General features: G+C 42.2%; 1 protein-coding gene across 1 annotated transcript; it reads left to right on the forward strand.

Annotated features, from left to right (window-relative positions):
- The first annotated feature begins 12,935 nt into the window (after nucleotides 1–12,935).
- LOC111220887 (nuclear factor of activated T-cells, cytoplasmic 1-like) lies at nucleotides 12,936–58,917 on the forward strand. The gene is made up of 10 exons (XM_022744154.1): nucleotides 12,936–13,017; nucleotides 14,290–15,337; nucleotides 15,719–15,878; nucleotides 22,804–23,006; nucleotides 25,714–25,886; nucleotides 27,961–28,101; nucleotides 38,969–39,024; nucleotides 42,537–42,669; nucleotides 47,401–48,033; nucleotides 58,719–58,917. Exons 1-10 carry the CDS (start codon nucleotides 12,999–13,001, stop codon nucleotides 58,772–58,774), a joined length of 2,622 nt encoding a protein of 873 aa, XP_022599875.1. The 5' UTR covers nucleotides 12,936–12,998; the 3' UTR covers nucleotides 58,775–58,917.
- Nucleotides 58,918–72,089: the final 13,172 nt, after the last annotated feature.

Genomic DNA, 72,089 nt, shown 5'->3' on the forward strand with positions numbered 1-72,089 from the left:
CAAACGTTACTGATTGTTTTGAATGCTCCTAATTCCTGTCAGTGACGGGAATAGAATATTATATCCAGCCTAGGAGAGAGATAAATGCACTGTTTTTTTAAAAGTCGATTTTTTAAAAGATTTAAAATTTAAAACAGACTTCTCTAATTCTTCTTAAAAGTCCATTTCATAATTTCACAATTTGGCGCTCAGGACAAAAGACTGACTTTCTGATCCTTCAAACAATTTCACTTATTTTTTATTGGCATGACTTTTCAATGTGCTGCCAAAACACAATTACAATCATTCAATGGAATTAAATTATCCAAGAAAAAAATGTCTAACAATATTAAAATACTAAAAAACAATATAATTATTTATAGAATTAAATAAAGAAAAGGAAAAAAAGCATACATACATATACACATATATACACACAAACTGTATATACATATGTAAATATAGACATACACCAACATCTCAATGAGACCATTCAGGACTAAACAGTTCCATAGAGTTGTTAAGATAAACTTAAATTTAAATTTAAATTAGTAGAGCAAATCTTAAATTCATGAGCGAGGATACCAGTACAGAAATGATGTGTTCATGTTTCTTTACATCCATTATCATCACCATCATCATCATCATCACTCCGGCTGCAGCCTGTAAGTCCAACTAACGACACAAATACCTGTTCCCCGGGAGAAAAGAGCTAAGTGTTTTCAGTCTTTAGTAAATGGCTCTTCATGTGAAGAGGAATGAAGAGGCTGAGAGCTCAGGTAGTTTCACATGTGCTCAGTCCAGGGAAACTCAAAGTGCTCTTAGAGTACGGTCAGAAAATAACATGTCCTTCAGACACAGAGAAACAATAATATAAGAACTGCTGAGCTTACAAATCATATTACTCAGCATGATGCAGTCTCAACAATCGCTTCAATTAAGATGGTTATTTATGAAAAGGGTTTATAATGTATTTCTTCAGTCAGATCTGGATATACTATAATACTAAAGCATCAAATTCTAACAAATCAAATTAATATCGTGCATTAAACTCACAGAGTGGGGTTATCTAATGAATATAATAATAATAATAATAATAATATATTCATATAATAATATTTCTGACCCCAGGAATGACTGACAAAATTAAGAAAAGTTTAAGATATTGGATATTTGGCTATATCATTATTTCAACATATTATGGAGTCTCTGTTTCATCTTAAAGAGGTGATAAAATGGAAATAGTCATCACCCAGGGCTCTGATATCTCAGCCACATTTTCAGTTTTCAGTCCCAACATCACTTTGACGGTCAAATGTGTTTACATACATTCAGTGCACACATTATATAAAACCTATAGAGTCCAGACCAACGTCTCAGAGCCTCTTCTCTGCAACAAAAGTTGCTCAGCTGTAAATTGAATTGTGTAAGTGCAGAAACATGACAGTGGAGCTGTTACAGTGTCAAAATGGAAGTTAATAATCTAATGTTTCATCTCTTGTACAACAAATTATCTTCTGTCATAAAAAAAAAAAACAAATGACTCTGTAACTTAATTTGAAGCCCTCCAGGATGAGGAGTTTTTGCAAAACACTTCTGGACTAAAGTAGATTTTATCCGACCCATAAGTGGGATACAAAACACTTACGCAGCAGAAATTTCAGATGCATGGAACATTTGTCAAATTAGTATTTTTTTTCACATTTTTGCCGCTTTTTTATATGCTGGAGGGAGACCTGCCATTATGCCATTATGCTATCTTGTTACTAAGCGGCTAAGTGGCTTCTGTAGCCATATTCCATCTGACTGGGCTTGTTATGAAATTCCACAGCACCCTGTCTGAATTAAGAAACAACAACCAGTAGAGATAAAGTTACCAGTAATGATATTCCCTGACTGGCCCAACGGGGAAGAAGAGTTTAGAAATCTGAAAGAAGACAGGACTGTTCCTCCGCCCAGGGTCCAACCGTGGAAATATTTCCAACATCCAATTGTTTATACATACACACAAAATATATTACAGTTGCAACATCAGCTACTGTATTTTCCAAACACCATCTTCATGTGAACCAGAAAATGACTCCATTGTTTTCTTTTGTGATGTAGAGTGATGAGTTTTTTCAATTATTTGAATGTGGTTCCAAGGTTTTCCAAAAAAAAAAAAGGCCTCATTGTTTTCAGTGAAATAGAATAAACAAAGCTTTTATTTATTACACTTCAACTGACATTACAACAAATTTCACAACTAAGTTTTCACCTCAATTACTTCAACTGTCTGCTGTCACTCCTTACATACTAACTGACACTTCAACTACTATGCATGGTCCTTTAAATTCAACTGAAGTTTCATTGATTGCTATTCAACTTTAAATTAAGTGCTTTCAACACTACTCTTTAAACACTTCAACTGCGGTTCTCGTTCAACAAGCTGACATTTCAACTGCATTTAACCTGCATTTAGACATCAACTGACACTTGACTCCAGCCTGCATTTTAACTGCTTACATACCAGCTGACACTTCAATTACTATAGTTCTCTCACTTTAACTCAAATTTTAATTACTGTTATTGTTTATTGTTCAACTTACAGTTCACACGCTTCATTTCTCTCTCATTAAATTACACTTTAGATGCTTTCAGTGCTTACTCGTCAACTTTCATTTCAAGTGCTTTTATTTAATTTTACTCTTAAAACAGTTCAACTGCTTTCAGTGTTCACTCAACCAGCTGGCATTTCAACTGCATTTAGCCACATAAACGGTTTACTCCAGCCTGCATTTTAACTGCTGTCACTTACAAACCAGCTGAAACTTCAACTACTAACAGTGCTCACATTTAAACTAAAATTCTAATTTGTTATTGTTTACTGTTCAACTTACATTTAACACGCTTCAGTTCGCTCTCATTAAAATACACTTCAGATACTTTCAGGGCTTCCACATGAAGTGACATTTTAACTAATTTCTACTTTTCAACTGACAGCTCCCAACATTTTAAGATATTTTAACTTGTTTACTTGTTTCTTGTCTGTGTTTATCAACATCACCCTTATAAAAATTGTACTAATTATAGCATTGTTCCTGAGCCTTTCTTCCCATTGGATGATCAGTAATTTTCTGTGATTATCATAATTTATATACTTTCTGATGTTGCTTTTGTCTTCTCTCTCTACACTTTTGTCACTTTTACTAAGAATATAAATGATTTTTTTTCCAGTCAGAATGAAGAAATATGTTGGAATCTTGTTATAATCAATGAAATCACTTGAAGGATGTTTTTTTTAGACCAGACTGATGTCGATAGAAAACTTCCTCATGCCGACAGGCTACTTCACAGGCCCACCTCAGTCTATGACCACACTCCCCTGCAGTTACACTAGCTCCATTCTTGATTTATGTAAACGATCTAGGGCACGTGGAACCTCTGCAGCCGTGACCAACGGCTCAGACACAGTGAAGCGCTGTGTGCCTCGGGGAGCTGTTGCTCAGTTCTATGCTTGAGCTTCACGCCGGCTGTCGGACCGTTAGGGAGAGAAAATGAACCTCCCGGCCTTCTGCGAACGCTCCCTCGGCTCTGAGAACTCCTCCCCCGGCTGTAGCCAGGCAACGGGCCTTCACAACAGGAAACAGAGCAGGGGATTCCGTCACAGCGGCTGAGAAAAAAGGAGAACATTGATGGGAGACAGGAAGTCTGACTGTAAGAGCGAGCAGGGATGGCGGTGGGGTGTGGTGAGGGGGTGACAGGCTTAGTAACACCAAAATATCCAATCCACCCCAACACAAAAACCACGTTTACTCCTTCAGAGATCAAACCGATCATTTTAAAATGATCAATATCAGTGTCTTGCTGATTAGCTATGTGTGATATCTGGAGAGCAGCTTAATTCGTGTAGTGTTTTTACATGTTGATATGATAACTCACCATTGCACTACCTTTCCTCCATCTCCCATGTGGCCACTGTGAGCTGGGCCAAAGTTTTTGCGAAGCTCTTGGTTGCCAGTAGAAGCTGCAGGTTACTTAACTCCCCCTGAAGCCAGTTTTCTGGTCTCAGTCTGAACTCAATTTGTGGCCATAAAGCTTATTTTTAATGTTTCATTATTCTACATCAAGACACACTCTATAAAATACCAGTTATGGGTGCACATATGGTGAGAGGGATGTGCGAGAGGGCTCAATAACACAAAGAAGTACAGTAATCACTTTTTTCAGCTCTCTTCCAGTTCATTTTTCCAAAACAAACAGGTGATTCAGCAGGGGGAACGCCAGCGCTTTGGGCCGCTTGTTTCTGAGTTTATGAATAACTTATAAAGCCGTCCAATATTCCATCGTGTTTTTGTTCAGACACAAATAAAGCCAGGCACTGGATTTTGAGGGTTAGAACTGTGGAAAGAAGAGTGAGTTGAGGTCTTTTCCACCTTGCCGAGGCCAAACCACGTCATACCGGGCAGGGGATTCGCAGAGTTTGGCAGTGGCCACTTATGGGATGGCAAGCGACAAAAATGTGTGGGTTTGTGACAGGGAGACCACCCCCCAACCTCAGATACTTCACCCCTCCCAGACTCTTAAAATGATGATGATACACCAGGCAAAACTTTGGGAAACGTAGTTGGGCCTGGCTCCCGGCAGCAGGGATCACAAGGAGACGTTTCCTGATGATCTGATTAGATTAGCGTTGTGATTGTGTCACTCATTAGCCAAAGACATTGCACCATAGAAGATGTTGTGTTCAGTGTGTTGCTGTTTGTGATGTCCTCACTGAGCTGCTCTGTTAGCTCACAGTGAAGGTCACACATTGGCACAGTGTGAAGGTCTCACTATAAACACAGGGATTGAAACCTGCTACAGTTTTAATGCGACAATCCTGTAATGGCAAAAACACATTTTCACATGTAAACCATCTTCAATCCTGTAAATGAACAGATTCTCTTGAGAAAACAACAAAAGTGTGTCACAAACTCTGTTCACTTGTTGCCTAGTAACAAGATTTCCCTTTGGGATTAAAGTGACAACTCTGAGACAGTTGGTTGCTGAACGTTCAAGTTGCCCAACAACCGGCCTTAAACCTTCAAGTCTGTGTGTGAAAGTCTTTGTATTAAAGAGCAACTTCTCACTCTGCCTCAGTGATATAGACCTGTACTCGAAGGTGTGTCAGTACACTGTGACATCACTGTTGGGTGTGGCAGGTGCAACAGACTAACACTAACAAACTTTGAAACTTTCAACCATGAAACACTGCTTTATAGCCTGGTATTTAAGGGGTTATTTGTAAGCTTTGCTATTGCTACATAGCTAATGTAAACATTAGCAACTGTTTACTTACCAGTCTAGAGGAAACATTGTGAGTTCAGCATCAAGCTTCATTCCTTTACTCCTTAACAGTTTTCTCCAGAGGTGGAAACAAACCCTTATGTTTTGTCTCTATTTCTATCACTCAGCATGCTAACCAGCTAGCTCCGGTCCAGTTAGCCCGTCTCATCACTTACTGATAACAAGTCATTGTAGTGTCCAGCCTGCCCTGAAGAAGTAGCTGCTCAGCGGACATGTTATAACCTCTTGTCTTGTAAATGTAACAATGGCTGAAGCTCTTGGCAAGATTGGTAAGTAAACAACTGTTAATGTTAACATTAGCTATGTAGCAATAGCAAAACTTTCAAATAGCTCCTTTAAATTCCTCTATAGATCTGCGTTCACTGATTCGATTGACATGTGGTCAATTTTTAAGTTGATATTGAGTTGTTAGTAAATATTTACACATCTAGCAGACATGGAGCAACATTACCATCCATTCTGATTAGTTTTTCTGGCCAATCAATGAAGGAAAATCCAATATTCACTCTCTCTCAATTTTCTCCTTACAGGAAATATATAGCTCTTTAGCTGCTAAATGCTCAACTGTGTTCACTAGCTTGTCGCTAACTTTGCCTGTCTTAGCCTTTTGGTGCAGCTGCAACCGCTGTCTGCTGCAACTTAAAACAGGATTGATGAGAGTGGTTAGCCAAGAACGTCAAATGTTGAGGCTGTAAAAACCAAATCTGTGACATCAGAGACTCCAAAAGCTGCAGTGGAGCTCAAGGGAAGCTGCAGTCACATGGTCATTTTCTGTGGTTTCACATTCTACATAGTAATTTGATTTATTAATAAGAAATGATTGATTAGTGAAGCTTTCTGTCACAAAAATAAGGACAAAAGACCGGACTTGGATCTGACTTCTGTGAGACTTGACCACCTGAAAACTTGATTTGACTTTAAAGCAAAAACAAAAATTAAATCAAGTGTTCTGACAGCAATAAGCAGAACATGGGGAGACAGACAAGCTGAATATTTTATTATTATTGTTTAACAGAACTTAGTCTCAGACAGTTATATAAACTGGACACCTGAGACTTGAGATTTTACTTGGAGTTGACCTGAGCCTTGATTTAGAGATGCTAATAAAGACAAAACACAGCTCTGGTATGAATCACTTCAGCATCTGTTGTCAGTGTTTGTCAAAGCAGCTTTGTTGATATTTGTTTGTTGAGTTTGTTCTGCTGCGTCTGTGTTATCATCGCAGGACATTGGTGTTGTTTCTCATTATCTGCTGTGCCCTCTTTTTTTTTTTTCAGTTGTGGCTCTGGATCCATCCGGTCTGTAGCGGCCTGTTACCAAGGTGTCCACTAACCAGCACCAGGCCCGTCTGGAAAAACTACGAGGCCCAGCATCGGCCTGACGTAGACGAGCCCACGAGTCAATCAGCAGCAGTGCTATTTATTAACTGCAGACGGGTGGAAGTGTTTACTGCAGCACATGTTTCAGTTACGCATAACTGTGGAGCGGTGAATCCCCCTCCCTCCTTTTTGCCCCATTTAGGCCCCCCAGCCCCGATGAGAGATTTCCATGAGGTCAAAGAAACAAGTGGGGGTCTTTAAATGACCGGGGAGCAACCGAGCCACGTCCCCATGATGAAATGGACGGCTAGGATTTCACAAGTGTCGTCACTCCCTCAGATACAGGGAGCTCTGCCAGAGTGAGATCCTAGTGGGTGAGGAGGGAGTATTGGTTTGGATTGGGGGCATGCTGCCACCGTGTTGCACAATGGAGATGAATGTGGATTCAGAGCTGATTTCTGAAACTGTTTGTATAACTAAACAATAACTACAATGGGCGACTCAATATATGCAGAACCTTTTAGAATATACTGAATAACCCATTTTAAGACTGTCCATACTGAATTATCTGAACACTTATTGGATGGATTTCCATGAAATGTTGCACAGACTTTCATGGTCCCCAGTGGATGAAGCCTGTTGACACTGGCGATCCCCTAACTTTTAATCTAACACCGCTGTGAGGTCAACATATGTGGTTTTGAGTGAAATGTCTTGACAACTGTAGGATGTATTGCCATGAATTTTACAGATATCCACGTCTTCCCCTGAGTTTTCATCTAATATCGTCCTCAGGTCAAAATTTCCCCTGCGAAGCTAACAACATTCCCATCAGCCTCAGCTGTGCTTTGTGTTTAGCGCTAATTAGCAAATGTTAGCATGCTAATACGCTAAACTAAGATGGTAAACATTATGACTACTTAACATCAACGTGTTAGAATTGTCATTGTGAGCATGTTAGCACAATGGTGTTAGCATTTACCTCCAAACACTCCTGTCTCTAAGTGCAGCCTCAGAGAGACACGAGCATGACTGCAGACCATTAGTCCTGGTATCTTCTTCTTCTTCCTCTTTTTTTTTTTTTTTTTTTTTCTTAAATTGGGATCATGACTGATGTCTAACGCTAATGGAATGAAGTCTGTGCTGCATAATCTGCAACTGTGCTCCAGCCAGTCTGCAAGCGTTTGTGCTCACAGTGTCCAACAGCCCTCAGTCTGTGATCAGAGCTTTCAGTTATTACACTGTGACATCAGGAAACTCAGCTGTGCAGGAGAGGAGCTTTATTACTTTAGCCTTTTTGACAAAGGTTTTCAAGGACCATGGGCCAGTTGCACAAAACATCTTAAGTTTTCTACTTAAGTATAATACTTAAGGTGTAGTTTCTCCTTAGCTGATGATTAAGGGGCTACTTAAGGGTGTTGCACAGAATCTCTTCAAATGTCTCCTTAGTTAAGGAAACCTAACTCTAAGGCATTTGCGACAGTGGAAGAGATTATACAGCGGTAAGATTCTATTGCGTCGTTAACACATACGTCATCATCATCATTTTCCTGGGATGCGTTCACTGTCTTCATTTATCACCATAAACTCAGTCCTGTTGCAGTTAAGACAGAGTCAGAAGTCATTTTTTTCCTCACTTTGGTTGCTAAGGTCTTTTGTGCCACAGTTGAGCTGACTTTAAGTGATTCCTTAAGTATAAGGCTAAGGTAAGGAGAAAACATTGAATATGTAAGTGAACACTGATGAAACTTAAGGGTGTTTTGTACAACTGTTTTTATTTCAAGGAAGCCTTAACTCAGCCCCAGAATTGTAGTTTGATGTGCTGCCTCATTAATTCTCCTAAACACAAGAGCAATTTGCAGTAGTGATGTGTCAGTTGTGAACAAGCCAGCTCTTTTAAGTGAACGATGGGAGCCGGCTCCCGTCCAAGAGCTTTTTTTTTTTTGTAAATTAATACAAGGCAGAATGATAAGATGATCTTCTCCGCGCCACGGCCAGGCACTCCATGATGAGTGTGACTGAATGATTTGTTTTTCGGATAGTCTATTATTTATTTATTTTATTTTATATGGACATCACAGTAGCATTACAATTGTGACATATGTTTATGTACAAGGACCAGATGCACTGTCTGTTTAGTGTTCGTAGCGAAACACTACAATGTTCAGTATAAATAAAACGTTTAATACACTAATAGAGTTTGATGTTTTTACATTTAATCTTTTCATACCAAACATAATGTAAAATTATGGAAATGATAAGGTTTAGTATAATTACATTGAATAATTTAAGTGACATATGTGCACACGTACTAATTATAGGTCAAAACAGCGCTAAATTTGGCTGAATTATAAAGGGCAGAATTGGTCAAAATGAAGAGCCGCTTGGGAGCCGAAAGAGCCAGCTCTTCTTTGTGAGCTGAGCCAAATGATCTGGCTCACTGAAAAGAGCTGGAATTCCCATCACTCATTTGCAGGAATCACCTGTTGTAGAAAATATTTTTATTCTTTCTAATGCAGATCTGCATGAGAAATAGTAGATGTATAATAATTTTACCAATTCATTCAACCATGGAAAACACACAGGGGAGCAGAAACACGAACAGGAAGTAGAATTTGCGGCAAAAAACTAAATACTTTAGAATGAGGAAACATATGGAAGCCTATAGGGGACTATATTCAAATGATATTGTAATTCCACAATAGCATTTTAATTTTCCACATATGTATGCATTCTAGGACCATATTAAAATGAAAATGGAAAAGCTGTTTGCTGCACAGTGGACAATATTCAACTGTTAATTCAAATTTGAAAATTAAAATGTAATATAAACAATTTAACCTAATTTTACAAATTGGCAAGCAATATTCAGGTCACAATGAAAATGACGTTGCATGTGACATTTCATTTTCAAAGTCTTAAATTGGTTTACAATGGACAATATTTAAAATGCAATCTGCAAAACATCTATTGCATTTTCATTTACATGTCTACACACTCTTTTGGGGTCAAAATTAAAATGAAAATGCAATTTTATTTCGTACAGGTGGATTTCCACCACTTCCCCTTGTAACTCAGTTCCAAGGGGCAAGGGACAAGCAGTGGGGGAAGGGGTAAGGGAGAAAAGAGAAGTGGGATTGGGCCTAGATGTCAGTCTTTTTAAAGACTTGAAGACTTTTTACTTGCTAATGTGAGGAAACAAGATGTTTTTTTTCTTAAATTCTAATAAGTGATGTGCGTGGATTGGTATGATTTAGGTCTTTTAATTAAATGTATTACTGTCACAGTAAATAGGTGTTTTTTTTATCAGTACAACTCAATGGAAATTGCCAGAGTTAAGATTTGAAATATTTAAAATTTTTAACAATAAGTGACAATACAATAAGACTGGTTATTCTGATCCCAGTTCACAGCAGAGTTGCAGCAAGTGTGGGCACCAGTGCTGACATGTGAAATGCAAATTGGTTAATTGCATTTTCAGTTTCATTTTTATCCAAATAACACATACATATGTGGAAATTTGAAATGTTAACTGGAATTACAGTATCATTTGAATATAGTCCCCTATAGGCTTCCACAGAAAATGACCTTTAAATGATTTAAATGCCCCCTAGCTGAGAGTGGTAGTGGCGTGACACCACTAAGGTTTCACACCAACTAGGGCCAGATGATAAGATTCTGCAGTGCTGTGAAGTGGATTCCCACCTCCAGGGATGGACAAGCCTCTTCACAAGTCACCATGTGACTATTGTCATCACAGAGAGCGCGGGCCGGCTGCCAGCTGCTGAAAGGTCCAGACCTGCCAAAGATAGCAGCAGCCCGGCGCTGACGAGAGAGAAGCCGAATAAGTATACAGCGACCGCAGAGAGCGGCCTACGGAAAACTCTATGAAGATTCTCAGTTCGGCGTGTCAAATGACTGGGTATAGGACGTGATTTTTATATAGTGCTTCTATGCAAGTATGGATAATTATGTGTTTTGTGCCCCGCAGACGTGCAGTCTGTCAGGAAGAAGTGGAAAAGGAATTATTTGCCTTTGCAATAACTTCAAAACCCCGTGAGACGCCTATACAAGATGTGAAGGAAGTTTTATGTTTTACACATGTCTCCTGGATCAGGGCTTCAGCTCTGTGTTCTGGCACGTCTCAGCTCACCTGTCCTTGTATCTGCTGCTGCTCCAGCTGCAACCTGACGACCCAGCAGCCTCTAACTGAACATTCACATCCGCCTGCTGTAACCGGCTGATGAATAGCTCCTTCAGGGTGAAGTGGCAGCAGTTTAATGTAAAATGCTTGTGAGGATTTGTCTGCACATAAATCTTGATTTAGGAGATTCCATGTGCATGCAGTGTCTTACAGCAGCACACTGATGACTGCTTTGTACATGATGCCAGGGGAACAGATATTGTAGATAAAGTGGGTGGAAAGTGCAGATTAATGCTGCTCATGCCCATTAAGTCAGTCATTGATCATGTTTGAGTTACAAGCCCAAACCAGAAACTCAACCCTCGTCGTCATGCAGTTCAATGGCGGCTCCTTATGCACCAACTCCTGATAGTGCAGGAAAACGACCAGTATCTGGCGACTCCCTGAAGTACAGCTGTGCTCCTGAGCAGCAGCTCCGACCAAGTTTACTGCAGCACTACGGAAACAAAAAAGTCAAAGGAACCCAAAGGGGAACTCATTTCCAAAATGATGAAACCCTCCTACACTACAATACAACACTGCAAAACATTGGGACCAAGAACCAATCTCTCCCCCAGACTACAAACAAAAATATGAAAACAACTTCTATTGAAGCAAAAATTCAAACAACTGTTTTCCCTCCAAAATGCTTCCAACAAGGACCAACAATGCAGGTAGTAACCCCTCCTGTCAACACAAATCAGACATGTCTTCTCTGCCTACCTGCATGGAAAACTATGAAACAACACAGCCAATCATGAACCCTCTGAGGTCGATGGATGTTTCTGTTGATGTCTCTGTGATAATACAGCATAGAACTACGGGTTAAATCGTGTTAGAATCTCTAGACTCTCCACTTTCCCCTATGAGATCGTACATGATTCACACTAACATTTTGTTTAAAGTAGAGTGAGAAGACAACAGTACGACTCAGCGATTTTATAAAATTTCATGTTAGGTATTTATCTACTATTTTACTCACATGTTGTGCTATTTTTATGAACCTAAAACTTTTGTAAACTCGTTTCAAGCGACACAACAATCCATCCACATCAGTAAAAGTTTGTTTTCACAAGAGATTTGAAGAATTTCAGAAACCAGGCTTCAATTCTTCAGCTTTTGGGCCAAATTATCTCTTTGCTCCACGACAACAAGGCACCTCATTATAGAAAGAACTGAGATTGTTCTGAGAATTATGATGTAAAACACTTGGGTAAGTATAATTATGTTATATGCAAGTACCAATGGTGAATTTAAGAAATAATGTAGAAATCGAGAAAATGCCCTTAGACCTCAGAGGGTTTGAAGTAAGTACTGTGTGCTCCTCCCCCAATTAATTCAAAAAAACAAATATGGTGTAGAACTAATATAATAAGGTTCAAAAATGTATTTGTTGTTTTGTTTCCTGTTGATAAGATGATTATTTGTGATTCCAAAGAAGGACTATCAGATCCTGGAGTCTCATGCACCGTCATCCACAGGCTCTACTCAGCAGGATGTTCTCTGCTGGATAGACTTTAGCAGCACCTCTGTAGGACGTTTTTCCCCCCAATCACTCCACTTTACTCATCCTTCAGGCTTCACTGCCAGCTCCGCTAATTAGCCTTCTTCTCCTCTGGAAACCCCGGTGTAGAAGAGAGGATCTCCATTGGACCCCATCTGGTGGTCGGTACGCGCGCAGATGCGTCAGAGTTTGGAGGTGGAGGGGGGGGGGCGGTGCGCCGCCGCCGCCGCCGCCGAGGTGATCCCCGGGTTTAAAAGCGCAGAGGTCCGGTGTGCGCCGGAGCAGTGCGTCACAGCGACCCAGCACCGCCAGGATCCCCCGACACACAGACCCGGAGTCAGACACCTCAGCACGGCGGCGACAGCAGCTTCTTCTGCATCAGCCATGACTTTACTCCACATGTTTTAATATTTCAGACGCGACTCGATTTGACGTTTTCATTTTGGATTTTCTCCTGTTTGAAATCGAAGCAGCTGTTTTTCAACTAAGTTTTTTCTTACATAGCCTATATATTTCTCATCCTGGTTTGTTTCGCGGTGGTTCAGAGACAGAGGATCCTGAGCAACAGCTGGAGGATTATAAATATAGAAATATCTAAACTCCGCTATATGGATAAAGAGTCGCTCCCATCTGCAGCTGCTCTCACAGTTTGATCTCAGACGTTTCTCTCTGCCTGAAGACGAAGATGAAATCAGCTGAGGAGGGTGAGTTTGACTTTTATTCTCTGACTCTGTTCATCACAGAGACAGCTCAACTATTAACGTGGCGCTTATTGAACTTCTCATCAGTGTCTGACTTTCTGCAGTCGGATGCGACACATTGAAGAGTTGTGTTAAACTGTATTAGGGTCTTAGCTGCCCCCCCCCCCCCCAAACCCGCCACCCTGCTGAATGCCTGTATGGAGTGTTGCAGTTAGTGTTAGTATTAAAAAAGCAGTAGTGGAGATATAGCGCGCGCCCCTCCCTGCTGATCAGGGCGAGGTGGGCGTGGCCTCTCATGACTGAAAAGTGTGTCCCAAAATAGTCAGAATTGAACGTGTGCTAATGACTGACATGGCATTGTGGGTAACATTGTGAGTGAAAGCACCACCCCCACCCCACCCCCCTCCGAAGATCTCAGCTAATTCACAGCAGAAAACAAACATTCAGTGCTACTGTGTCACATTAAACCTGAGCATCATTTTCTTTTATTAGCAGGAGTCATGTGGTGCAGCACTGACGTCATGCTCTTTATGGTCGGGGCCCCTAATTCTCTTTAATTCACAGCAGACAGGAGCTGGTGACTGCATCTGTCTGTCGTCTCCATCCGTATCACTGAGCTCCACTGTGGTCACATAGAACCACAACTCCTGTTCCCATGCCTCCCCCCCCCTCCCGCGCCTGAGACCTCAGCTCTTCACCCACAGACGGGCAGAATTTCATTTGAGCCATCGGGAGTGTTGGCATGAGACCATCAGCCCCCCCCCCCCCCTTGCAGAGTACAGCGTGCACCTTTACAGCATGCAAATAAAATAATCATGTCCCTCCTCTGTTTATTTTTGAAACCGGCCAACAAAAGCAGCGGTGTGTGTTTTCATCATGTTGTAGTTTATGGGCATTAAGTGGCAGAAATCTGGCAACGAGAAGTGGAAAAAAACCCACCTGGTTTTTGCCTTTGGTTATTTTTAGACTGGAGTTATTTTTGGCTCCTTTCTTCGTGTCTCCCACCTAATTTACTTTGTAAAGTTTGAGCCATGCAGAGACGCTGTGTGCCTCTGGCCGCGGTGTGTTCAGGGAACCCCTGTCAGATGAGGCGTTAAGGTTTAACTTGCAAACTTTGTGCAGTGAGAAGCAGCTGAGGCCAAATGCAGGAGGCGCGCTGTTCTTTTGCCATTATAGGCAACAGCTCTCACAAGACTCCACTTGGCAACTGCCTCCTTCTAAGTAAAGAGTGTGTTTGATTATCGTGCTAACAAACTCAATCTGTTTGCCTTCCAGATGCATATGGCTACACGCCAAATGTCAGTCTCTCCCTCCCTCTGGGCAACCCGTGTATCCCCTCCCAGTACCACAGCCTCCAGTCCAGCCCCACCATATCTGTCTCCGTCACCGAGCCTCACAGTTATGACACCCAGGATGACATGACGGGGGCCGGCTATTACTCGTCTTCGAGCACCCGCCCAAACGGAGCCCCGACCCTGGAGAGCCCTCGTATCGAGATCACGGCCTACGGTCAGTTTCCTGAGGATGAGGTGGAGGAGAGCAGCCTTCCCGTCACCAAGAGAGTCAACTCCGTGGTGACACTGACCCTCCCCAGTGCCGACAGTTACCGTGACCCCAGCTGCCTGAGTCCGGCCAGCAGCATCTCATCTCGCAGCTGCCACTCTGACGCCTCCTCTTACGAGTCAGGCTTCTCCTACAACTACGACAACTCCCCCCAGAACTCCCCCTGGCAGTCTCCCTCTGTGTCCCCCAAAGGCTCCACCCTCGCCCTGCCAGGTGACGGCTGTGCCTCTGGCGGATCCCCTCGCCACTCCCCCTCCACCTCTCCACGCACCAGTATAACAGATGACACCTGGATGGGTCAGCGTGGCTCCAGGCCCAACTCCCCTTGTGGTGCAAAGAGGAAGTACAGCTTCAACGGCAGCGGGGCGCCACACAAGCACTACCCCTACTCGCCCAACCACTCCCCCGGACCGTCCCCGCAGACCTCGCCACGCCTCAGCATCACAGAGGAGACCTGGCTCCCAAACACCAACCAGTACACCAACTCAGCCATCCTGGCAGCCATTAATGCCCTGACCACAGACGGAGTGGCTGACCTCGCTGAGGGAATCCCCATGAAGGCCCGGAAAACCAGCCTGGAGCACATCCCCACGGTGAGCCTAAAGGTGGAGCCGGGGGGCGAGGAGCTGAGTCCAGGGCAGCTCTGTGAGGACGAGCACCCATCCAACCGCCTGTCGCTAAAGAAGGAAGGTTACTGCGGCGGGTTTCTGGACGTGCCGCAGCACCCATACTCTTGGTCCAAGCCAAAGCAATATGTGAGGTAAGCAAGCCCAACAATATCTGTTCGGACTGAAGCTTTTCTTTACATCTCTCTAGATTATTGAAGCATAAAACTAAAAATGCTTAAAGTATTTTTTAGAAGTTCTCAGTGCATACATATTAATCTGCATGTGACACATATTGTATATTTACTAACAAGATTTGAGTTTAAGCATATTTGCTATTTCATAACAACTTTATCGCAGTGTCTGGTGTTTCACATTTTCACATTCTGCACATTCTACCTTGATAAGTGCATCTAAAATAAGCTCTCCTCCCTCCTTGTTGAGTTGACATGTTGGACATGTTTTTGCCCCCCCCCCCCCCCCCCCCCCCCCCCCCCCCCCCCCCCCCCCCCCCCCCGCCCGCCCCCCCCCAACAGCCCATCCCTGCCGGCTCTGGACTGGCAGCTGCCATCCAGCTCTGGGCCGTACAGCCTGCAGATCGAGGTGCAGCCCAAGTCCCACCACCGAGCCCACTACGAGACAGAGGGCAGCAGGGGGGCGGTGAAGGCCCTGGCAGGAGGACACCCAGTCATCCAGGTCTGCTACTGACTTTAAACAAATCAGTGTCTTCCTGAGACACCTTATCACAGGCTGCAGATTAAATTGTGAACACTTGAACTAAACACTAATTTTCTCTTCTTGGATTGTGTCATGAATATTTTCAAGAAAAAAACAGAAATCCTTAAAAAAAAACTTGAATACTTGCCTCCTCCACTCAGACTAGTTTCAGGTTACACCCCTGTTTATCCAGAGTCATATAAAATATGAACCATTTCTGCAACATTTTGTCATAATTGCTGTGTGAAATCTTAGAGTAATAGCTGACCACACTGACCTTTACCTTTGACCACCAAAGTCTAATCCGTTCGAGTCCTTTAGTGTGCCGTTGTGCCAAATTTGAAGGGATTACTTTGATGAGTTCTCGAGATATTGCGTTTACAAGGCTAAAACCATATTTTGTGAGGTCACCACGACCTTGACCTTTGACCTTTGACCTTTAGCCACCAAAATCAAATAATTTTATCCTTGAGTCCTAGTGAATGTTTGTGCCAAATTTGAAAAAGTTCGGTCAAGGTGTTACTGAGATATCGTGTCCACAAGAATGAGACGGATGGATGGACATCCTGAAAACAATATGGCGGCTCTGACTGTCGTTGGCGCTGAGGCAGAAAAAAACTAGTTTTCACTTTTATTATCTCCCAACCTCCTCAGGGACCTGAACCCCATGTTGGGAACCATCAAACTAGACTGCCCAGTTTCCTGTGATGATTAGACCAACACAAGCTGCAGCCATGAGGCCCATTTACCCTCCTGCCCCCCTTTACCCTGCAGCACCCCGCCTCTCCTGTTTTCTACCTCATGCGTTAAAGCAGATTGGGGCGACATGTGTTTGATGACCTGGCTGTTCTGTTATTCAGAGATGTCACATTTCTGAATGGAATACCAAAGGTCTGCTATTAGACAGAGTGGTCCGCTCAGTCAGTTCCTGTCCAGACGAGGGTGAGTCAAACTTTTCCATTGCGTTCTCGAATGCAGCGCAGACAGTTACAGAGTGATGTAGCACGGCCAGTAAGAGCTGAGTCATGAGCTCTAACCACAGTAGCTCTGGTGGTCGAGTCTCAAGAAAAAAAATGTGGATAACTGCAGATATGTTTTGGTTATAAACCCATCTGCTCCCCAACCAGTCCTCCTCACCGCTGACCTCAGTCTCTGAGTAAATAAAGGGTCTGAACCAGGAGTCGGGCACAGTGAGCTGTCACTTTAATTAACACCTTCTGACGTTTCATCAAAGTTCTCCAGACATTCGTCACATATGGAGGCAGAGTTTTTGTTTTTACCTTCAGGTGTGATCAAATTTTAAAATGAGTTGTTAGCAGTTAGCTAACGTAGCTCTTAAGTATGAATAGAGAACGCTAACATAGCTAAGCAGCCATTTTAAGGACAAACATAAGCTGTATCACAATTCCATACTGCATACTAACTTTAAACAGTGTGTCCACATGGAGAAAGTGGTAAAAATGACTGATACTGGATTTTTGTGGCCAATACAAATATTGATATTTGATCAATAGTAAATAACAGAATACGGTTACGATAAATCAGATAGCATTGTGACCAAGTTGATGGCGGTGTGTCCGATATTTGTTCCTCTGGTGGACAAACAGTTTCTATATTACTGCACACATACAGTATAATTAGCTGTGCAAGTTCATTGGCTGATGCTTGTGGACTTGAGTGATGTTCCTGGAGTCATTGCACAGCCTCCTCCAGGTGACCCAGCTCAGGCTGATCAAGCTTGTCCAGATGGGAGGTAAGCTACTTTGCTCCCCGTGGTTCTCGTCTTTTGAGCCACAGATGGCTTTTCTCTTCCTCACCCCCTCGATTACCCATGACCTGATGGCTCTGGGCGATTGGGCTGCAAAACCGCTGCATCCGACCTCTCCATCCGGCTTGTTACTGACCAGTCCCTGGTACTTGGTTTCATTCAAAAGCCTCTTCCCAAGGTGTTGTTAGTGCTAACAGAACCACTAGTGCAGCAGATAAGCTTGTATATTAAAGGCTATAGTGCATTTTATGACTAAAGCATGAAAGTTTGTCCAGTGTTTCTATAAACCATGAAGTATTTTCAGATTTTCAGATTTGACCTCTGGGACAGGGCAGAGGATGAACAATTTCAGGCTGTCAAATTTCATTTTTCTTCACTTTTTCAAAGGCCTAAAGGCGGTTTACATCAATTTTGTTTTATTTTTATGCTCCTATTACACATAGATCGCACAGAACTGCTGTAATCTCTGTAAAACATGAGTACCAGCTCAGTGAGGCGTCTGGAAAGGTGGTTGGCAGCTCAGGGTAGTTGTGGTCAAGTGTCATGGCCGAGAACTTGCTGCTTTTTTTATGCACAACAAACTTCTCAGGACTGAATTCTTTCAGGACTGCTGGCTGTTTCTCAGAGAAAACCATCATGTCACCAACATGTGCAGAGAGCCACCCGGAGTAAAGAGTGTGGTTCAGAGCAAACTAGCATGCTAGTTTCTGACTAGAATGTTTGCTAATGTGCTAGCTAGCTACATAATGTCTTTTGGTTCTTTGAACTTTATTGAAGTTTTAAGTTGTTTCGTACTGCTCCTTTTCCTCTGCCCTGTATGTCTGAAATAAAACTTTGGGGTATGTAGATTATTTGCTGTAACGTTCATGCTTTAGTCATTAAATGCTCAATTGGTTTGCCTGTCTACCCTACTACTTGTCTGGTGGACTCGGATGTCTGGTTAAGGGAATTTCAGTTGCTGCTTAAAGTCCACCAATAGAATGCCTGCAGACGGTTTTGCGGTGGGTCTTTCTGTACGGCAGTTTCTTGTTGCTATCGGCTGACATTTTAATTCTGATAAAATCAGCCGATCATTTTAGATATGAGTCAGTTTACAGGCTAAAACGCTTGGATGAGGAGGAGGAGCTGCTCACAGCTGGAGAAAATTCAAATGAGTTGCAAATGGTGATGAGACAGTCTGGGGAACTAAAAAATAGTTATTAAATGTTTGGACAAACCTTTTAATTGGCAAATAGTAACAACAAATAGTAACCCAATTTCCTGTATACTAACTGTAAAAACTGTGTACTATGACAGTGAATACTGCATACTGTCAGTATATATGAAATGTGGATATAGCTATAGTTTCTCTCCTCAGAATGACGCTTGTTTCTCCAACCAAGTGCTAAAAGGTTCAGTTTAATAGAGTCGTCTCCTCATGTGTTTTGTCGATCATAAAAAAGCAGAAAAAGGAAGCAGAAATATTATATTTATATGCAGCAGTGGAATGAAATAAAATAAAAAACATTTAGTCCCATCCAGTGTGTCGCTGCTGCACATCTGTGCACGATGCATGTGTTTGTCCATGAGAAGGTGCTAATGATTTAATGACAGGGGTCTGGGTTCACCCCAGCTGAAATAGAGAGTGTGTGTTCTCTTTAAACCTAAATTCAAACCTCCCCCTGCTTTTCCGCCAGCTACCACCCCAACCACACAGACTTCCCTTTGTTTAGGAAAGTTCCCGTGTGCTCGGCTGACATCATCGCTGCGCTGCGTCCTGCGGAGGCGGCAGCAGCTAAAACCACACACGTTTCTGGCAGCCTCTGATGGAGATGTTGGAGGGAGCCTCAGACAAGGCAGCCCCATCTCTGCGACTTCCTGATTACATGGTACACACAGCAGCGCTGTGGACGCTGGCTGACGAAGCCTCTGCGGCTCGTCCCGTCGCTCCTCTGACTCAAACCCTGCCCAGACTTTACAGAGTTTATTCTGGACGGCCCTGTTCTATGTGGTGCACTTTTTTTCTCCAGCACAGCTAAGCTGGCTGTTTTCTGTTCTTTTTCAATGCCATCGCTGCTGCCTGCCTCAACCACACCCGCCCTTACGCCAGCAGCAGACTGAAGTATGCCCCTCTGAAGTGCTGTGTGCAGTCCTCACCGCAGTTAATGCTCAGGGTTTCATGCTGTACTTTGGTGGAGAGGAAATACCCCTATTCATGTCTGTGAGGTCTTCGTTTCTCTCTGTTTGAAGTCAGATTTAAACGTTGTTATTTCTGCGTCATGTGTCTTTTCTTGGCCTCGATCCTTGTGATCAAATTTAGATTTCAAACAAATTGTAATTAATAAAGATCATGTGAAACAAAAAGCGTGACAGGATGAATCGCAGGTCACACCGGGCTTCCCCACTCCTGATAAAACTGAAACGAGTCCATATGTGTGTGAGTGTGTGTGATTATCCTGTTAGAGCGGTATAGGAACAGAGCGTCAGCCTCAGTCCATTCCTCATCCCTCTCTCCTCCTCTTCGGTGCCTTGAGCAGCTGGAGTCTCGGCATTCCTCTTGTGGGTGATAATATGAACTAGGGAGGGGTGGCTGCATTGCCAATGTCAAACTGCCAGGGTGGAGGAGCGCAGGGTTTACATGAAGTGGTATCACAGTGATTTAATTACAACACCAAATCATAACTGTTGTCTGCTGCAGCTGCTTCACAAAACATATCATTCAGATCACAGAGCGGAAAAACGAAAAGGAAAAGGGAAGGTTTCTTGATTATAAGATTCCTTCTTAGATAATTTTATGTCTTCAAGTGATGGATGGTGATGTTGACAGGAACTACGAATGTTTCTACAAATGCGTTCTTTGTCAAATCAGCTGAAAGCACAGTCAGATGACATGATTGAATCTGATGATTTCTATTTGTCGAGACTTTAAAGCTGATAATCGGAAATCTGTCTGTAATCATAATTTTAAAGTAACCACCTAAAGTTGTGAGTGGGGCTTCCTCACTTCATCGCGCTCCTTTTCTGCTGCCCAAATAAACAGCATTGCTTGGCAGCGACCCATTTCCTTACACAAATATACAGGGCTGTTGCAGGCACTTAACCCTGACAGGGATCCTCCTCCAAATCACATGTTGTGCCTCTCGGTCGGAGCCTTTCTCTCTCGTTGTGGGTGCTCCTCGCCTCCAGTGCTCTTCTTATGTAAGTGAAAACTCTTTCGCCTTCATTTCAACATTTCCCCTCTGATCGTTTCAACTGACTCTCTCATGCAGAGGCTCATGATAAGACGAGGTTCAGTGTCCCCTCTACTACACAACAGGGTCTGGGGATCTACTCAGTTTTTACTCTTCAGTTCTTTAAAGGACCAGTCTGCAGGATTTACGAGCATCTACTAAATCCTGTTGGTTGCTGATTGCAACCAACTCAATACCCCTCCCCTCACCCCTCCCTTTCCAGGCATGTAGGAGCACCTATGGTGGTCCTCGGGTAATGTAAAAGTGCAAAAGGTCTTCTGTGGACCCAGCTTTGGTTTCTGGGCTACTGTTGAAACATTGTGGTGCAACATCAAAGAGAACCCACTCCTCATGTAGAAGCGCTCATTCTAAGCCAATGAAAACACAACGATTCTTAATTTCAGGTGATTGTAGACTGATGAATTTCTGCCAATAGATGCTCCTAAATCCTACACATTGGTCCTTTAAAGGTGTGCTAAGGCTCGAGATGAAATACTGTTTCTCATGTTGTTTTGCAGTTATTATTGAATGTATTTGAATATTAACTCTGCACAGAGAAAACAGTCCTAATACTTGACCCTGACTGACCAACAGTCTAATTCAGAGCTGATAATTGGAGGCGTTTGAAGTGCCGCAACATTATTGAAAAGGATGGAAAGATTTTCAACCGTTGAGTCAAACAGGACCAAGTCCATTTTGTGGTTTATTGAATGATCAAGGGAAGGATTTAGGGAAAAGGCAATAACTTGAAATTCAAAGCTGAACATTAACTTTTTTTTTCTAATTTAATGTATCATTATTGTGTCAATCTTTACTGGTGTGCAGTGAACACTGACACGTATATGGTTTTTTTGAAAATGAAAATGCTTCCGCATCACTGCAAACTTTTCTGGTTGACAGAGACAATGTGATCAAATATTATATGTGCAGTAAAAACATAGATTTTGGTTCAGATTTAAACTGTAAGTTCTTACACGAGTTGGAAAAGCTTCACAAATGCGACAGCAGATGCTCCTCCATCTTTGCTGTAGTTTAAACAGAAGGAAATTATAGATCGCAGCTTTAACCTCTCAAAAAAAAAAAAAATTAAATATGTACAATTTGTCCATTTAATCTCTACATTATATTTGGTATATTCCCACATCAGGGCCTCTTTTATCTTATTGTCTTCCTGTGTTTTTTTCAATTGTTTTGACTTGAAAATGCCAAGTATTCTGCTCCAGTTCCTCCCTCATCACACTGTATGGATAACATACATAACTTGCACACAGTGTGTCAGTAGTAGCTGCTGTTCTCATATTTCAGCTGCGGCTTTGGGCTTCATGCCTGCACTCTGCAGTCTGGGTGGTTGAGGTCATCCTGGCAGGAGGCCTCCTGTCAAGCAACACCTATGGAGGTCTGGGAGTAGTTTAGCAGCTCCGGGTCGAACCCGGCAGCTACAGCGAGCAGCACTTCTGTACCGTCTCCATCTCAGGATCATTTTACTGATAATAATCAGAGCTGGGTCACTGCTGAGAGTTTTTCTTGACCCGGATTGGCCCGGGCACAGCGGGACTGACATGACCTTGACTTCTCTGAAACACTAGCTCAGTCTTGTCACAAGGCGAGCACGGGGCTCGCAAATCACAGCGCCGCTCGCCGTAGGTGGTTTTACTGCTCTCTGGCAGCAGCTGCCCCTGAGATCCAGCTACTGTAGGATCAACATCTTGGCAGGCCTCAGATGAACTGATGGAGGAAGTGTATGCAAGTCACTGGTAGTAAATTAAAGAAGATGGAGGGGGTGATTACAAGATCCTAAATGGGCACTTTGTTTGAAAACCGTCACGCTGAGATCGTGACCTCTGAAAGACCTGCGTTTGTTTTTGATAGAGTGCAAGTGGATGCTGTCTCAGGGCTAAACCACAACTGCGTCTTTTCTCTCTCGTAGCTCCACGGCTACATGGAGAGCGAGCCTCTCACCCTTCAGCTGTTCATCGGCACGGCTGATGACCGGCTGCTCAGGCCCCACGCCTTCTACCAGGTCCACCGCATCACCGGGAAGACAGTGTCCACCCCGAGCCACGAGGCTCTGCACAACAACACCAAGGTGCTGGAGATCCCACTGCTGCCAGAGAACAACATGAGGGCCATGTGAGTAACTGAGGCGGAGAGGTGTGATCTGATGATGTTTGTAGGTTGAAACTGATCTAATCTAGTTTAAAGTGTTTTATTTTTTGGGACCAAGTCAAGTTTCAAGTAATTTAACACTTGTTTTAAGTTTTTATTCATTCAAGAATTGACATGGACTTTTCCTAAATGACTCGAGACCTGAACTTTAACTTAATTGGCTAAATCTGGTTAAAAAATGACATTCAAAGTCCACATCAAGTCTCAAGTCATTTGAAACAAGTTAACTTTTGTTGAACCCTTGACTCTAAGTGAAATCTCAAGTCATACAACAGGTCCAGGTCAAGTTATAAAGGCTATTTGTAAGTTTTCTCTGCCACTGAACATGATTTCATGAGAGCAGGGAGCAGGTGGTGGTGATTGTTGTTTGCAGAGAGCTTCAATCATTGTTGAATTTACAATACACAAGGTTATAATATGTCCTTTGAGCAGCTACTTCCTCAGGGCAGACTGGACGCTACAGTGACTCAGTATCGGAAAGTGACGAGATGTGCCAACCAGGGCTAGCTAGTTAGCATGCTAACTTCAGCACAATAAAAGAAGTGTATAAATAGAAGCAAAACAAAAGGGTTGCTCTCTACCTCTGGAGACAGCAGGAATGAAGTTTGATGCTGAGCAGCTGCTAATGCTAACATTAGCTATGTAGCGATAGCAAAAACCTACAGATAGTTCCTCTAAAAGTCCAAGTCAAACCACAGCCTCATAGATAAATATGTTAGATCAGTCCGATTTTTTTTTCTGTGATTTTACCAGGTCAAAACTTGAGACTTGAATATTTAATATTTCAGCTCAAGTCAAGTCTCTATCATGACTATCATGTATCTATCATGTAGAAATCACTATTTACACAGAATTTGTGGCTCAGACAAACTGAGATATTATCTAATAATATAATATCTATCTATAATATATTTTTTAAACTGTTTTGTTATTGTACTTTACTTCTAGTTCTATGCTTCTTTATTTCTGTTAAGCACATTGAATGATCTCTGTGTATGATAATGTGCTATACAAATAAATCTGTCTTGCCTTGTGCTTAAGGGTTTCAAAAAACTCAAGACTTGATTTGAACTAACCCCAAAAGTTTTAAAAATAACTGTGGTTCTTCATATGACTACATGAACATCTGGTGAGCTACAGTACGTCTGTTACAGCTAGTAAACACCAGCTACACGTACATCACAGATATCATCTGAAAACATCTAAACTCAAATTTAAGAGTTTCTTCCCTGAGGGGAAAGTTCACACCCCTTAAATGAAACCCTCTCAGGTCCTGTCAGACTGCCGCTGTACTAAAAAAAGATAATAATCTGGAGATATGAAGTTTACTTGTCTGATGTGTCCGTGTGTAATCGCGTCCAAAAATCTGAGACCACTTTACTTCTGGACCCCGCAGTATGTCTGTGAGCGTGGCTGCCTCCTGCAGTGTTTGGGTTTTGAAAGCGTTGCCCTCTGTGCTCAGACGAGTGGCTTTCCCATTTTATAAGCCTCAGAGATCAGATTACTGGGGAAGCTCAAAGCTGCTAACAGGGACCTGGGGTTTGTGTGTGAGCTGCAGGCAGCAGCCGCCTGCTTGCATCAGCACTTTCTCTGCCTTTTAATGGATGTAACACATAAGCTCCCCCTTATACAACTGCTTCACCTCGGGATACTGTTTCTCTTTTCTCACAGAGGACACGCCTCACAGTGCTTAAGTTTAGACCAGGGATTTGTGGAAGATTTATACGTTTTGTCGTGCACTCCACTGTGACATATAGATGTTGTATTATGTGGTATAGAATACAGGCGTTATTATATTTCTGAAGTAGTTACTCATGATGATTTAGGAGGACACGTCTTAAATTAAATCATTAATCAACATCAGTTGAAGCCACATTTGACTTGGTATGACTCCAATTAACTGTTAATAAATTCAGTGATAGCACTGCCCCTCTCTCTGGTATCACCCTCTCTCTTAAAACGTTTTCTCAGGCGCTGCACGGACGCCTCAGTTTGTGGTTTTGCACTCAGCCCGTGTGCGTAGGCGGAGAGCTGAACAGCTGGGGTCCTTAGCATCAACACCTGATTACTTCGCCAGTGGAGCAGACCCTGGTGTCTGGCGGGAAGAATGTTAGGGAGTGTTCAAATGTGTGTAAAAGTTGACATTAACTAGGCTTTGAGGAATGTGGCATCAAGTAGCACGGAGATGGAAAAGCCAGAAAGTGTTTGGAGAGGCTCGAGGTATTTAAGCATTAAAAAGTTAACATGAGAGCAGTGCAGACAGAGGGGGGGGGGGGCATTTATTAAGTGTCCGATGAAGACTTTGACACTGTAAAAAATTATTACCTGGGTTGTAAGATTTGTTGAAGGGGGAGAGTATTTTAGGAACCATCTCTTATGGATCATAACAAAGATATTCATGATGTAATGAACCTTCCCAGTTTGAATTCTGCCCCAGAGAAGATGCACTGAGGTGTGGAGGTTCTGTTGGGGGTGCTGGTGTTAATCTCCTCCTGACATGACTGCAGCCTCCTTCAGGACTGTGTTGATGGAGTCCAGAGAGAAAATCGCTCTTGATTTAGCTGCAGTGTCGTATAAATCACCGCCTGATTAACTGTGAGAGCGTATATATATGTCATGAACGCTCGTGATAATGTGACTCAGATTCTTCATCTCGTTTCTCTGGTGATAGAATCGACTGCGCCGGGATCCTGAAGCTGCGTAACTCAGACATCGAGCTGAGGAAGGGGGAGACGGACATCGGACGCAAGAACACACGAGTGCGGATGGTTTTCAGAATTCACATCAACCAGGCCACAGGCCGAACGGTGTCCCTGCAAGTGGCATCCAATCCCATTGAGTGCTGTGAGTACATCTGATCGAGCCTAAACTCCTCAGTCACAGAATGCCTCATAAAAAGTGCTTAAATTGCTGCATGCGTGGCCTTACTGACTCCCAACATGGAGGTGGGAGCCTCTCTAATTGATGGATTGCTATGAAATTCATATTCCCCAGAGGAAGAATCCTAACAACACTGATGATCTCCTGACTTTTACTTTAGTGCCATCATCAATTTTTGTTTTTTTGGTTGTTTTTTGACCAACACTTTCTTAACTAATGACATTCACATCAGCCTGAACTTAGTTTGTGTTGCGGTTGTTGTGGTGCTAATTGAGTACATAACACTTTAATTATAGAGCACGCTAGGAAGTAAAAACAGTGAAAACATTCAAGAAATACATAAAAAACATGAGATAATATAAAAACAATAAAATAAAAATAATACAAACAATAAAAGTCACACAGAGGGCAATCACATATTACATAAAGTGCATCATCTGGTAAAGTGCATCTGAAACAGCTGAGTTTTTAGCAGCTTCTTAAAACTGTCGACTGAGGTGACATTTTTTATGTTTAGAGGAAGATGATTCCAGAGGGTTAATGAATGTTAGCATGTAAACATGCTAAATTAAGATGGCAAATATAGTGAACATTATACCTCCTTGACATTAACATGTTTCCACCGCCGCCACTGTGCCTACTGTAAACCTACAGCTTCACAGAACTGCTAGCGTAGCTGTACACTCCTACTCTTTTTCTTGTAAAATAGGAGACAGCTTTTCCTTCTCAGCTGAGTTGTTGTAGGGAGAAGTTGCTCCATTTCAAAAGATCACAAAACAAACAAGATCTATCGATTGGGAAAGAACTTTGACAATCAATTAATTTTTCAAATAAAACCACCAAAACAGCAGCTGGTTCCTGGCTCTCAAATGTGAGGATTTGCCGCTCTTCGCAGTTTTTTTATGATTCAAAATAAACACTGCCGCATTTTGTGACAAACAGTCCCAAGATATCATTTTTTTTTTTTTTTTTTTTTTGACTTAACAATTTATTAATAACAAAATAAGCTTTAAATTTAAGTATAGATGTCTGTGAAGATTCCCAGTCATCCAGGTCATCGTTATCCAGTTTGATTCAGCCTTTGTTTATGGACAGAGATGAGAATTATTTGCTTCAGCTCTATAAGTACAGCTGTTGTGGACCTTGTGCAGCTAGATTTTAACTTGATAGTATTAGTCTGTGTAAAGGCCATTTAGTCCTTGCTCGATAAACTCCATTGACTCTGTGCACTGCACTGGAGCTGACCTTCCACTGGACCGGGATAAACTCAGGCAGATCACCCACTTCATGTGGTTCTGGCACTGAGAGCTGCCATAGAGATTAAGTCTTATGAGGTAAATGAAAGACAGTAGTTAAACCATGATCTCAGCCCCTTGAAATAGACCATTGTTAGTTTCTGAACAACTGCCACAAAGCAATTGTTTTTGACCAAAATTCACTGTGTGTGAGCGAGGCAGAACGACAGACAGAGGCAGAGCAACACAGAGATATGGGAAAGATTGATGGTTTCCAAAGACGGAGAATTAGAGTTTGTTCAGAATCAGAATGCAGCAGCATCGAATTACAAGAAGATGGTCCTCACATGAGAGAAATATTCAGGTTTTATTGAACCTCTGTTTATGTGTCCCGGTCAATCGCGATGAAATTACAGATATCTTTCACAAGAGAGACCCAGCCAAGACAGAAAGAGTTTGCAAATATGTCACAGCAATAATAGATCATTTCAGAAAAACTGAGAGTGAGTGAGGAATGAGAGGAGCAGGCCAAAAGGGAAGAGAGACAGGGAGGAGAAAGATTCGCTAAAACCAAATATTTGAGACAAAACTTCCACCCTGATTTGAGGAAAACACAAATAAACACAACGTGAAGCCTCTCCCATAACTCTAACATGAGGAGGCAGAGGTCCACAGCTGTGCCGACGGCTCTGCGAAAGCTGTCTAGGTAGTGATTCAGCCTCGGTCTGGATGCTCAGGTCTGCATGGGGAGTGGGTGTGTATTAGCCGAGCGATGAGTCCGGTTTCTCTTCTCCCTCCCACAGCCCAGAGATCGGCCCAGGAGCTGCCGCTGGTGGATAAGCAGAGCTTGGAGACTTGTCCCGCCCCCGGAGGGGAGAGGATGCTCCTCGATGGACACAACTTCCAGCACGACTCCAAGGTGGTGTTCGTGGAAAAGGCTCAAGGTAAAAGAGGAGGAGATTTGGAGTAATAGTGCAGCTTTGTGTATATGTGTGTGTGTGTGTGTGTGAGTGTGTCTGTGTGTATGTGTGTATGTGTGTCCCTCTCTCTGTTGTTGGAGAAACCCCAAGACTGCTCCCTCCCTCCTCTCCCCCCGCCGTCAAAATATCCTCCGTCCTGCCAGAGTGCCACATGTGGTGCACATTAATGCGCTGTATTTTTAACCCAGCAGATTTACATTTGCAGAAGTTTCCATTGCCTGTTCAGCAGAGGAATGGATCACAAATGCAGCATGTGTTGTGTGTGTGTGTGTGTGTGTTGTGTGTATGTGTGTGTGCGTGCGTGTGTGTGGGTTGGCTGTGCACGTGGTGTGGATGCATGCGCAGTTGTGTGTGTGTGCCATGCCTCAGTGTTTGTTTCTCTCTTATTCTAACTTGAAGCTGTTTTGGTTTTTTCTTTTTCTTTTTTCTTTTTTTTTTTTTTTTGGGGGGGGGGGGGGGGGGGCTGCTGCTCCTCCCAGATGTTGATACAAGGACGTTTACAAACAGTAATTTCCTTGATTAGCTTTAGTGAAGCAACGTGAGGCCGAGGGCGAGCGCTGTAAACACGTGTGATCCTATCAGCTGCGGTGACTCATTCATAAAGAGAGGGAAGCCTTTCTCATTGTTCCACCTGTGAAAGGAAGAATTCAAGGCTGCCGGGGCACACAGGCAGCAGCCCCCCACCCCGCTCCAGCAACGCACAATGGAGGAGTGAGATTGTTTATCAAAACAGGAAGTGATTGTGTGAGTGCAGGCCTTGTTCCCCTCACCCTGACCTCTTTGATTAACGCTGATCTCTTCCGACGTGAGGCAGAAAAAAAACACCACGGGCTGAATTAAAGCTCTGCACATGGAGCTCCAGCTCAAACAGAAATAAAACAATAACATCCTCTATTCCTGTGTTCTATGTTCTTCTAATGTTCTAAAACTTGGAGGATCTGTAGACTCGCTATCTTAACTTGATAGGCTTAAGTACGCTGGCCCCAGAGAGCTCAACACACTGCAACTTAAGATAACACATGCAAACACACGAAACACAAACAACTTCACACAAAAACATCTTCATCAGTTTGACTACACATGAGCTGCCAATACACACAATTACAACAAGTACACAAACATGCTGCAAATACTTGCAACAGCGTTTTGTCTGTTTGCATGTGTTGCATGTGTTTTCTTAAGTTGCAGTGCGTCGAGCTCTCAGGGCCAAAAATGATCGGTTAGAATAGTTTTGTGCCATTTTCATTAAGCACTGTAAAATGTGACAAGTTGATCTCACTTTAAAAAATCTAAGAAACCGATTGCCTTAAAAAACGAAGTAAATATAACTATTAGTTTTAAGTCACATTGACTTTAAATCCACTTGTTAAGTTTACTTAAAATTGAGTTATATTTACTTCACATAATGAAGTTGTTCCAATTTAAAAATGGCAACTACAGTTAACTTGCTATTTTAATGTGTAAATATTTCAATGTAATGCAAAACTACTTTTTGGTAGTTTTACCAAGCACATATAGAGATATATGTATATATATTAATGAACTTTAGGTGGTGAATGACATAAGGAATCATTAATTAATTCGTTTTTTCTGTGTGGACTGAGTCTTACAGGATAAGTGAGCAGAAGCAGCTCCTCAAATCACTACATATGAATAATTACACATTTGATTATTAAAAATATACAATTCATTTCCTTTATTACTAAATTCCAGTGGATATTAGTAAATTGGAAATATATCTGTACATTTTATCCTGACAAAAATATCACATCACATACTATCCTCATTTCAAAATAAAAAAATAAACCATATATTAATAATCAGATCCAATCAAAGTGCAGCCACAGCTGATGAAACTTCACATCTGTTGTTGAAAGCTCCAGAAAAAGCTAGTAAGCGAACTGTAAGTTAAGTATCAAACTATAACTTATACTTGGTCTTTTTCATAAATACTGCGTGACTCAGCCACAATAGATGCAGGTTTTAACCCCTCCCCCTGAGGTTTAACCCAACCAATGGGATTATTTCTACCTCTAAGAAACATTTGATTGACTAAATCTCAGATCTGAGAGACGTGAGAGTGAATTGTTCCACTTGTTTTGGAGAAAGGAAAACATAGAGCTTCATGAAAGGTCAGGAGCGTTTGGGTCAGCAACAGATCTGGCTGTGACTGATCCTGAATCTGACGGTGTTTAGGACCATGTGCAGCTCTGGACCGGTGTTGATGGGTGTGCTCCCTTGTTTTTGATGAGGGTTTCCCCGCGTCTGGCACCAGCATCAGATTCCTGGGCAATCCTACCATGGAAACAACCCTTAAGCCAGGCTTCCACAACACTGCCCCCCCCCTACCCCCCCTCCTGCCCCCTCCCTCCTTTTACTTCCCTCCATCCTTCCACCTCTCTATCCAAGCTGCCTCTGTGCCACCAGCACTCTGTTCATTAACTCTGAGAGCTGTGGGCTCCCTGTGGATCGTCATGGGTCGTCTTTACAGCTGCTCTCTGTATAAATAGACGGGTAAATAGATACAGTAGACGTCATTAATCTCAGGGGTGAAAAGGTGTCATTGGTATTATAAGACACAGTGTAATAAGCTAAGAAATATACAAGAGGCAAAACTACTAATTTGCATTATTTAAAAATCATGCAGCTGAGATCTGTTTTCTCATCCTGCTGCAGAACTGATAGAATTTGGAAATTTAATATGTTTTTATTGTTATTTTACTAATTCCAAAGCAGAGCTCTGCGAAACACTTTAACGATCAAGCTCATAAATCCACAGTGGTGGATTCTGTTGCCATAAAGAGCTTAAGCATTTAATTTTTACCAATGGACAATTTTCCTGCAAATTTTCCAATTTAAGCGCTCTCACAAAATAACCTTCACACAACATGTGGCCATTGACAGATGCAGATATTCCCAAGAGTGTGTGTGTTTGCATGTATCCTGTGCTTACAAGTGTGTGTGTGTTTGCATGTATCCTGTGCTTACAAGTGTGTGTGTGTGTGTGTGTGTGTGTCAGAGTTTCCCCTGCAATTACAGACAGGATGGGTCACCCTGCCTGAAGATGCTGCCAACAAACTAAAAGTTTCATTTGTTTTGGTTTGTGTTTTAGTGTCGGACGGTCTGAGTGATGTTTCCACTCTGCTGGCAAATGAGAATGTGATGAAACACTGGTGTGAGTGTGTGAGAGAAAAACCGAGAGGAAGAGGCAGTGACATGTGTTTTTGTGTCGTATTCATGTTTCGGAGTGTGTTGTTGTTGCTACCCGTGACTCACGCTGAAGGAAATCCCTGTTTCCCCACACACACACACACACACACACACACACACACGCACACACACACACACACACACAAACACACACAGCCTTCTGATCCTCAGTCAGAGTCACAGCATCTGAAAACAGAAACAGTTGCATGTCAGCTTTGCTCAATCACGCCCGCCGGCCCCTCCTGCTTCCTGCCTCGATGCCGCCTTGGTAGAAAAACCCAAGATAGCATCACTTCAGTTGTCACTTGTAGCTGTAGCCAATCAGCCATAAGAGATTACTGTGCGATCTCGGTGCTGCGGACATCAGCCTGTAATCTGAACCCGACTCAATCACACCTTACTTTCATTTGCCCCGGCCTGCCCACAAGATGCTGCCTATGATAAGTCGTGCAGTTGCTCCATTTGGGAAATCAGGCCCTGCTGTCCTTTATTCACCTCCGTTTTTTTCCGGTTTACTGTCGGTGGACGTCTCAGGTGTCAGTTATTGTCTATAAGAACAGGCTTAACTCCTTGATCTTTAAAAAAAAAAAAAAGCCTTCTCTCATGACATGTTTTAAACTCTGCAAAAACATTTAGTTGAACATGGTTTTCACACATAAAAAACTGGGTCTGAAGCTCATCTCCTCTTACTTCCTGGTTGAGAAACCTGGATCAGGCCTTGAGCCCCGCCCACCACCTGCTTGCTCCAGGTGGACAGGTGAAAGAGCAGAGAGCATCAAGATGGTTAGAGGAGGAAACATCAGAGAGACTCAGCCACATGTTTGAGCCTCAGTCAGACCCAGACTCAGAGGAGGAGTCTGAGACCAGAACCAGAGACTAGCAGACGGATCAGAGCGGTTAGCACAGTTAGCATCTTTTATTTGTTTATGGTGTTTGTTAGCTTGTAACTGGCAGTGGCTGACACAGTGTTAGTGGTTGTGCTAATGCTAACTCTCTCTCTGTACTGACAAGGTTTCAGGTTTATTTAGCCCCGCCCCCTGTCCCCACTCATCATATGTGTTGTATTATATAAAAACATCATATGGACATTAACAAGGTTAAACACATGATTTTAGGTCAATGAGGTCCACGTTGGATTATAGTTATGACACTGTAATATTTATACCATAGCATCCTGTAGGAGAATGTGGATTGACAGTAGCTGAACTTGAAGGTTGATTCTTGATCATTGTAAAACGCGTGTCCTGTACAACGTTGTGTATGGTTTAATTTGCTCTCATTCTTTCAGTTTCCCTTTTACTTTCCCCTCAGTGTTTTTATTAAAGTTTGGTTTTCTCCTCAGTATTTCCCCACCATGATTGATAATGGCTTAATTTGAGCGAGAGATCCTGAAGGAAATCCTTGCAGAGGAGAAACCCCCTGTTGAAAACAGCACTCTAACATCTGGTCAGCTTCACTGGAGCGCTGCCTGCTCGGCTGCAGTCTATATCATCGTCAATAGCTCAGTGACAGCATTTCCCTGATCCATCGAACCCCTCCATGGATATCTGTGGCGGCATTTGAGTTGACCCCTCCCCCTTACTTGTCTGTCCCCGTGTGCCCTGATGAGCTGGAACTCCAAACAGGTCGAGAGGCAGAGGTTTCCACATCTCCCTGGAACACCCCGGCGATTCAGTCTAATTGCTGTTGGCCGCAGCAGCTGCATAAGTAGGAGGACCTGAAAACTGAACTGTGAGAGGATTATCATGCTGCGAGGCTGCCAGATGGCGTTTGGACTTACCTGTAGAAAATTACAGATAACCATCCTCCTTTAAGCCCATGAGAGCAAGATGACAGTGGAGCAGCAGTGGAGGGAATTAGGTTGTTTTTAACATTACACTGCGCTAGCTCAGTTAGCTTTGTTAGTTCTGAGCTGTGGTTATGTTCGGTGGGAGGGGGTGCTTTTCTTTGGTGGAGCATGTGGTCAGTGGGCTCTGGTTTTTTGCTGCATTCACAGAACAATGATTTCCACTTGAAGCCCACTTCAGCGGTTTTGGCTGCCTCTGACACTTCTGAGAACAATGGCTGTTTTCATAAACAAATCAATTACAGCCACCTAAACAGCAGGGATTATGTTTTCATAAATTATAGTGTATGATTCATAAAAAAAATCTCAGGCCCCTTTAAGAAAGTCCAGAGGCGGATTTCCTGATGAAAGCGTCCAGATGACGCTGCGCAGTGATGGGCGCCACCGAAGTAGCATGGATGAAGTTTGTGGTATCTGCCACCATTTATCAACCCCCCCCCCCCCCCCCCCACAAACACAGACACACACACACACACACACACACACACACACACACCGCAGCAGCTTGCATGCAACTTAACAAATCCACCGTGTTTTCAGGGTGGGGGGGTCAGGAAGGAAGAAGTTTCAGTCATCAGTCAGAGGACAAGGGAACTCTTTCAGCGTGGGTAGAGCATGTGTTTATATTTACTGTACGTTATGAGGGCTTGGGCACACGCCACCCCGCTGTTTCACTCTGGGCACCAAAGTCTTACTCCACCCAGCCCCAATTAAGGAGCACAAGGAGCTGTTTGATTCCCTTTATAAACCCAACATGACAAATAACTGTATTGTATATTGTTTGATCGCCATGACTCTGTGCAGCACACCACCGCTGTGTCATTGACTGCTCTGTGTTATGTCTGTTCTGAGAAAGTAATGATTTGTATAGACCATTGCTAACGAAATGTGAATTGTAAAGACTTCTGCGCGGCTGGGACGCTGCCAAGGAGAGAGGAGGTTGGGCGTTGTGAGAGTTGGAGAGGGGCTCTGAGCTCTGGGCTCCGGGCTCTCGGTCTGTACGGTCAGGGTGGTTTCTGGGGAGGTTTTAGCTTGTTTAACTTAGATAGTGGGCTAGGGAGTCAGAAACCATATTGTGCTCGTTGAAATTTGGTAGGAGAGGAGCTGGAGAGTAACTGCTACTGAAGTTTTTCATTGGGTTGGTGCAGGCGTTGTGCAGATGTTGACCTATAACTCTGGAACATTCTGTGGTTATCAATTACATTCTGTGGTTATCAATTATCCGCTACACTCTTTTCAAACAAAGGAATCCCATGCATTCAACTTTTTAAAGCTTTCTTTTTTCTTTCTTTTTTTTTGTGGCTCTAGAGAAGTTTCCTGGCAGCAGGTAGCTGGGCACAGAAAACAAATTGCTCAATTGAAATTTTCTATCTCTGTATTGATGTGAAAAATGATGTGAGAGTGAGTCAGAGAGAGAGAAAAGCAGACGAGGGGAAACGGAGAGAGAAGGAGATCTGAAAAACATGTTTACCTCCTGTGGATTGACGTCGACGGCGAAGGCTTCCCTTCTGGAGAGGTGCCCGAAGTGAAGAGAGGCAGGGAGGGAAAAAGACAGAGACACAGCAGAGGGTTGTATTTTATAGTCGTATGAACAGTTTTTAAAAGTTTGAGCCGCTCTGTAGGAAGCAGTAATCTCACTGGTTGAGTTAAGTCAGTGGATAAAGTTTTAGTTTAGCGTCATTCACGGACATTTTGTTGTTTCTTTTAGGTGAACATACCGAACTGAATCACTTCCTGAAACGATCGTGTATAGTCAGTGGAGCTCTCAGTCAGCTGTGAGCCAACGTGCAGAGATAAGTGAGTGATTCACGTCATTCGTTCTCAGGGATACACTCACATGGATGCCGTTCTTTCCTCCGAGCTAACGGCTAATGTAGCACAAGACACTTACAAAGCAAACGCGCACCTTCAAGTTCCCCCGTTGTCATGACTGAGCTCCCTGATAAACGCAAACTTCAAATGTTAGACTGACCCGTGTGAGAGGAGAGTAGAGACTCGCTGAGTGTCTGAGCCTCTCACTGTGAGGTGAACTCCGCATGTTCAGTGATTCGTTTACTGTCACGTCAACTTTATTTCTAGAGCTCATTTAAGGACAGCTTGAGCTGAACAAATGCTGCACAAAGGACAGTTGAATTAAATAAAAGCAAGTAAAACAAAGTACATAAAAACAAGGAAAGCAGGGAAGAGACAAATTAGTATACTAACAAACACAGGAAAACAACAAGAAGCAAATACTCAGTTTGAACATGACCATGGACCAGAAGGGGGCTCTACATTAAGAGCCTTAAAGGTCATCAGCAGGGTCTTAAACTGACTTCTGAAGTGACCAGGAAGGCAGTGAAGGGACGCTGAGACCGGGGTGATGTGCTCGTGTTCGTTTGTCCCAGTCTGCATCCTAGCAGCTGCATTCTGGATCTACTACTGAACGTACCACACAGTGATCGTGAGCCGAGATGATAGTGGCTCAAACTGCTGGAATCAGAATGAGAGTGAATGAATCTTTTTAATTAACCAATTGTAGTGATTCAGGACACTGAAAAGAACGACTTTGTACATCCTTAATGAAGTCAAAGCTTAATTTAACATGTTTTTCAGCAACTGATAAAATGATTGCTCTCTGGTAAAAATATGTCTCTACTGCAGTGAAATAAGAATATCCACTGGATGCTCCTCACATACAGACGTCCTTCCAGCAGAGCGCCTAGCTGCGGAGCATCCTGTACAACTTCCTGTACGACAAGCTGTGTATTGTTTACACAGAGGTTTCCTTGCAACATGGTTATGTTTGATTTATTGTGCCACACACTGACTCACTGGTGTGTGTGTGTGTGTGTGTGTGTGTATGTGTGTACGTGCATCCCAGATGTCTGCAGCTTGCTCCTATGGTGATCACAGAAGGATTGTGTTATAGCTATATGCTGCCATTTGTTATCTCTGTCTGTATAAGGTTTTTCTTCGTTGGGTTGAAAGGGTTAAGGCTGCAGCAGTTTGGTTAAGAGAAATTCATGGTGACCCTATGACCAGTCTCAGAATTATTGGACAGATACAATAGCAATATGACAATACAACACAGAGATGGGACAAAATCTAATAACTAAATAAGATAAAGGGAAAACATTCAGAAGACAGACCACAGTTGTTACAGAAATCAACAATATTACAGAGGTGACGGGTTCACAGATGATGATAAATGATCTGAGCAGAACTGAGAAAAGTAGTTGAAATTTTCTAGGGGAACCTCGAAGCTTCTCACATTAAAGGTGCCGCATCACTTCCTTGTCTGGTGGCTTATCAGTCTGAGTCGCACAGTGTCGATGCAGAGTGTCGTCACTTATCCTCTTGTCTCGCGCCGAAATTTGCATGTCTCTCTTTACTAATGTGGAATTAATGGAGAGATAATATCGTCCACCAACCTCTCTTCAGATTGTTTTGTCTTGGAATATCTGTGCACAGTGAAAGAAGTAACATCAGGTTCTGTCTTCACCAGAAAACCCAATCAGTGTATTTGCAGTATCGATGCACAGTACTGCATTTTTACATGTTTCTAATTTCTATTTGCAGCACGGCTTTAGACTCTGTCTGCAGCCACTTCCATTTACAGCTTACAGTATATACTGACTGTCGTTAAACCAAGCATCATTTGGGCGCAAGTTGGCTCTCTGTTTTTTTTAAAACTGGTACAGACATAGAAAATACAAGTTATTATAGATAACAACCTGTGTATGAGTAATAGTCTGAGACATTTGACTGGCAACAGCGGAGGCCTCAGTCTCCAGGTGCTGCCTGAAATACTGAGCACATCAGGCTCACAAACGTCTGGAGTAAATCTTGGCAAGAAATGAAAATACTGAGACCACAACCATGTCCCAGTTCCACAAAATAATTTTCAGCAGGTGCACTGGAAAAGTCACCAAATTAAGTATAATCAGAAAAGTCTGCAGGCCTCAGCATGTTCAAAAAAATGTCTGAAAACATGTCTCCAGAATTGACAGCTCATTGCTCAGCCTCTCTCCCTCCCTTAGTGTCCACTGTATCTCTGGGGCCGGTTACACAAAACACCTTAAGTTTTCTACTTAAGTATGACACTTTAGGTTTAATATCTCCTTAGCTGACGGAGTTACTTAAGGTTGTTGCACAGAATCTCTTCCAATGTCTCCTTAGTTAAGGAAACCTAACTCTAAGGCATTTGGCAGTGGAAGAGATTTTACAGCGGTAAAATTCTACTGCGCCGTTAACACACTTCATCATCATCATTTTCCTGGGATGCGTTCACTGTCTTCATTTATCACCATAAACTCAGTCCTGTTGCAGTTAAGACAGACAAGTTCTTTTGTGCAACAGTTTAACTGACTTTAAGTGATTCCTTAAGTATAAGACCAAGATAAGGAGAAAACCTTAAATACCAAGGTGAACATTTTAAGGAAACCTTAAGGATAAAACTTAAGGTGTTCTGTGCAGCTGCTTTTATTTTAAGGAAACCTTAACTCAGACTTTAAGGAGAATCTTAACTTAAGGTGTTTTGTGTGGCCTCTTTCTGAACAGCCTTTGCGCACACATGTATTTAATTTTGTCACGGAGGTGTCATTCTCTTTTGGATGATCCACGTGATTTTACTTCATCCTGCAGAGCAGCAGCTAAAACTTAAAGTGCTAGACAGGGAGGGAAGTGGAGAAACAGGAGAGTGAGATCAGAACAGAGTCTCCTCAGACATAATAGAAGCTGCACCTCCTCCATCTCTGCCACATCACAACTCCCCTCTGCACAAACAAGTGGTGCCCCATCCATCCACACAGTGCTGTCTGCTCCTTCCAAACCCTCCACTTATCAAACTGCAGACGGCCTGTTGAGCAACACGGCACATATCTCATTTAATCTTCCTCAAGACAATCTCGCCACAGCTGACCTTTCTTCTGTAAACTGCAGTTTCCTTTCCACGTAAAGTCACTTTCACAGTCATTTCATGTCTTTTTAGAGGCTTGTTAATGAGTCAGGGGTCTGAAGAAACTGCTATGGTTTCCTTCTGCGTCTAATAAATTGGTAAAAATATAGTTTTACTCACACCTCATTGGGCAGAATGACAAATTAAGCTTGCTTTTTTAGCGCGGCTGTGTTTTCCAGCAGCTCGTATGATGCCTCGTTTTATTGCCCGATGGGAAAACCTCTTTATTGTGGCGAGTTGAAGGAGAAAAAACACATTACCAGAAAAGGAGAAAGAATACCAATACCATTTAACAATCATTATATGGGGATAACAGAAAGATTCCTATGAGAACAGAAGAAATAAGGGGGTTACAAAAAGCCGAGGCGAGTTGTCAGTTTCCAGTCGCTGCGTATTAACGAGCCAACCAGCTGCTCCAGCATGTTGGGATTCCACACGGCAATGAAGTCAAGGTTTCTCTCATCCACCAAAGATGTCGCTCATCTCTCTGGTATGACTCTGTGTTTTTTAGGATTGCATCAGACTCCTCTCTCTCTCTCTCTCTCCCTCTCTCTCTGTCTGTGTCTGTGTCTCTCTGTGGGTTTGTTGTCTCGTTCTCTCGTTCTGTCTCAGGTTTGTCAGACGAGGATATGAGCTCATGAGCTGTGGGTCAGACAGGATGACGTTTGTGATAGCCTCAGCTCTGTAGCGCTTTTATATATCACTGATGTAACAGATAATAATAACAACACTCGTTCCATTCCTTCATTTCTATTGAGAGCCAAGTAGGTGGATTATCTTCTGATTTGTCATTACAAACTCCTCTTTTGTCTTTCTTTTTTCTTTTTTTTTTTTAGACGGTCACCACCTCTGGGAGACTGAGGCCAAGGTTGAGAGAGACGCCTCAAAGCCTGTAAGTGAGACATATGACACTGTTATTGTGATGAATCTGGTCTGATTTCAGGATGAAAGTGAGGATAAAGCAGCTGTTCTCAAACTGGACAAACATTTTCAGTCTCCACATTAACAGAAATAACGATTTCTGAATTACCAATCTAGATTTACAGTTCACATGGTTCAGCACTTTACTTTGAAGGGTCAAATCACCTTAAATGTAAATGAAGTCCTTTACTTTGAAGGGTGAGTTCACCCTAAATGTAAATAAAGTCCTTTACTTTGAAGGGTGAGTTCACCCTAAATGTAAATAAAGTCCTTTACTTTGAAGGGTCAGTTCATCCTAAATGTAAATAAAGTCCTTTACTTTGAAAGGTCAGTTCATCCTAAATGTAAATAAAGTCCTTTACTTTGAAGGGTCAGTTCATCCTAAATGTAAATAAAGTCCTTTACTTTGAAAGGTCAGTTCACCCTAAATGTAAATAAAGTCCTTTACTTTGAAGGGTCAGTTAAATGTACATAAAGTCCTTTACTTTGAAGGGTCAGTTCACTCTAAATTTATCTCCACCACTGGAAATAAATAATAAATGAAGAACCACTGCTTTATTAACCTTCTCATTTTCATTTTAATCATTTATATTCTATAATTTCTTCCTTCAGTAGCATCTTACATGCTGTTGTTTATGTTTATTTGTTCATAGGAAAGTGAAACTAACGATGTAAATGTGCAGAGGTTAACTCAACAGCTACTTTTGCTCCCCAAGCTATTGAAAATACTTTAGAGGAACAGTCTTGGGAAATACTCTTATTTTCTCACTGAGTATTAGATGACAGGATCAATACCACTCTCTGTGTGAAAATGTAGCTACAGCCAGACTCTGCTTAGCTTAGCTTAGCTTAACATGGAGACTGGAAACAGGAGGAACCATCTCGCCTGGCTTGTCTGAAGATAACACAATCCACCTAAAGCTCCACTTCTTCACATATTAAATCTCATTTATTTAATACCTATAAAAACCAAACTGTACCAATGACAGGTTTATGGGAGGTTCTCTGGATGTTGTTGCCTTTGGACAGAGCCGGGCTCGATGATTCCCCCTGTTTCCAGCCTCTCTGCTAAACTAAGCTAAGCTAAGCTAACTGGCTGCTGGCTGTAGCTTCATACTGACTGTGCAGACATGACAGCAGCTAACTCTCAACAAGAGAGCGAACGAGCACATTGCCTAAAAAGATATCTATTTACACCACGCATGCCTCATACCACAGAATGGATACACACACACTGGTCTAAGTGTAACTGGAATATGACTATAGGTTTTCTTAGCCTGGGGTGGGGGGGGGGGCATCAGTGTTGTGCTTCAAACGTGTAGAAAAGGTTTTCAAAAGTTCAACCTTCAACCTGTGGGAGTTTGAGTTTGGCAGTATGTTCTGTCTCGGTCTGGGACAGCTGAGAGAGAGAGAGAGAGAGAGAGAGAGAGGGGGAGAGAGAGAGAGAGATAGTGGTGGGAGTCTGGGAGATAGACGAGGGGATTAGACGGTGTCTATATGTGAAGCGCTGCACCTGCTCCCAGTGTCTTCCCACTGCAAAACACACACTTTCTCTCTCTCTCACACACACACTCATACAGCGACTGCTGGGACACATCTGTCTGCTTGAATAGACAAAGGGCCTCTCTCCCTTCCTCCCTCCCCCTCCCTCCCTCCCTCCCTCCACCACTCAGCCCAGTCTGCTGGATTGATCCCATTTTAAACACTGACGCTGCCTTGGCCAGGTTTGACCTCTGCTGCTGCACCAAACCACAAATTCAGAATACCTCAGCGCCTCCGTCACCTGCACACACTGACCTCCACCAGGAGCGAGGTCGGTCTGGGACAACAGGGATGATTTAGTTTTTATTTCAGGAATTGTTGCAGAGTACGGTGCCGGTTGTTGTGATTTCCATGCTTCTTACACAAATGAGACGTCCCCTCGCTCCTCCGTGAGTCGAGATGTTTTTACACTACAACACGTGTGCACATAAAACTTTCAAACGCAAATGAATGATTTCACTGGTTCCAGGGTTTTGGGTTTAAAATTAAGCTTGTTTTTCATAAATTGTATAAATTGACACGTTGGACAGACGCCACACAAAGTGAAATGCTGCAAATGTTTCCTGTTCAACCTGGACACGGTTACAGGTTTTTATCAGTTAATCCTCTGAAGGACGGATGGATCGCTGTGAATAAGACGAGAGGAGAAAAGCCTCATCTGGCTTCACTTCACTTTACGACTGCAGTGATTTAATAAAACGTGTGTCAGCTTTCACCTGGACATGTCAGGGCCGGCCGTCCTCCAAAGCACCGTTCTGTAGACAGATGACTTCCTCCCTGGCTACCGAGCAGCACCTCCAACACACTCAGACATATATATTCATGCGTGCGCGCACACACACACACACACACACACACACGTGTGGGGGCCGATGTGTTCACAGGCTGAACCCAGAGACGTGGTCTCTCCTGGCCTTCGTTCCCTCCCCAGACAGCAGGAAGCTCTGCTGGGGAAATAAACTATCTGGACACTCCCCAGTTCAATTCATTCACGTCAGCTCAAGTTATTCACTGTTCAAACAACCAGGCCTCTCTATCAACTCAGCTTCAGGGTCTCTCTCTCTTTCTCTCTCGTTTGGGATTACAACCAGATTTTCAGATTTCACCCCCCCCCCTCCCCACACACACACACACACACACACACACACACACAACCTCAGGCTTTCAAGAACAAAGCTAGGAGCTATGGTCTGCAGGCGTGCACAGAGTTTCAGAAGAATAACATTTGTGTAAAATTGATCTTAACGACACAGGTTTATAAGTTTATGATTGAAAGTGACTGAAAAGTTAGGACTGTTTAGATCAGAGGAGCATTAGAGCAAAGAGGCAGAAGTTTAAAATTGTGAGATTTGGTGCGATCCAGATCTCAAATCCCCTTTACTGACCGGCACTGTGTCTCCCAACCGTCTCCACCAGACAAAGACAGAAACAAGGCAAAATACTAATAATAATGACTGTGAGAATTCATTCAAGAAGAGATGGAAACAAACAGTTACAGCAAAGTTACAATAAATTCATAATGAAGTAGTTTTTGTGCTAGTGTGTGCCCCCCAGCTATGAAAGATCATAAGTAAAGAATGTCATCCTCAAGTAGCTCAGTTTCTCTGTTCTCTTGTGTGTACATGTCTTTTTTGTGCACAGTACAAAGCCCATTTTATACTTAATACAAGATAAGATAACGTAATATTTAGTAAATAAGTTCTATAGCAGCATGAGACCAGACAAAGAATGAAAACGATAAAAATGAGCAAAGGAAATAAAGAAAATGGAAGAACTAGATAATATTAGATTAATACTAAATGCCAAGTCAGTAGATAAAATTATACAGTCAGTAGAAAAACTAAATGTAGCATAAACCAAATAAGAAAGCTTTATTCACTACAATAACTTCAGCATTTCTTCATTTCAGTTGTTAAAGTTGTTGAATTTGTTGTTTTGCAGAATTCGCTCCTGGTTGAAATCCCTCCGTATCGGAACCAGAGGCTCTCCACTCCGGTCCACGTCAACTTCTACGTCTGCAACGGCAAGAGGAAACGAAGCCAGTATCAGCGCTTCACCTTCGTCCCCGCCAGCGGTAACACTCTCCTCCTCATACTGACACTTACTGCTCCTGACCAATCAGGAACGAGCAGATCAAAGTCAAAGGCCTCAGAGTTAGATGTTTTAATGAAGACGAGATATAAATGACTTCATTTAATCTCTCATTTACGATGATGTCGAATAGATAAAAATACCAGTTAAAAATGAACATCAATTAAAACAAACATATAATTACAATTAATAAATAATGTAATGACAAGAATCAATTAAAACAGGTACAAACAGAAGTGAAAAGGTCAGAGATTAAGAATCTAAAATGACGAAGAGGAACCAACCGATTCATTTTTTGTGGTGAGTTCAGGTGGATGGTGCAAAGAAGCCAAAAGCTCCAGGGAACTGGAGCGTGAGCCAGTCTTTAGTCCTGCTCTGATGTGGTCCAGTGGACCAGACTAACATGGATGTAAGATATGAAGGCAGTTTTTTTTTTATAAGAGCTTTGTAAATAAACAAATCCATATGCAAATCACACCTCTCAGAGAGAGAGAGGATCATCCAACCCTCAGTGCAGGATGCAGTGATGAGTGTCGTAAGCATCAGCAGTTATGAACCTGAGAGCAGAGTGGTCGACGGCATCAAGGGGCTTTAGAGTGTCAGCTGAAGTATGACTGTACTGTACTGTACTGTACTGTACTGAACTGTACTGTAGTTTTTGAGGAAACACAAGGAAATAGAAAAAGACACAAAGGTGAGAGAAGCTCGTCATTTTGATCCTCAGATCACAGGATAAATCAGGGTGAGCAACGCTGGCCCCTCCCTCATTAAAACCTATAAGGTGTCCTTGAGCAAGGCATTTGACCCCGCCAGCTGCTGCAATCAACTCCAACAGATCAGACTGTGGCTGCACCAGGCTGCCTCTCGGTCCGGGTAAATGGCAGTTGAAAAAGTGGGATTGCTTCACACTTTCATGGGAAGCAGAGCTGTTGTGGTGTGAGTAATGGAGATAAAGAATCGTCTTGTCGGTCGGTGGATTTGTGGATTTTGCAGCAATATTCCTCTGAAGGATGAAGCTGTTTCACAGGTTCACCGAATTTCTGGTGAAATTCATTCATCCAAAAATATGGACGCACGGTATCTATTATTATTCATTCAGGATGTGAATAAGGTTAACAGTAGTCTTTAGAACACACTTTCCAACATAATCCACAGAAAGATCCCTGTCCTCCTGGAGATTCGTTTTCTTTTTCTTTTTTTGTGGTTTAAGTAATTTATTAATTATCATTATGTAAACCATCATCTTTGCCGTCATATAAGCTGATGGTTATCATTTCATGGGTGGGGGGGGTTTGGGAAGGAAGGAGGGGAAAGTTGTTTCAAGGAAGACTTGAAAGATGAATCCAAACCACTCTGGAAAAGTGACAAACAATGTTCAAAATCAATAAAGATAAGTGATACAAATAAAAAAAGAAATAGTCTTTAGATATGATACGTCAAGAGTTTTGTGCTGGTGAAGCCTAAAAACCTTTGATGAAAGAAAATATCACCAACACGTTTAATAGACAAACAGTAGTCAGGCCTTTCTTTGACTTTCCTGTCATCACTGCAGGACTCTGACTTTCACATCCCAGACTAATTAGAAACACTTTATTCCAGATTTTACACGTGAAGACGAGAACAAACTGTTTGCATTCCCTCTCGTCTGGTGGTTTCTCTAGGGAGGAACAAAGCGACGTTAATATTCCTCCATTGTAAAGAAAATAAAATCCATAAAATGTGTTTTTTTTTCATCTCCCATACCTGTAGCTACATGAACGCTGCAGCGACTGGACACTCGAGGGTGGGGTGAGGTGGGGGGCGTGGGAAAAGAAGCATGTTATTTGAATAGAGAACCTGTTGCCAAGCTAAATATAAACACTGACCCACGAAACTGAAATGTAGAAAACCGCTGCTAATTGCGCTCTGGGCTCAGAGCGAAAATCCAGTGGGTGGTTCAAAGCTGCGATTCAAGTGAACTGGCCCAGCCCTGTATGTGGGCGACGGAGTGCCCCACTGTGAAAGTGGAGCATTGTCCTCGGGATGCAGAGAGTGTAAGGGAGGGGACAGACTGGGAAGGTGGGGGGGGGGGCAGCTAGTCTGGTCAGTGTCTCTTAAAGGGTGAGGGCTGCTGGGTGAACAATGTGATCTGTCAAAGGAGAAAGTCAAGAGAAGTGTAAAAGCAGTGGGCAGAGTGAGTGAAAACAGTAGGTGGAAAAAATGATCCAAAGCTTAATTTTCTTTTTTTTTCAAAATCACATCATGTTACCTTTTTTTTTTTTTTTTTTTTTTTTTTTTTTTTTGCAGCAGCAGGTGTGACAGCAGCTCGTACAGAAACAACAGGTTTATTTTGGGACGTACAGTAGCTCCACATACGGCTGATTTTCACGCTCGGCTCCTCTTTTGTGGCGAGACAAAGATTTGCACTTCTTCTTCTGCTCCTTTTTCTGTGCCTGCGCATCTGCCAATCCTCCACAGGCAGACAGACACACACTTCCTCCACACAGGCCCAGAATAGGGGTGTGTGTGCTATTTTTAAGTCCTGCGGTTGGTGTAACCATCCCATCGCAGTTCCTCTTTTACAGTTGTTGACAGTGGAGGCTGCAGTTTGGCATGACGCGTCCCAGTTTCACTCTTTTTAGTCTAATTAATCCTTTATTTAGCCGGCTACACCCTGTAAAATAAAAATATCTTCTTTTCGAAAAACGTCCTGAAGCAAAGAGTCGTGAAAAACAAATAAACAACTAAACAACAGTGTGTATCAGTCAAATATAAGAATAAAGCTGCAAGGAAGAAGGAAGAAAAAGTATAAGTTGTTTTTATTTCATCATCACACATAATACAGTAAATACAAACAAGTCAACAGTCTATGTATTAACTAACGCACAGTCTGTAACTTCTGCTGCAAGGGGTCTCTCAATCAAAACAATAACAAAAGACGTCATGAAATAGCATGGGATCATGGGAGTTGTGGTCTTCACCACCATTACTGTAAGCTCCTCCCAGTTTGGATTCCTTCAGTGTCAGTGGTTCAGGAAATCAAACAGACCTGGTGATTCTAACCGTTAAAAACACTGAATGAAGCAGTTTGACATTTAAAGTCAGTGTTTGAGCGACGCTGTACGGAGGACAGAGACTCAGGGAAGAGCTGGAGCTGAGATTGATGCTAACCTTTGTTCTGATTGTTTCTCTGATAACTTATGAAGCAGACGTTCAGCAGGTTTTTACCAGCAGCTGAATGATCCACAGAGGTGTCCTCCTCTCTTCAGTGACACAGGACAGGACGTCTCCAGCAGCTGGGAGCTGAGCTGTCTAACATTTCCTCAGCTTGTTTCTCTGATAACTTCAGATCCAGACGTCCGACGACTAAAATCCTTCATCTGGTTCAAATATAGAGCTGAAAACCACCAAGGTGTCAAAAGTGTATGTGGCTTAAAACTAGATAAAAGTTAATGTTGAGCTTCTGTCAGACAAACACACTGACACATGATCACAGAGGATATGATGTCACTGACAGGCGATTAAAATCACAGATTTCTCTGCTTTGAGAAATGATGGAAATAATTTGGGAAACTCAACAACATATAGAACATACAAACACCTCTCACATGATATATACTAAACCTTTATACACAGTCTGGGAGAAACTTTGATCTAGTTCTGAACATTATTTGCATTATTTTATGATAATAAACTAAATCATTCAATTTCATAGCTTGAGGAATTTAGAAACAATAAGTAAGTCCACACAATGAGTTATAAAGGGAAGTATAAGTGAGCAGTAAGTTAAATACAAGGCCTTATAATTTAATATATCCTTAGATTTATACAGAATTGGTATTGACTGACATTTTTTCTTTAATATAATCAATATGTTGTTTTTTACTACTTGAGCTTTGATTTCAAACACATGCTTCATATTATGATCCAAGGCAGCTTCATCACAGCCATGAACAGAAGGAATAGATCCAGTGTAGTGATGCGGGGATGAAGCTGAGAGTCAGAGCCGCGCTGTCGTTCTCTTGTATCTGGACTGAAACGCTCGTTATATAAGACTGATGTCGTGTCACGAGCTGCAGCGGATTGATGGCCCACATTTCAAAATTCACTGTCCAACAAGTTTCTGCGCTGGAATCTGAACGAGGGGCCAAGATCACAGCAACTGAGAACAAGCCCTGCCTCGTTTGAACTCTGCGCTCGTACAATAACCACAATCCATGAACGCCCCGCAGCCACCATTTTGTCTCTTTCAGCTGAATCTGGGGTTAAAAAGCAGCTCTCATGCCAGGTTCAACTTTCTCTCTTTGTCTCAATGAGCAAGCAGTAATTTCTTTTTAATGACTGAACCCTGCTGAGTATGAAGCTGCTGCTGGAGCGACATATTTCATATCACACATTTAATGGATATTAGCACCAGAGCGGGATCCAAAGAAAATAGGGCTTTTATTGTAGAAGCTGCTGGATGTTTCTCGTGTTGATGAGTCATCCCCTTTTTTCCCTCTTTCTTTCTGGTTTGGTGAATATTTGCAGCGGTGTGGGGGGGGCTCAGGCCCAGACACAGAGACTCATTGATGAGAGTGTTTGTTTGGCAGCAGGTCTCCTAGCCACAAACCCACTCACTCACTCACACTTTTCAGGAAGGTTGGAATATGTGTTTACTCATTTAGCTTTTCCTCCTTCTGTTCTGCCTCCTCCTCCTCCTCCTCCTCCTCTTCCTCCTCTTCTTCCTCCTCAGTTCCAACAATAAAGACGGAGCCACATGACGACTACGACGCCCCCTTGTTGTGCACTCAGCATGGTTCCACCCTGGCCTTGCACCCAAAGCCATACTTCCCCTCGCAGGTCATGCCCCCTGCGATGATGACCTCTGACCCCAGGCCGTGTGTTGTTGGTGGAGCTTACCCTGTCAGCCAGCCTAGACTGACAGCCAAGCCTTCCTCGCTGACCTCCTCTTCCTCTCCGTGCACCAGCCCCAAATTGCACGACCTGTCGTCGTCACCCTTCTCCCCCAAGTGCCCCCCTGCCGGCCCAGCGGTCCCACACCAGGGCCCCCAGTCCCCGATCCCTCACGTCTCCATCATCCAGGAGACCCCCGGGCGCTACCAGCTGCCCAGCCTCTACCCGCCCAGCAGCTCCTCCTCCTCCCCAACCTCGCAGCCCTCCACCCCGACCGACGCCCCCTTCTCTCCGGCCCAATGCATGACTCCAGCCCAGCCGGTCAGCGGCAGCACCAGCCCAGCCACCCAGCAGCACCCCAAAGCACCAGAAAGAGGGCGAGCCCCCCTGCAGGAGGACGGCAGCCCCCCGACACTGGCTGTCAGCATCAAACAAGAACCGCAGGAGCTGGACCAGATGTACCTCGATGATGGTGAGTATAAACAGTTTTTACTAAATTATGCTTATTTTTCTGATGCATGGAAAAAATTATAACGTGAAGAACTTGTCCAACAACGTAATTAACTACACAAAAGGTTTTTATTGCCTCCAGCATAAATGACCATAATATATCTGCAGGTGCTGATAGTGTTTTTGATCAGTATCATATGTCTCGCCGATCACCTTGCCAGGAGCTCAAACATTCGGCCTTCAAACCTCCATTTGCAGCTTTTGTTTTGGCACAGATCTCCTCAGCAAGTATTATTTAAAGGAACAGTTCAACATTTTGAGAAAAAAAACTTTTTGTCCAGGGTCAGAGGGAACCCAGTACAATGCAGGCACGTGCCTCAGTGAACCGAAGTATTTACAGTATCATGCTTGTTAAACTAAAGCTTTCAAGTAAATGTGGTGGAGTAGAAAGAACAATATTTCCTCTCTCGTGGCATTTGGCTGACCAATGGCGAATGTATGATCACTCAGTCAGTCAATGAGTGACATTCGCCATTAAGGGNCATATCACTCTCATATCACTAATATCACTCAGTCAGTCAATGAGTGACATTCGCCATTAAGGGGTGGCCCCGCTGTTGTGGTCCAGCAAAACAGGTAAAAGACCAGCTAAACCACTACAGCAACACAAAAGACTGTTAACATGAAATAATAAACTCTACGGTGATGATAAAAACATATTTCTACAACAACAAATCCTCCATTGTCTCACTGCTCATGAGCTGAACACCAGTGTTTGCTAAGATCAGATTTTATATTGGTAATGAAATGACAAGTTAACACTGGAAATTAAAGGGCTCACTATCAGCTAGCTAACATTAGTTAGCTAAACTTTAACTTAAGGTAAGGTAAAAGGTAGAAACTAGCTAACATTAGTTAGCTTAAATGTAATTTAAGGCTAAAATTAGAAATTAGCCAACATTAGTTAACTAATCTGTAGCTTTAGGCTCAAGTAAGAAACTAACTAACATTAGTTAGCTAAACCGTAACTTAAGGCTAAAGTTAGAAACTAACTAACATTAGTTAGCTAAACTGTAACTTAAGGTTAAAGTTAGAAAATAGTTAACATTAGTGTTCATCCGTAGATACTTGACACAATTTAACTCCGAAACTCTGATGGTTAGACAGTAAAGTTCATTAAACAAGCTAGAGAGTTAGCTACTGCTAGTTACATTTACCTTCAGTGCATGCTCAATGCATGGGAGAAGAGACTTAAGGGCAGGGCCACTTATGGAGTGACACAGGTAGAGGAGACGTTCAGCTAAAGTCAAGGTTAAGAAACAGTACAGTCCACTTTAGGGGTGTCTGAAATCATATAACAAGATTCTTCCAGGCATGAATATATATGATACATGAATATATTGTAACATTTACACTTACAGGTAAATAGGCTGTTTCAACCACCAGAACTGTTGTTTTGACCTCTTTTACCTTCTTAAACAGGGGAGTCAGACTCCCCCTATGCCCCCATAATTCGAACCCTGTTCTGAGGTCATTAGATCAAAGAAGCCCGGTGGTCTAGTATTTGATATATTTGGCTTTAAACCCTGAATGTGACCAGGCTCCTTGATAAAATGAATGTGACGCCCTTTTATTTATCTCAGTGAGAGCTGGATTTTAGTAGCACAAACTTAATGATCTCACTGCTCTGGCCCTCTACACTCACCGCTGAGGTTCGGGGGCCGTGTGCTCTGTGCTGCGGTGATTTGAAATAAATTGGATAAATGATCTTCCTCCGGGCAAGAAAAAACATGGCCTGGCTGTGCATAAGTCCCGGAGAGGAGCGCAGTAAATGAAGAAACACTAACCAGCAGCTATCAGCGCACAGAGCAGCAAAGCTTTGATCCAACACCAGAGCCCCTGCTGAATCGTCTGGCCTGAGCTTCCTGAACAAGACGCAGACTGCAGGACTCAGACTGCTCCCATCGGCACTTCCTCTGAACAGTCTGGGTAAATACATTAACACTTGTTAGCCCTGTCTGCAGGGACATTTGGACGGCTAGACCTACAGTTTTGATTTGTAATTATGTTGTAACTGGTGCCACCACTGCTCACATCTCTGAGGATTTCTATGTTCAAAGAACTGAAGGAATTAAAGTTACAGCCATAATGGACATTTCTGAGGTGCTGGGCCACAATTACTCTTGTTTTCATTGGCAAATTGAAGGAAATCTTACTAAAATAAATGCGGCTTCTCACTTCATTAAAACCTTTGGCAGAGTTTGGCAGCACTTTTTGCTGTTTGGCTTCGTTCAGGTGCAGCGTTACTGTAATTTCTTGTCAGGTATGCTCATTAAAACTCAGTCAATGATACCTGAGACTTTTAAAGAGCTGATTGTCAATGAAAATATTCATATATGAAAAGCTGTTATTCAGTATATAATGATCTGTACTTAATCATTATCATTTACTCATTTAACGTGGAGACGTTTGATTTAATTTCACCTCAATTTGACTCAAATAACTTTCAAACACGTGAATGTTTAACGACTCCTGTCAGGTGTTTTTCACCTCCCACCCAAACTTCGTTGTTGCCCTATTGTCTGATATCTTCTGTCTGTTAGTTCAGGCCTCTCATATTCATCAGGACCCCCCTGTGTTAAACATTTTTTCACACCACCCCCTGAGAGAGTTGCAAACATGTCTGCTCATGGAAAGTCTGAATCGGATCTCTCTCTGGCCTCAAGCCGGAGCTATAGGCTGCAGGGTGCAGGGCGCAGGCTGCTGCTGAGGCTGAGAGCAATGGAGGCCACGGCCAAGCCGCCATAAAACTCTGCTGACTGCAGAGGTTTGCACGCTTCCCCTTGGCTCACACAGAGTCTGGAAGAGGCGGCCAAAGCCATACGTTATATTGCACAGTAGTGTGCCGAAGACCTTTGTCAGCGGTGAGGTAACATGAGCAAAACATGTGCTTTTTGAAGTCAGAGCTGAGCCAAATAGCATCAAGACATGTTTTTTTTTATGGCGTGTTGTGGCCTTGTTCGATGTCAGAGCAGCACAATTGACGACCTGAGGCTTCAGATGATCATAGGCAAAGAATATGAGAGTGAATGGTGAGTAATACCTCACTGAATCTGTCTGATTTAAAACTCTCCCGCTTCCTCAAACTATTTTACAGCCAAGAAGCGACATTTATCATTAGTTTGTTTGATCAAATTAAACAGTATTTTCAAACTTTACACAGATGTTACATTTATGGTTTGAATAAATTATCAGCTTCTCTTTTTATTAATTTGTGGTTTTGGATTATATTTCACATGTTCATCAATATGCACATCTGTTATGTATTATATGTGGCCAGTTGCACATTTTGATTCATTGCTAAATGCAGTGAGTGGCCAACAAAGAAAAAAAAAAACACCAGCATGATGTAATGTAACAGCCCTGCAATAAAAGGCAACCTTACTTAAAAAGTTTACTTTGACCTTACGACTTTAATTGGTTGTGTTTTAGTTCTATTCTCTCTGTTTGAGACTTTACTTTGTGGTGGTCTAAATTATAGTTTATTCTAATATTTTTTCCAGCTCATTTAAATATACAGAGAGGCATAAATCTACGGTGGCCAACAAGGGCAAACAAGCTGCAACGGCTCAAAACACTTCCATTAGAGATGAGATGTAATGACGAGATGCAAAATACAGAAACGATGCATTCAAAAAAGCATATGGAAATACAAAACAATTACAAGAACAGCAACGTGCTGCAAATGAAAGAACATGCTGCAGGAAGAGGAGCATACACGCTGCAAATTCAGAAACAATGCAACAACAAAAACACATGAACCTCTAAAACAAATGCAACAGAAAAATCACTGCATATCCAGACAACACAATAGAAGAGCTCCAGGCCTCCAGGGGGAGCTCTAAGTGGAACACTCCATAGACTGTATATAAGCTAATGCTAACGCTTGCTACGTTTCTTGTTACGCTTTTATAATATTGTGAAAAAGAAAACAAACCTTTTTCTAAGAGTCTATAGCAACAGTAGCAGCTCTGTGAGGTTTAAATTTGCCATGTTCACCATCTTAGTTTAATGTGCTAGCATTCTAACGTTTACTAATTAGCACTAAACACAAAGTGCAGCTAAGGATGATGGGAATGTCATTAAATTTGCAGGTGTTTGGTCACCAACCAACGTACTGAGCAAACTGAATTTTTACATGATGACGAAAAGTCACAGAATGACCAAAGTCAGTAGGATTCATCCTCTGGGGATCGTGAATGTCTGTAGCAATGCCATGAGAATCCGTCCAGTAATTGTTGAGATATTTCAGTCTGTGGTGGACTGACGACAAGGATGGGAAATTCCACAAAGGTCTTATTTATATACATATATGTATTATAGGCTTGTTGTTTTGGTCACATTTCAGCAGAGGTTTCCATTCTTCCGGTCGCTGTGTGTCTGAAGGAACATTGTCATAGTGGTAATATTTAGCTGAAGTCTACATTTTATAAAGGCCTACAGAGTTCCCTTCTCTCCAAAGCTCTATTGTCTGTCATTTTCTTTTTTATTAATACCTGGTTTAAAAAAAAACTTGGCGACGGCCGTGGTGAACTACAAAACTGCTCTGTGGGACTGACTTGCAGTAACCCAGTAGGAGCCTTGTAATGTGGGCCAAGAACATCTCGTGGCTTGTGGCCTGGACTTGACGTGGCAGTAACCGGGGGTTTGGGGGTTGTGGTATTTTCTACCCCCCCACCCCCCCCCTCCCTTTTCTCTCATTGTCTCTGTCCTGGTCTCCCAGCTGATTTATTCACGGCGGTCAGAGAGGCTGTTGAGTATCTTGCCGTCTGATCAGTTCCTCTGCAGTGTGCTGTTGTTACAGGCTGGATCGTGTTGACGCGTTTCTGCCCTTAATGAGGCAAACAGGGGTGTCCTGCTAATTGTTTGGGAGTTCCTCGTTGGTCGGGGGGCTTCCTGGTGGGAGCACTGGGCTGTATCAGTCAGCCCCAGCTGCTCTGGACCTCCATGGGACAGGAAACCCGTTCCTGGATTATTTCATATCAAACGCCACCTTCCTGCTATTAAATGACTGTGAAGTTAGACACAATGACAAGGTCACTCTGTAACATTACAACACTCTCGGGATAATCAGGTGTTATTGGTCACACGCAGGATTTAAGTGTATAAGAATAAGACTGTTATCTGGATAATCCACATACAGTGACCCTTTTCATAATATCTTCCGTTCAGCCTTGTAAACATGGAAACAGGAGATGCAAAAACAGTCTCACTACAAGCTTCATGTAGTAGCTGTTCTGGAGCTTTCAGTCATATCAGATGGTCTTCATCAGCAGATGGAATACGCCCAGTTGTCATGGAGTAGTAAATGTTCAAATTCCCATTTTTTTCTGAGCACTTAAATGACTTCTCATCTGTACTGGTTTAAAATCCGATGTTCAAAGTTCATTCCCAACTTTGAAAACAGGAATTAAACAATCTCACTAGAAGTGAGAAGTGAAGGTCAATTTAGTAACTTTTCTGGAGCTTTATGTCATATCAGATGGTCTTCATCAGCAGATGGGAGTTTTCCCAGTTTTATCAAGACCTCAGCTTTAAATGGATGAGAAGTCCCTTAAAGGAAAAGTGAAAATTTGAACATCAATGCAATGGCAACTGGGAAAACTCCATCTGCTGATGAAGACTGACTGAAAGCCCCAGAACAGCTACTAAATGGACCTTGTGATCGCTTTCTCAAATGTATTTGTATTATTTTTTCAATTTAATCATATTTAATGAATCATTCAAATCAAATCAAAAGCACAAAAACAAAACGTTTTTCTAAATTTAAAAAAGTCACTGTGTTTGCTGATGCTGACTTTGATGTTTGAACCGTCTCTATCAGTCAAACGTCTCTGGAGTGAATCAATGTGTCCACAGAGCCTCGTGACACAGATGTCACACTGGTGCGGCGCCTATTTTTAGGACTTTGTTGTAAACACACTTAGAGATCAATAGATCGACTTTTTTTTCTTGTTTTCAATTAGATCCTCGACATCAAATGTGACAGCACAGTGAAAAGTGGGCCATGGCAACAGACACGTAAACAGTAAATGTTGAGGCCTCAGTCGGACGAAAGATAAAGTTTTACTACTGCTTTTCCTTTGTTTTATATCAGAATAAATTTCTCTTTTTACCGTTTCATTATGTGAGAGATACTCTGCCACATGTGCTGCGTGATGTGGCGTGAGGAAAAATATCTGAACACCATAATTCATCCGTGATTTTGATAGTTGCCAGACAGGTGATGACACCATGTGGAGGTTTGACGATGTCTCGACGCCTTGAACTTACGGCCTGGATCTAAGTACGTGTTGAAAAGTGCGTGTAATGGAGGTTTGAACTTAAAGGATATATCCCTCCGCCTCCAGATGCTCCGGAGGTCAAAGCCAGATCAAACAGAGCAGCGGAGGTCAGTCAGTTCACACATGGCAACTGAACAGCAGACTGCAGGAGGGTGGAGATGAGGGCTGACTGTTTATTTCTTCAGGTTCAACTATGTCTTCTTCTGGTAACACTGGTCGTATTCTCACACTCACACGCCTGGTGGCAGCATGTCCTGATGCGGGTCGTTAGAAAACATCTTGCCTCAACATACACACAGGAAAACGGATCATTTTAAACTTACCGTTAACACAACAGAGCAGCGACTGATCCCGATGAGACTGAGGCTCAGGTGTGACGGGTACAGGCTTCATTCAGGAAGGAGATTTTATGATCTCAAGTCTTTACACTCCACTGTATATAAATATGTAAGATATGCAGTTTATCCACTAAAGAGAAAAAACTGTGGCTTGGCTTTTAGCTAATAACTTATAAAACACACAAAAAAACTGACAGTGATCAACTTCTAACTTTATTTATTCACCAAAACTGCATGTTGTTGTATGAGAATGCTCCATGGTGGTGCAGTAAACATCCATCTGACATCCAAGGCTCGGGGTCGGTTGGTGAAAAAGAAATTGTGAGAAACGGTTATTGTGATTTCTGATTAATATGAGGATTATTTTCTACATTATTTTTTTTATTTTCTCAATCATTTACTCTTACGTAAATGTCAGAAAATTTCCCAAAGCCCAAGGAGATGTCTTCAAATGTCTGATTATGTTCAGCCAACAGCCCCAAACCAAAAGATCATTAAACAGAGAAAAGCAGAAAATCCTCACATTTGAAAAGGTGAAATTAGCAAACATTTGTCATATCTGCTTAAAAAAAAGAACTTAAACAATTAATCCATAGTCGGGGGCGCCCCAGTGGCTCACCTGGTGGAGTGCGTACCACAAAGGCCTAGTCCTTACCGCATTGAATCTGACCTGTGCTGCGTGTCATCCCCCCTCTCTCTCCCTGACTTTCCTGTCTCTCTCTCTCTCTCTCTCTCACTGCAACTGTCTAATTAAAAAAAGGCAAAAATGCCCAAAATAATACAAAAAAATATTGAATCCATAGTCAAAATATTTGCTAAATGTTTGTGGATCGATTAATCAATGAATAGTTTCAGCTCTATCCATGAGCTTCAGTTTGTTGTTGGAATAATTAAAAAGATGTCAAGTAAATTGAACATCCCATACTCACATCTGCAGTATCGTACAACTTTGACAAAAAAAAAAAAACATGCAAAAAATATTATAATGCATGAAATACTTAAAGCAAGTTTCTATTTTGATACAGAAGTGACAGAATGGAAAGAATGAAAGCATTGCCTTAAATGTATGAAATCAACATAAAACGTATGGAAGATGTTTGTCAGTGAAGTATACATGATACTGATATGGTTTGCTCCTTTAATTTGAAATTCTTGAACCTCGATGATGAGTCCGTATTTATCTCAACCATCTGCTGGATCAAGTGCGAGTGATTTAAAACACCTGAATATAAATGTCACTGCTGCCTCCACCGGCTTCCTCCACGCTGCCAAGTTCCTCGCTAAGACATACTGCTGTGAATCGCACCCCGTCTTCATAGACACATAACAGGTTCAATGTGTCCATGTGTTTCTGTGACACGCTCATGTGAGATCTCTGCTGTGGCGAAGTTATCAAACCTCAAGACATCTGCCTGTTTCCTTTATTAATAGCCTTCAATCAACAAGAGAAACACTTTCAGGTCGGGCCTCAGGTGATTTGTTGTTGTCCAGCTTGTTGTCCACCTACACTTTTTATTTTGGCTTCCTCCTCAGTTGTGGAGGTGATGACGACACTTTTAGGTTTTGTTTTTATGTCTCTGTGTCGGCGACAGTCAGAGGAGCCGTAAGGTTGTCTGTCCCGTTCTTGTAGACGCGATATCTCTGTAACGTCTTTGAGGAACTAATTCAAATTTGGCACAAACATTCAAGGACTCAAGGATGAACTGATTAGACTTTGGTGATCAAAGGTCAAAGGTCAAGGTCAGTGTGACCACAAAACACTTTTTAGCCGTTACACAAGCCTTCCCAGCAATTATGACAAAATGTCACACAAACGGTTCATATTTTCTCTGACTCTGGATAAACAGGGATGTGACCTGGAACTAGTCTGAGTGGAGGAGGCAGACAACCACCAGGAGGTGATTCTAGTTTAAAATGCCTTCCAAAACAGCTCAACATTTTTTTTTTTTTCATGTTTGGATGTGAGTGTTATTTCTGTTAGGAAGCAGCTGTGTCCATGCTTGGTCATCGAATGGAGGGTTGCTGCACTGCCTGATGAAAATTGTGAAAAAAATCCTTCCATTGTATTGGGGGGTGGGGTGGGGTTGGGGATCTCACGTTTCCAGGCTGCTCTCCCAGTGTCCAGTCAGTCAGAGTCAGAGGGAATTCCTCCCTCAGTCCACTGGCTCAGATTCTGAAGGCCAGATCCAGGGGTGTTTCCCCCCTCACATTTCTCATCCCTGTGAGGGGAGCTGTGAGAGGGGCCCTGAACCTGGACTTGGACCTGGACCTGGATACTGATTAGAAAAGTGAGAAGCAGATTAAAGAGGGAACTGGAAGGGAAAGAGTTGTGGAGACTCTCTTCAAAGTAATGAATGAGTTCACAGATAAGAACAGTAAACGCTAATGAAAAATGAAGCATCTCAACCCCCCCAAAAAATGACTGATTTGTCCTTTTCTCTGTTATTGTTATCAGTGAATTGATATCTATATATTTTTCTGGTTTAGCTTCAGAAAGTCTGTAGCTGCTCTTGGATCATCCCACCTTTGTCAGCCAAAGCACACAGCTGATTAAACCAGATAAACAAGTGCAGCTGGATCCCTCAGAGACAGCAGGAGGTTGCATCATCTCTCCTGATAAAAAAGGTCTGGGGACCTCATATATACAGTGATTCTATTAGGTGGGCTCAGAGGAAATGACACATCTTACTGTTTAGAGCTCAGAGAATTATATTCACACTGGTGGAAAATGGAGCCTTAGAGCTAATGAATATTTGGATATTAATGAAGAAACTGTGTATTGTGTAATATGAAAGATGTCAGTTATAGTGACAAACTGACTGCGAATTATCACCAGATGCTGCAGATTCCCTCAGCGATATAAAGTTTGTTTTAGTGTCTTTCAGATCGTTGTTTCTGTTTTCAATGAGGTTGGATGACAATGTGACACCAGAAAGACGTTGAATTCTAACGATTCTATCGTTGGTTATTCTGGTGGGAAATGAAAATTGTGTTGACATCACGACTCACTACTAGAATGTTGGTATTTTATATGTCAAGATAAGATAATATTAAGATGTACCTCTATTGGTCCTCGTACAGGAAATTATAATTTGACACACAGCACAAAAGAATAGCAGCACAAGGGGCAAAATGTAATAAGAAATAAAATAAGAATAGAAACGGTCTAGAATAAATAGGACAAATTAGATACACCATATACAATATCAATTTACAATGCAATGTAGGCCCTTCTATACATGTGCAATATGAAAATAAAAAATTATGGTGTTTGGAGGACTTTAGATTTTGGTTATGTAACAACACAACTTAAAACCATAGATGTCACCCACAGGTTTCTGAAGAGCAGTTTTGAAGCTCAGTGTGAGCTGCTCCACCGTCGCCATCTTGGCAGTGTCTGACTCCGCCCCTAACTCCCAGCTAATCCAAAAATCCAAAGAGGAGGGGCGTGTGTGGGGCAGACACTTTGGTGCGAAACAGTTTGTGGCAAGCTGTCACTTAAAGAGGCCACGCCCTCAGTTCTCCATATATTTAAGTCTTAATAAAGTGTAAACAGGTGAGTTATATAAACAGGTGTCATGAAGGAGGAAATTAGCTCTAGAGACCAAAACTGTTTTTGTATCAGGCTGTAAACATGTTTATTTCTGCTGTAAAATTGGACATTTTAACATGGGAGTCTATGGGGATTGACTCACTGTTGGAGTCAGACTCTAGTGGTCATTAGAGGAACTGCAGGTTTTGGTTTTTCAGTATTGATGCTGCATGTTTCAGCCTTCGAGGTTGATGCTTCATTAAAACCAACAAAATATCAGTATCAGCTGTGGTCAGTAGTCTATGTCAAATTGACATTGACATTAAACGTTGTCCTGACTTAATAGAAGAGAAAATACTGGACTTAGATTTTTCTGATGGCTGCATATTAATGCTTATGACACTTCTTGTGAACACTCGTCCACACTTGTCCAACACTCAGGATGGTGACTGACTCACGGACCGTCCTGTTCTCTCTCTCTTTTCCTTTACAGTCAATGAGATCATCAGGAACGACTTGTCCAGCATCTCCGTCCACAGCCACGCATAGTTTCCCGTCACCTGCAAAACTGACACAGAAAACAAACAAAAAGGGAAAAAACAAACAAAGGTGACTCTGCGCTCTGCATGTTCGGACTACAGCGTGCACGAAGCAGCCAAAGGAAATCCGAGGAGAACAATTGTAAATGTATCGTCGAGACGACCAGGGTCCAACATGTGCCTTGTTTTTCATATATAAAGCTTTTATGCAGAAATTATCCAAGGAATAAATCACATGACTGACTTTTTTTAAGACATGTAGATTGAGTATGTAGCAACCAAACCTGCCACCCCAAACACACACACACACACACACACACACACCCACACACACACACACACACACACATACACAACATGGTATAAAATATGCTTTTAGGGGACCAAGAATTGTTTTATATGTGTTTTCTTGCTGCAGTTTGTAAATGATTCAGTGCCTATGTGTTGTGTAATTTGTATATACAGTGTCTGTACTGCTTCAGTTTGCATATCTGGCTTTACAGAGACAGTTTAACAGAGAAGTGCCTTTGACTGGAGACGGAAAGATGTGGCTTCACAAGTTCAACCTCAAAATTCAAAATGAAAGTGAGACAATGTAACTTCTGTTGAAGAGTGGCTGCTGCGGCCACAAATGACAATTATGGGGTAATGGTAAAATGCTAAGACATACTGTAACACTAGCACAAAGACAGGATTGTCATAAAGTGAGCAATGTCCGTTACACAGTAATATCTGTCTAGAGTTTGCTAACATTAGCTAACATTAGCCACCATAAGCTAATGGTCATACCAGACCAAATGAGGTTGTAACAGCAAAACATCAGTGTGTTGAATTGATGAAGGGTTTGTTTTTATTTCTTATGAATCAACTTTTCATTTGTAACAGGAAGAATGTGTTGGCTCTGATGTTAAAAGTCGCATGGTCTTGCTTTAAATCATATTTGTTTGGCAACTTAGAGTTACTAAAAACTGAATACATTTTCTGTATTCTACGGAAGCCGAGAACGGCCAAACTGGCAAGTATTTTTTTTTTTATCTTGTTATCTCAAGATAACAAAGCTCATTATTCCAAGATAACGATAAAGATAAAGATAAAGATAAAGATAAAGATATCATCAGCAGAAAACGATTTTGACCGAACCTCACACACTAAGTCACAGTAACACTCCTCCTTAGCAACAGTCCTTAGTAACTCGTCAGCTGACGAGGATCTGAAAATGGTCTCATATGAAAAGACACAGTGTGATTTCTGCCCTTGATTGAAATATTCTCTGATGTGTTGATCAATGCGTCGTCCTGACATTTTCACTTTACAGCTCCAGAAGTTTCCATCTGCATCTGATCTCTGATTAACAAAGTCATTATAATGAGAAAACGGGCTCTGTTATCTCCAGATATCTCAGGATAACAAAAAATCTTTTTCTCCTGATGATTTAAAAAAATATTTACCAGTATGACCTTTCTCAGCTTCTGTAGTATTCACAACCAACAACAAGCACTTAACCACTAAACCTGTGGTATAAATTTTTTTTATTCGGTTAAAACAAGTTACTGTCACTTGAAGTCAAACAGGGATGGCAAAACTTTCCAGTTGATACGATTCCCAAAACCTTGAACCAGGTTCTTCTGCCTTTATGCACTTGAACAGCACAAAAAAAAAACCACGTGTGGTCACAAGATACTGAGTCATCTTGTCATTGTTGAGGTAAAAATAATATGGACTGCGCACTGACTTGAAAATAACATGAACTGTTGGCTAAGGTGAAACTAGATGGACTTTTATCAAAGAAGAAAAATCATCTCAGTCTTGACAAAGCTTGACTTTTAATACTCCCTGGAAGCTATGCAACGTGCAGGAAGCATCAGTCTGTGTGAGAATGTAAACAATCAGCATTGAACCTGAGAAGGTCTCTAATCCAAAGAATACTTAATAACAATGAACAGCAATACAAATATATAAATTCTTTAATGTTTTGTTTTTGTATTTTCATATTTATTCTCTTAGCATGTGCTCAGTTTATCCATGTTTATCATACAGCTTCTTTTACATGGTTACCTACATACTGTGGTTTATGTACTAAAGTGTTTGTATGTAACTGAACAGGCTCACACACTTGTTCCCAGTTTTATTTGTATTTATGAGTCTTAATCCATGTTAGTGAAGGGCATGAGAGAAGCCATACTGAAATGTTTACCAGGAGGTTATTGTTAGTCTGTAACGCATATTTCTGCTTTGTGATCTATTTTGTGTACTTGTCAATAAATAAGTCTTCATCTCTTTCATCTGTACGGCGTCATCAGTCAGTGCATGTGTGTGATGATGCTGATGTTTACTGATGCAGCTGTTTCAAGGTGTCAGGAATGTCAACAACGTGCTGTTAGGAGTCGTCAGTGTAGTTAGTCATCACACGGCTTCAGTCTGAGGTATTTGCAAACTCTCTTATATACAAACTAACCAATGTGCTTGAGTGTTGATTCAACCTTCATAGTTCAAAGTTTATTTTAAACAGTTGAAATGGTGCAAAAGTGAATGAGAACAATGAGTGTGACGTGTCAGGAAAGACTTGAAACCCAGAGGATCTTGGCCTCAACTTAAAATAATATACAGTCAGATAAACTAAAGTATAATAAAAACATGTAATGAAATAACTTAAGTATTTTAATTGTGTGGCGGGACAGAGATCACTGCAGGGTTTCCAAACATAAGAAACCAGAGAAAACAGCAGGATTGTTTTTGGAAGCATCGAGCTTCAAATGCAGGTTTGATTTCTGCTGCCGCTCTAAAAGCAGAGGAGAAATCAATCCAACCACCATTAACCATTAACCCCACAACACTCACCAACATATACATCAACCTACACTGTCCTGCGTCCACAGGTTCACCCTGTCATTCAGACTCTATATCAGTGTTTGATTACAGCGAGGAAAAAAACAACTGAAGCACTTCATCTACACCACTGATAATAATAATAATCCCACTGCAGAAATCTGTTTTTACAAGCCTTTTCACAATGTAACATTACTGTTGGAGCTTTCTCCAGTGCAGTGTGTGGATGGGAGATGTTGTGGTGCACACTGACACCCTGTGGCCTGTTGAACTCCTGCTGGATGAATCTCAGCACCGACAAACTGCTGCTTTCTGGAAGTGTTTTGTTTTTTAAATGTATTTATTATTCTTGATTCTGTCCCAAGCTGCACAGAAACCCAGCTTTTATGAAAATCAGGACACGCTGACTCACAGTTTGTTGGTTCTGCCTGGCTGCCTCGCACCTGTTTTACGTCCATTAGGAAAATCAGGTGTTGCTTCTCTTCAGTCTGTGAATTATTCTGCTGACGACAAGATCCAGGCACCAGCTGAACACAGCAGGTGAGATAGGACTTTCATTTTAAAGGTCAAATTATGTGATTATATTTATGATTGACAGTGTCATCAAAAAAACAAGGAAAAAATAGGAAGTAAGTTCAGTGTTTATTATGTTTACTATTGTGCTCTTATATACATTGAATTAAATCTGTAATACTGTATTAATGTTTGACAACAACATGTGTTTTTGTGTTTATATGAACTCTACGGTGGCCCTGAGGGCTCAATCCAAGTTTTTTAACTTAAGGTTCATTTTCTCCGTAGTCACTTAAGGGTGTTGCACAGATCCTCTTAAAATGTTTCGTTAGTTAAGGAAAAAGTTAAGAAATTTACAGCAATGAAAGAGATTTTACAGCGGTAAAATTCTACTGTTTCCATGGAGACTGTTGATTGGTACTTGTGATAGCCCTGATCTCATCCCCAGTTATTTTGACAGGAACTTCAGCAGGTGAACTTTGGTCACTGAGGTTTTTTGTGCAACAATTTAACTGACTATAAGTGATTCCTGAAGTTTAAGACTAAGATAAAGAGAAAACCATAAATACTTAAGTCAACATTTTAAGGAAACCTTAAGGACAAGACTTTTATATCAGAGGATGGAGCTAAGATAAATGTTTTCATCTCTGATGGCTGTTTCTTCCAGCTCTGAAGCTCTCTCTGTTAGGATGGAGGCTTTACTCAGGAACACCACGGTGAACTCCAGCAGGCATGAGGCCTGTGAGTGCGACCTGGGGAAGACGGTGATGCTCTCTCTGGTCGACATCTTCACTGTTCTCATTGGACAGCCGGTGATCGCCGGACTGCTGTGGATCGCCTTCATCACCAACAAGACTCCAGACATTCTGAACAGTAACTTAGCTCTGTTCCACAACCTCCAGTACCTCATGTCCATCGTGCATTTAATCTTCCTCTTTGCGTTTCCGCTTGAGCAGGTGAAGATCCTCAGGTTCTTGTTTGTGTACGCTCAAATCGGAGGGCCGACCAGTTTGTCTTTCATCTGCCTTCAGAGATATGTCGCTGTCATTTACCCCTCATCCTACCCCCTGCTGAAGAGATACAGATACTGTGAGGTGTGTGCCGCGACCGTGTGGTTCCTCTCTCTGCCGACTGCTTTTGCAAGTGCTTTTGCAGCGCAGGGCGTTTCCACTCTGGACAGGGAGACGTTAAACAATGTCCCACTAATCCTGATGGTGTGTATGATCCTGATGATGGCGCGCTGCAGCATCAATATCGTGTGGATGCTGAGGAAGCGCGGACCAGGGAGAGACAAGCTGCATCCCGCCAAGAAGAGAGCGTTCACAACCATCGCTGCCACCACAGCCATCACCCTGTCCTTTTACATCCCAGTCACTTTGCTGCAGAGGCTCACGGCTGCGGGCGGATGTGAGTTCGACTGTGTGGTTACACGCAGGTGTATTTTGCTGTTGTCTGCTGCCAGTGTGGTGCACCCGCTGCTGTACCTCTCCACCAGTGGTGTAGTGGTCCCTGGAGAAGTGGGTATACTCTCAATTTTTGCCCTTTTTTAATGCAGCCCAGAAAAACATGTAACAGTGATATGGTATGACAAGTCTTATATGTATGACATGTAAGACTCTATTTAGTTATCCGTCAGTAGTATTTGCTCATTGTCACATCATTTCTGCTGCTTGATCTCACGGAGGAAGGATTATGAAATGACTAAACCAATACTGGCCCACAGACTAGTGAGAGACAACTATGCATTCTGAGTGAACTATTCCTTATTCCTTAGTCCATCCACAGGAATGACACCTATTCTCTCACTTGGCAAGTCAGTAGTTTCTTTTGTAAACTGTCTCTTTGAACAGCTGATTTGCAACAGATAGCGTGGGCCAGAGTGTGCCACTATTATAAAATGAACATGACTTGATCAGGAGCAGTTTGTAGGTATTACTGGTCACACAGGCAGCCTGCATGAATGTAAAATATACATGAGGCAAACATGGTGTTTCAGTCATTTTTTGAACATTTATTTAATAATAATTATTCATTCAAATTATTCAAGAAAACAATATTTAACAAAACAACAATATTTAGTTAACTATGTTTTTGGAAGCATCGAGCTTCAAATGCAGGTTTGATTTCTGCTGCAGCTCTAAAAGCAGAGGAGAAATCAATCAGATATTGTATATGTATGATGTGTATACTTGTGTTGTAGTTTAATAAAGTTGTTCTTGATGTCCAGTGTCCTGAAATGGAGAGATGATTAATATGTGTGTGTAAAACGGAAAGTGAGGTGGGTCCGTGTTGGATACACCAGGTGTTCTTAGGGGGTTTCTGGTGTGGGTGGATCGTGGGCGCCCTCTGCTGGGGATTGTGTAACAGGGACCAGAGTGGTTTCATCCTGTGACTGCACCGGGTTATGGTTACAGAGGTAGGTGCATTGTTTTTCAAGTTTATTGTTGTGTGATGTGGTTCCTTGTTGTGTGACTGTCTGTGTAGCTCCAGTTGTGCTTTTTCCAGGCTGCCAGCTACCACGGGAGTTGGGAGTATCTGCTGTTCCCTGAGACAGGTTTCTGTCAGGGGAAAGGGGGAGATATTGACCATGAGAACTCTGCGGTCTGGCTGGAGGTTCAGTTTGGGGAGAGAGGCGAGGAACCCGGAGTGGAGGAACAGAGGAAGATGGTCGTCTGTGTGTTGGCCTTGCCTGATTGGATAAATGTTGGTAAGTGGGGGTCCTTTCTCTGTGAGGTTGGGGAGTTGGGGGTTCTATTTCTCTGTGGCCCGGGTTGGGTTGTACACAGTGTTCCGGATTAGGAACGGGTGAGTATAATACTGGGTGTGGGTTATTGTTTACAGGCAAGGCCAGATGCTCGTCCTCACTGTCCAGGTCCGGCCCCTCTCCCACCTGGTCCTGGAGGAGTCTGTAGCTCTGTAATGGCTGTGGGCTATGGAGTAGGGGAGGAAGGGTGGTTACGGCTGAGGAGGAGTGGATGGATGAAGAGGAGGAAGCAGAAGACAGTGACAGTGAATCCTGTTCTAGCAGCATTGTGACTGTGTCGAGAACCTGGGGTTCTAGTCTGGCCCCAAAGTGTCTGATGGCCCAGCTTGTACCAACTTTTTGGGCCAGTTCGTTCCCCGGGCTCTCAGTGAGTATGGAGATGATGTCCTGATAGTGTTGCTGTAAAATGTACATGTTATTTTTCATCCAGTTATTTGTGTTTGTCTGAACCTGATCATGAACTAGCTGTGTGGGTGATGATGGTTTAATGAACTGAGTGAGTCTAGTAACCTGTCTTGCCATTCCTGTAGGGGGTCTGTGCTACTATTGCTCTGTGTATTATTCGGTTTAATACCCCACAGCCGGGTGGATGGATATGGAGATAGTGCTCACCAGGTGTAGTGCTCTATTTCGGTATTCTAAAACTTAACTTTTATTTCCTTAATTAAAAGGTGGAGGTGGGAAACAGTGTCCCTTCTAAAAGCGAATTAAAAACGAAAGGAGGCAAACTGCTTCAAACATGGTCAGGAATCCCTGACGATTCGCACGCTTGGTGCTTCCTCAGAGGGGTAGAGGAAAGATGGGAACTGTGGGAGAGGAGTCCATTTATGGGGGAAGTTGGAATTTTCCCTCCAATTTTGGACTCCCCTCCCCCAACTGTCCAGATGTTGGCCCCACCCTGAAATTCAAATGGACCTATCGCTCACAGGTGGAGGTGTAGGTGTGGCTGTCAGGTGGATGTTCCTGGCCTATGGTGAGAGAGAGGAAGAAGAGGCAAGAGGAACGGCCATTTTTGTAGTTCAGGTAAGTGAAGAATCAGGAAGTAGGGAGTGTTCTGTTTGCAGGGAACAGCAGATTATGGTATGCTGTTTGTATGGGGTAGCTGACTCTCTCGGCAGGGGGTCCTTGAATGGAGAGGGTTTATTGTAGCTATGTTTAGAGAGCAGAGACTCCAGACTGGCCTAACTCTAAATGGATGGGGTAAGTATTTTCTTTTTTCAGGTTCCATGATGGTGGATTATAATGAAATTCATTTAATATTGGACTGGTTACAGTCTCAGGGGGGAGGTGGTTGAGGTGGTTGAGGTTAGAATTGATAATGGTTCTGTATGGAATTTATAGTAATTGTAATGATTTTTTGTTTGAAGTGGTTAGGTTTAGAGTATTGTATGGTATGGATGTAGTTCTGAATGAGATTCTAGTGAGAGATGTATTACTATGTGTAGGTGAGGAGGTTTATTTGTCCAGTGGGGAAGGATGGTGCACTGTACCGAACGTGTGAAAGTGTTTTGTATTATGTTGTGTTATTGTGTGCTGATGAATGCACACAGAAACCACAGAAACTGTGGTGAAGGCTGTTTTGTTGAATGAATGCACACAGAAACCACAGAGGGTGTAGTTGGGTGTAGTTCTGAATGAGATTCTAGTGAGAGATGTATTACCAGAGGTGGAAAAAGTACAAAAATATTGTACTCAAGTGAAAGTACCAATACTTTGATGAAATATTACTCAAGTAGAAGTAAAAGTACTCATCTGAAAATGTATTCAAGCAAAAGTAAAAAGTAGTTCATTTGAAATGTACTTTAAGTAAAAGTTACTTAGTTACTTTCTTTGTGTGGGGTGTGAGGGTAGTAAAAATAGGAACTATTACTATGTTTTTAATTAAAGAACAAGTAACAAATGTAAGTGCAATAACAACAACTTCACACAACTTAAGTAGCAGCTTAAAGTTAGTCGAGCTCTTCTATCTCACCCTCTCTGTAAAAAGTACTGCCACTTCCAAATGTGGCCAAGACTTATTTCTAGACCGCGACCTTTGTCGAGCTCCATTCTGGAAGACTGTTAGAGGGGAAAAAAAAGGAAGTGAGTTGGTCCTTGTTCCCTGAGTGTGAGAGTTATAAATTGCTGTGTTCAGCTGTGGAGGAAGGGAAGGGGGGGGGGGTTAATTTAAAAATGCAACTGCCGTGTGATTTACTGTCAATCAAACATTATTACTTAGTCACTTGATATTTTTGAGGCAGAGCTTCTCTTTCTATATCACACATTTACAGGTGAAACACACAAACAACCAGGTTCCTCTGCAGTTTATTCACAGTTGTCTCTCTGTCTCTTATTGTGGAAGTTTGACTCTTTGACTTTGTGTTGTTTTGAGTGCCAGTCTGAAAAAAGTGGAGCAACTTTTTGACGTTATATAGAGAGCATTGCAGCGCTTCATGAAGCGTCTCGTGCTGTTGCTTCAGTAAAAGTTTCACTTTAAATACAAGATATTACCCGGGAAATGATGTTGTGATGTTGTTGTATTGATGTTGTGTAATGAGTGGTGTCTGTATACAGTGTGAACATTAGATAATGCTTTAGTGTTCATGTTGTAGTCAGGTAGAACAGGCTTCATGCAGGAGGATGGAGTCTGAGGCTGATGGACTGTTGCCATGAACAGTGACTGTGATCTCATCTGACACAGTAACAGGAAGTGGGTGAGTTTGAAACTGCAACAAGTAGAGACCAGTCACTGATCACTGACCTCTCTCTCTCTCTATATGAAGGGAAACTTCACACTGAGATGCCGCTGTGACCGACTCCTGGTTTTTCTCCTTCACCACGACAGAAGAGACTGAAGGTAAAGTCTACATACAGAGTTGATGTTGTTGTGTTGGTTCTGGAGGAAACTTGATGCAGCGGGTGAAGATCACATGTTATAATTGAACATTTACTGTGATGTGAGTGTGTTTGTTGTCTTGGTTGTTGTGTGTTTGTTAGATCTCAGGAAGCCGCAGTTTCAGGTTAAAATCTCAACAACTGTCAACCTGCACATTAGAGAAGAAGCTGAAGAGACTTTTTCTCTCTGTAGATTTAAAGACGTTTTAGAGACTTTTCTTTCTCATTTAATCACTGGAGCTTCGGGGCAGTGCAGTGACTCTTTGCTTTTAATGATGATTAACTTTATATAAACTTACTTCCAAATTATAACCACATTGTATGAACGACGTGTTACACTGTTTCCAGACCGTGTATGTGTGTGTGGTGTGTGCGGTGTGTGTGCAGTGTGTGTGGTGTGTGTGGTGTTTGTGTGTGTGTGTGTGTGTGTGTGGTGTGTGCAGTGTGTGTGGTGTGTGTGGTGTGTGTGTGTGTGTGTGTGTGTGCTCTGAGCTCTTCTCTCCTCTTTCTCCTGCTGTTCTTACTCAGTTTTATCTGCTGTTTATTGTGAAAATGAAGATGTATATGAAACAGCAGGTGATGAAAGAGTTGTAGATTAAACTACCTAACAGTAAACAGTTAGTGTCAGCATTAAAATGCTGCTGACATGTTCATCAAATACATCACATTCTGTCGTATTAACTAAATTAGCTGCGCATGCACGAATGATTAATTTTTGTATTAGGCCTAACATTATAATTATAATATAATTTTCACGGGTCCGGGCAGAACCGTCACTGGGTCCGGGCCCGGACCGCGGTCCGCCATTTGGTGATGCCTGATATAGTCCCTTTAAATGCCAGTTTGAAGACATGTTGCCTCTTGTTTTATTAAAAAAAACAACACAGAATATGAGATATTTCCCACATAATACATGGTGGAGGGATGTGACATTGTTTTATATCAGTCTTTTATATCAAGACATTTCTCAAAACCAGAATATGATCAGGGTGGCTTTTGAACACTGGAAATAAATCATGTACTCATCCCGGCAGTAGCCCCCGTGGCACTCAAAATTTCCCTGGAATTTTCTAGTTATTATTATTATTATTAATATTATTGTTATTATGTCTTAATCCTCTTGACTACTGACGGAAACTGTTAAACTGCAGTTTATAATGTGAATATACTGTAAATAAATTTCTATACAGAAATAAAGAGAATGACAAAGTCGCTTCTGTCTTCTCCTAAAATGAATAGCCACATAGGATGTGGTTTCAAATTGTGAGAGTCGCTTCATGTTTGTGATGTGATGTGAAACCGAGTCGGTTCTTGTGACAAAAGCCAGATGCATGCCACATATGTGAAAACTGTGGTGACAAGACAAAACAAGAGTGTGTCTATATAGTGTGTTGTTATGATGTTGAGAGGATGATGATATCCCTCTCTGACCTGTCATCCTGGCTGAAATGAACGTTGAAATGAAACCTAGTTGTTATTGACATTGATGAGTCGGACAATGAGGACTCACCTGAGATCGTCTCCAATACTCCAGTTCACCCCGAGCCTCCTCAGCAGTCTGCCAGCGTGGAGTTGACTTCTGCAAGCAAACTGACGTCTCAGCAGAACGACACTGACAGTAAAGTTCGGGCCAACTTATCCTGGGTCCCCCTTGTGGAAGCATGTTGCGGATGTGGGAACACTGGTCTAGGAGCTGTTTCTCTGTTAGCCTGGACATTGGGTTTCAACTCAGTTTTATCTGCTGCTTATTGTGAAAATGAAGATGTATATGAAACAGCAGGTGATGAAAGAGTTGTAGATTAAACTACCTAACAGTAAACAGTTAGTGTTAGCATTACAATGCTGCTGACATGTTCATCAAATACATCACATTGATCTCATCGTCCCTCTGAACTGTCCTCACACACTGTTTGAGTCAAACTGACACATTGTGACTTCTGAAGTCAGTGAAGCTCTAAATTCCATCTTTGAACAGGAAATGTGTTTGTGACTCTTCAGCTCTGTCTCCTCTCACAGGGAGAAGATGATCTGCTGCATCCTGCTGCTCCTCACACTGACCTCCTGTGTCTGTGGTTAGTTTACTCCTTCACTTTATTATCTAGAAACTGATACAAGTCCTCAGTTAGTCTGCTCCTCACTTTCCCTCTCTGTCTCCTCAACAGGAACATTTGTAGTGAATGTGACACAGAGATCCTATCAGGCGGAGGAGAACCACAACATCACACTGGAGTGGAGCTTCACAACCAAACCTCACACTCCATCTGACTTCCTTATTATCTTCTGTCAGCTGTTTACTGATCTCAGAGCCTCAGTCCTGTATCATCTACATGAGGGTGTTGAGGACTCAGAGTCTCAGGATGAAGAGTTTTCAGGACGAGTCCAGTGTGACAAAGACGTCCTCAGAGAAGGACGAATCAGACTTCATGTGTCCAGACTGAGGACTGAGGACTCAGGACTGTACCTGTGTACAGTCCTCACCTCTGATGGGAGGAGCTCTGGTAAATGTCACCTCAACGTCTCTGGTGAGTAGATCCAGTAGAACTCAGTAGAAAGCTCTTTTTATAAATGGTTATCAGTGTTGTACAGACTCTGCTGCTGAACTAGACTTGATGGAGTTTGGCTGCTCAGCTCTATAATATTTATAGTTTTTTTCATTGTTCTCTTCAGCAGCTGTTGATCAGCCTGAAACTCAGAGACCAACTGAGAGACCAGAACCAGAGAGTCGGGGAAGGATCGGCCTCTACGCTGGACTGGGACTGACAGCAGCAGCAGCAGCAGCAGCTCTGTCAAACTCTGCTGTTCCTCAAGTCCTTGTTTCACTAAATCTCCGCATAAGACAGTAAACCTTTATTCAGAGGTGTAAGAGTGACGTTCCTGTCCAGAATACAGTTCTTCTTTCTTCATCACATGTATTGTGTATATATGTATATTGTAAATAAACTTTATTTATATATGAGAAGTTGTCATCACACTGTGTGTAAATCTTCGAGTCTTTTTGCCCTTTTTTAACGCAGCCCAGAAAAACAGTGACATGTAAGACTACTCTATTTAGTTTACCCAAATATCCGTCAGTAGTATTTGCTCATTGTCACATCATTTCTGCTGCTTGATCTCACGGAGGAAGGATTATGAAATGACTAAACCAATACTGGCCCACAGACTAGTGAGAGACAACTATGCATTCTGAGTGAACTATTCCTTATTCCTTAGTCCATCCACAGGAATGACACCTATTCTCTCACTTGGCAAGTCAGTAGTTTCTTTTGTAAACTGTCTCTTTGAACAGCTGATTTGCAACAGATAGCGTGGGCCAGAGTGTGCCACTATTATAAAATGAACATGACTTGATCAGGAGCAGTTTGTAGGTATTACTGGTCACACAGGCAGCCTGCATGAATGTAAAATATACATGAGGCAAACATGGTGTTTTAGTCATTTTTTGAACATTTATTTAAATAAAATACTTCAGATCTGAATTTGACAATGCATCCTATTTCATATTTCACCTTAGATAAAAAAAACCAAACAACTTCCACACATCAAAACCAATCAGATAAACTCAAAAGTGCACTGTCATAAAATTGAAATAAACACTATTTTAGCATACCTCGTTAGATATATATAAATATCATATGATGATTGAACATCATCATTCAAATTATTCAACAAAACAATATGTAACAAAACAAAAATATTTAGTTAACAATGAAAAAAAAAAAGTATTTACAACACATCAACAGTGATATACTCTGTCAAACCAGTACTAGGTTTCTGACCTTTGCTCATACTACAGTATATTCCAGACAGACTTGCTTTCTGCAGGAGTTTTCACACTGCACTGTCTAGAACACACAGAAGAGGCAGCACGATGGCTCTTCAACCAGGTCCTTGTATATTTTCTAGGATCAGAAAATGGAAGTAGGTGGGCTGTTGATATTAATCATCATCAAGTTTGATATTTTTGAGATCAGTAGGACAGCCCTCTTGTCTGAGCTTATATTGTTCATAAGGCTAAAGTTCCTCTCACACTCTGCTGTACTGACAGGGAATGTTTTCATACAGTTCATGAGCGTGCCTGCCTCTTCTGTGTGTTCTTAGACAGTGCAGTGTGAAAACTCCTGCAGAAAGCAAGTCTGTCTGGAATATATGTAGTATGAGCAAAGGTCAGAAACCTAGTACTGGTTTGACAGAGTATATCACTGTTGATGTGTTGTAAATACTTTTTTTTTTTCATTGTTAACTAAATATTTTTGTTTGTTTACATATTGTTTTGTTGAATAATTTGAATGATGATGTTCAATCATCATATTTGATATTTAATATATATCTAACGAGGTATGCTAAAATA

This window comes from Seriola dumerili, unplaced genomic scaffold (assembly GCF_002260705.1).
Source record: "Seriola dumerili isolate Sdu_G_001 unplaced genomic scaffold, Sdu_1.0 BDQW01000078.1, whole genome shotgun sequence".
Classification (NCBI taxonomy): Eukaryota; Metazoa; Chordata; class Actinopteri; order Carangiformes; family Carangidae; genus Seriola; species Seriola dumerili.

What these genes read in the sequence shown, in the direction of transcription:
- LOC111220887 (XM_022744154.1), top strand. An exon ending in AAGCCAAAGCAATATGTGAG is followed by an intron (nt 15,338 to 15,718) that starts GTAAGCAAGCCC and finishes CCCCCCCAACAG; the next exon opens with CCCATCCCTGCCGGCTCTGG. An exon ending in CCAGATGTACCTCGATGATG is followed by an intron (nt 48,034 to 58,718) that starts GTGAGTATAAAC and finishes TTTCCTTTACAG; the next exon opens with TCAATGAGATCATCAGGAAC.